We start from the raw sequence: 65,081 nt of genomic DNA, 5'->3' as shown, positions 1-65,081 counted from the left end.
CAATAATTTATCACACTAAGTCCACAGGTTTTTTTTATCGCTGTCTATCAGTGTAGAACGTACTCAGCAATATAGTTATTATCAAATTTAATTGAAATCTTAATGTTAGGCATATTTTGTAAAACTCAGCATGGCAACAGTGGTCTTTCAGGTTTTATATTTCCATGCATTGAAACAGGGAATAAACGACAACCAAGCCAACACCGCCCCCAAGTGAGAAATATGTGTTATTACGCAACTGTAAGAAACTGCAGATTATAAAGTAGAGCTCCCAGGAAAGTAGAGAAGTTAACATATAGAGAGAAAGTGTGTACGGCATTAAATTGTCAACATTTCTATGTTAAATAGTTAAACCTCATTATGTGATGAATGGCTCCCATTCTTATTTATTTGAATTGACGTTGAATGTCTGGCTCATTGCTCCAGTTCAGTTAGACTGACGTGTCGATCAATTTTACTTTGAGTGAGTGAGTGACTGATTTATAACAATTACGATACTAAAGAACCCTGATTCACAAAGATTTGAGTCACAACTTTAATCCGGGACAAGAAACAAACAGACAGACATGAAGCCAAAGAGGTGGCTGGAATGAATATTGTTTATAACAGTATTTTCAATTATATAATATGTAGCCCTGAAGCTGTTTCTAAATCGAAATATCCACAAGTCGCGTTTAAAAATGAAACATTATGAGATATCATCATTGACTGGTTGAAAGAGAGTAAAAGTGGTTGCATGTCTGGTCATGATGAACATGAACCACAGCAGCAGCAAAGAAAATCTCCTGCAGAAGATGAGGCAGCAGGGGGCAGCGGAGCTGGGTCTGCTGCTTGGCCTGAATTTGTAATTTTAATTGGTAAAAATGCTGACAGCTGAAAAATGTCTGTTCACATAACCGCATCATCAGGCCCGGCCACATAAGTTATGAGTGTCATAACTCATGATTAGATCAGAGAGGCAAGCTGGTCCCTCCATGAATAACAACACTCAGTCACTCAAATTGACTTATTAGGGCAGTGAAGGATTGGTGCTCCAGCTAATCTGACAAACACTTTCTATTTGCATGAGAGTGAAGTGAGCAGAGGGCAGCGTAGGACAGCTACAGAAACTACAAATGCAGCAGAGGTTGATTTCTTAGACATCTCAGACACCGAGGCCCTGACCATCCCTGAATGTGGTTTGAGTGATCGGATCTCAGGATGCGTCCAGGAAACATTTGGATGCATTCACACAAGCACTTAGCATCGACCAATCGTCATGGGATAACTGAGGATGGATGTTAATGCCAGGTTTTGAACGGGGTTTCAGTGGTTTCCAATGTTTTAATGTCAGAAGCTGCAGCCTGGTTAGATGAACTCAGGTACCAGCGACACAATCCTGTTCTGTACATGTTAATCTAACTTCATATATGAAAAACCTTCTTTAACTATCTTTTTTAACCGTTGTTTACTTCATTTTAGATTTTTAGGTCTGTTATTTAATTCAACTCTATATCCCATACCCTCGGTTATGTAATATAGCCGTTATATCTGTCTATATCAACCATTTAGACCTCAGGTACATCCGGATACATTCATCATTTGAGGGTAGCAGGGGGGGCTGGAGCCGGCTGACAGCGGGTGAGAGGCGAGGTGGAGGGTTACAGTGATCCTGGACAGGTGGCCAGCATATCACAACAAGCTTTCACACTCATTATCCTCACTGTCTCATGCTCAACACAGAAGGAGAGAAGATATAACATTTGACCCAATATCTCTCTTGGTTTCTCTTCACCATGACCAGGCCATAATGCATGTGGACGCCTACAGGTATACCTGGGCATCAACATCGATAAAATCCTATTATGCTGCACTTCGGGGCAGCTGTGGTTTAGAGGGAAGAGCGGTTGTCCTCTAACCAGAAGGTTGGCAGGTTGATCCCTGTCCTCCCTATCTGTATGCCCAAGTGTCCTAGAAAAAGTGCTGCCCAGATGATGCACTGTATGAACAAGGGAATGGCAATAAACTGTACTATAAAGCACTTTGAGTGGTCATCAAGACTAGAAAAGTGCTGTAAAAATGCAAACCATTTACTTCCTTTGGAAGGCTCACATCCTGTGGCGCCAGCTGTGAAGTGCAGCTTCAGATCTATCGTGCAGGAGTGAATCCTGCAGCGTCACGGTATCTTGCATGTCGCGGTAAATTAAAGGTCCAGCTCAACCAGGTTATAAACACAGTCATGCAAAAAACGGGAGTCTGTGAACATCCCAATTCCCAGGTCACTTTTCATCAACTATAATCAGACGAGCCCATGAAATCATCTATTAATGTCCTAATATGGGTTTATTGTAGTTGATCAGTAAATGTACTTATTTACATGAATGTATAGGATGAATGTATTCAATTGTGTTTTTATACTACAGACACTGAGGTATCAAAAGTACATTTTTCACTGGGACAATAACGTTTATCATGGACTTATTTTACATTTACATCTACGGTAATTTTGTCCTCAATTGCAACATGATCCGCTGCAACTACTCAAGTCTGCAGATCTCTGGACTGTGGGAGGAAGCCGAAGGACCCTGAGAAAATCCACACAGACACAGGGAGAACATGCATTTTCTGTCTTTTTCAGCATCCCCTGTTTTTGGAATCACAGTTTTTTGATTAAATCTTCTTTCAGGGCATATAATGAGATGACAGAGCAACTTTGATGTAACATTTCAATCGTGGTGTTTAAAGAAGGATGCCGAGTACTCAGAGGGAAGGGTTTCAAATGGATGAATCGCTCCGTACACAGCGCGCTGCCAAAATAGGTCAAGCAGCCATTTTGGCAGAACACTGAGTCATTTGCTCTGAAATAATTCTGCCCCGCTGCAAATTAAGTTTCTCAGTTTTCTATGAAGTCCTTGTCCTTGTTGTTTCCTTATTTAGCTTCTTCATATTCATCACCAACGACTTCATGTGCAAGGACTCTTTTTTAGCTTGTTGCTCGTAAAAATAACACACACACAACTCTTCTTTTCCCCTCCGACTCGAAATTAAACCCCATCTGTACAAACGCTTTTTATCTCTGCTCCTGGACGGGTTTTATTATATTTCAGCTTTAACTACTGTATCTGATGTAATGCAGTAGCAACACACAGGAGCAGGCAGCGTACACTATGTCACTATAATAAACCTTCATGCTTTATCTCTCTTCTGCCCTTTGGCTTATCCACCATTCATAGTGAGCAGCAAAGTAGGTCTGAACCACACTGGTCACTGTATGTCTTTTGTTCGTTACTGGGGCAGATTAGACGGTTTGCATTTTATCCTTAGGCTGGCACATATCTCATTTCAGTGCTCGGTGTTCACCACACAGCTGCATTTGTGAAGCAGGGAAAGTGCACTGCAATTAATTTAAAGAGATGTCTTCCCCTACAGCGAAAACCTACTGAGCTTACGTCAGAGGAGAGGAAAGATCATGCAAGGTCAAAAAGGTTTTTCTGGCAGGAAGCTTGGGGCTTTACATTTTGTGCCAAATGGAGGATTCAAAAGCGTAGTGGTGACTCATTTTTAAAACCAGGCTATTAGGAACTATAAGAAAACTTATTATGATTTCCTTGCGGTACTAAAGAGGATATGTAGAATAATAGAGCTCAACAGGGTTGTTCAAGAAGTAAAAACCCAATTCATTTTCTCGATAGAGATTTTTATTATCAGCCATAATATTTGAACCATCCAAAAACAAGCTTTGGCATTGTGAAAAAAATTAATTGGCTCCTCTAGAGGCCACAAGTCTGTATCATATCAAGTGAGTTTTAAGAAAAACTAGGGCTACGTTGTAGCACTAACGGGCCCGAGCACACGCACGTTTGAAGTCTGTTGCGGTCGGTGAAGAGACAGCGTTCAATGACCAAGCGCTCGTCTCCGCGTGCATGCGTTTGCGCACTGCGGCAACGATAAACGCTTCACTTCCTGTAGCCAGTAGGTGGCGCTGTGATTTTTAGTCATGGTGTCATTGTAGATGTCATCAGGACTCGACTCTAATCTTAAATGCCTAGTTTGGACTTGATTGAACCAAATATGCCTGAGATACAGAAGCTCGTGTTTCGATGGTGTGTAATCAAACTTTGACGCCAGGCCACGGTCACAAGGTATGACGAAACGTTAAAATTCCAATAACTTTAGATCTCCATCTTGTTGTGAAGACATTCGTCTAAATTTGAAGTTGATCCGAAGAAAGCTCTACGACAAGTACATCGAAGTAAAAATATGGATTATGGCCAATGTGGCCACTAAATCAAAAATGTCGGACTTCCTGTTTGGTTTACCATATGTATCCAAGAGACTTATTTCTTTGTCATGAAAAGACACATGTCCCTGTCGATTTTTGTAGAAGTAGGCCAATCGTAGTGCCGGGGCTGCCCTTTAGGGGGCGCTAGTCAGTTATTTTGCCACGCCCATTTCTTAAACCCATCTAACAGTCTTCAGGGGGGGGGCTGTTGATACACACATGTAGTTTGAGGGAGATTGAACCTTAAACACAGAAGTTACAGCGATTTCGTGTGTCATGGCGAGTTGATGAACTTTGATGCCACGCCATTAATATGGCGTTTGATGAAAAGTCACAGTAATCTTATATCTCCCTTATCAATGTCTTGAGAGCCATTTGACATAGTTTCACATGCTTGCGCAAAGGGGATGAGGAGAAATACTTCCAAGTGTGAGACGTACCAAAAACAAGACATTTCCTGCTGCCACCAGGGGGCGCTGTGATTTTAAGTCACGATTTCTGCGTAGATGTCTTCGGGTCGTGACACTTGTGTTATGTGTCGAGTTTGGACTCGATCGGACCAAATATGTCAGAGATACAGACGCCCGTGTTTTGATGGCGTTTAATCAAACTTTGACGCAAAGCCACGGTCACACGCTCTGACGAAAAGTTGATTTTTTTGATAACTTTAGTACTCCATATTGTTCTGATTAGTATCGTCTAAATTTTAAGTTGATCCGATGAAAGCTCTACGACAAGTACATCAAAGTGAAAATGTTGAATATGGCCAAAATGGCCACTAAATCCAAAATGGTGGACTTCCTGTTGCATATTTCATAACGCACTGAGAGACTTTTTTGTGCGTCTTGTCATGATACATAACCACCTTTTTTTTCGTGAGGATCGGTGAAAGTTAACTGAGGGGGCTTTCCGTAGGTGGCGCTTTTCTAACACCCATTTCATCACCCATTTCTAACTTCCTGCAAAGTTTAACAACTTTTTGAGCAAGGGAAAGCCCTCAAAAAGCCAATTCATTTGTTCCTTTCAATTTCAATAGGGCCTCCCACCGGAGGTGCTCGGGCCCTAAAAAAGTAATGTCAAGGAGAAACACTACACTACCCACAATCCCCAGGTGCAGATCCCCTGAGGGGACACGGGCTGTTTCTGGTTCTCAGCAGAAAGTAATGCATGCGCACGTGATATAAGACCCAGTGCATTTCGTTTGCCATGTTTCTGTGTGGAAGTGACTAGTGGAGTGGACTGATTGGTGGGCCTCGCTGTTACCATGGGAAAATGATGACCAAATCATGTAGTTTATGGGCTGTATAGTTCATTTACTCTTAAAAAAATTACATATGATTCATAAGGATTTTCCCAATGGAAAAAATGTACTTCCTGAACCAGATCCGTTCTAAAAGTGGGCTCAGTTATGAGTTAGTGTTATCTGCCTCTAGAACTAAGTTCAAACCACACCTTCATTAAGAAGTCAATAATAATAAAGTATTTTAAATCATTTATAAAATATTGTGGGTTAGAACAAAAGCACTGACCCTGTACATCCACACCCACATGTGTCAGGAGGCCTCTCATTTGGCCACAAGCGACTCGCTTTGCATATCTACTCTGTGACATTTAAATCGTGACTGCGAACATCCCCTGTCATTGATGCCATGGAAGGACACGCCGACCAGACCTCATTCACCATGAATACGTTCAGGCCGTTGGTTTTTGCTTTTCTCATCACCTGCTTTTCCCCCCTGATGTTGTCGACAGTCGTTATGGATTTCAATCATGTGGAGAGGTGCAAGGACTCCCTGTACATGGGGACGCCACCGCGGGGCTTCATGGACCCAAAGCTGAAGAAGATCTGCCAAAAATACGCAGACAGACCTCGCTACGTGACCCTGTACGACCCTGAGAAGAGGATTCCAGTTTACTCAGCCTATACCTTCAAGAAGACAGAGGGGGACAGACGGGTGGACTACTCTTGGATGTATGAGCCACAGGTCTGTGACTTGTATTCACATTACATTCATTCTTTACACAAGTCTCTCAGAAAAGACTTGACAGCAGCTACAATTTTATTTTATTTGTGTAGCGCCGAATCACAACATGTATTATCTCAAGGCACTTTCCATAGATGGTCGAGACCTACAAAGTTATAGAGAAGCCCACCTGTTCCCACACAGAGGAAGCACCTTGGTTTCTGGGGAGAGAAAAAAACTCCCTTTTTAACAGGGAGAAACCTCTCGAACCGTCCACTGGTTGGGGTGAGAGGAGAAAAATGGGGAAGAGAGGAGAGGTGGGTGGGTGGAAAAGAGGGGAAGGAGTAGGGGGAGGGGGAGGGGAGTCTCTGTCAGACTGGCAATATGATAATAAGATAAGATAAGATAAGATAAGATAATAAAATGGATACCTACAGATATAATGATTTTTATTAATGATAGCAGGAATGGTTAACGTTATTATAGTAATAATAATTGTTGAGTAATAAGATCTGGATCCTGCGGTTCTGGAGTCAGACATACCTGCAGAATGAGAGAGAGAGAGAGAGAGAGAGAGAGAGAGAGAGAGAGAGAGAGAGAGAGAGAGAGAGAGAGAGAGAGAGAGAGAGGGTGAGAGAAACACAAAGTTAGTTCCATCTAGTGATGTGATAACAAACTAGGAGCTTTTCCACTGGAGAGGAATCTGGCAGCTGAAATAGGCCGTAGATCCACTCCAGAGGTCAGAGGGCGAACAAAGAAAGGGGAACTCAGAGGCCTCAGAGACAACATTGGCTTTATATTCCAGCAGAGCTAACACTTCACTGTAACCTCTCCTCCCTCTCCTCAGCTGGCAGAAACGGATGGCAACGGGAACATGCTGCCCTTCCCAACAGACTACCTGCACATGAAGTTTGAGGACAGCCAGGCAGTCCTGGACGACTACTCTGACGTGGTCCTCTACGAGAGAGCCCACCTGAACCCTGACCAGCACCAGTCCAGCCCCCACGACCGTGCCGCCACCTACACCCTGACCAACGTGGTCCCAGAAATTCGCGAGTTCAACATTGGGCCTTGGCGCGAGTACGTGGAGCGAATCCGAATCCGCCTCAACAACTTCTGCCGTGGCACAGCCTACATCGTGACCGGGGTGACCACCAGGGGGAACATGATCTATCGAAACAACCAGGGCCGCGTGGCTATTCCCGAGGACGTGTGGTCGGCCTACTGCTGCACCGAGTACGACCGGAACTCACCGCACGACGTCCGCATCCGCTTCCCGTCCCACGCGGCCCTGGCTAAAAATGCCAGAGAGGGCAACGGTGTGCACGAGATGACGGTGCAGGAGCTGGAGATCTTTCTGAAAAGCAAATTGGACGTTGATCAGAACCTTCAGCTCTTTTATGACAACTGCATTTCTCCATCACCACTTCCTGTCTTCCTGCAACACACCATCTGAAAACCACTCCACTTAATCCTTCTGTGTGCATGTTGGTTTCTATTGGTCGTCATAAATAACAGTAGACATCTATGTGCTTTTATTTTGTTAAGAAATAAAATGATCCAAGAATTTTCAGAATTTTATGAACATTTTATCTTTAAATAAATATCTTAATTTACCAGCATGTTTTGTGTTTGTCTTTAATACACTAGTAAACTATATATGATACTGAACTTGGGCTGAACACTAAATAAGTTTTAGATTTTACATTTGTCAAATATAAAGAATCACAAATGTGGTATAAGGCAAAATAACAGAAAAACATGGCCTCACCTGTTGTAATTTACTTTATATGCTACATCAACACATTTAGGAAGAAGCAGTTAAGTTGAATTTCGAAATAACTCCTGTAGTCCTGCACGCATTAGTCTGAAAGTTTGGTCATTTGTAATAAATTGGATTTGACATTTGTGACATCCTGATGGGTTTAGTATCTTAAATTATTAAATCCATCAGGTAGTAATAAAACCCTTTAGAAGATATAGCAAAAAAACGAATCATTAGATCGTTTTCGTTTCTAATGCTATCAAAAGAAAACTAACAGGATTTGAAAACCCTGACAAATGTGATTTTTGGACGGTTAAATATGTTTTAGAGATTTTTCATAATTTATAAGACTATATATATTTGGGTATCCCATGCAAAATAAACTGAAGGGTTGTAACATTAGGCTTATTCTTCCTTTTACATTTCAAATGGTTGGATTTTTGGTTTCATCTGATTATGATCTTTAAAGGTTTCAAGAAATTACTTTTCTATTTTCAGTGTCAAACTTTCAGTTAAAAACAGGAAGATGCTAACTTTCTTTAAAAAAAATAGATGATTTTGACGGTACATATGGGTTGGAGCCATGTTCTCCTGCATCAGGTTGACCTTCTCTGTAAATTACAGCTGAACACTGCCACCTAGTGAGGGAACAGTGGTATTTTCGTAGGTGATGTCTTGCAGGTAAACAAAGTGAGTGTTATTATCTGCAGAGGAAATTGGGTCGAGTGCAGAAGAAAAATGCAAAGACATTACCACGTGCATCTGTCATCGAAACAACAGTGAAGCACAATGAAGTTATTATAAGAGAGATGATGATGATTAATGCAGCGCAAATCATCCAGAAGACTTATTAGACTGGGGACTAATGAACTGCTTCTTACTGATGCAATAATTCAAGTCAGATATTCTAAACTAAAGGAATTACTTTGGCATTTCAGATATGAAGAAAAATGAAAAACAATAGAAGACTACTGATGTATTAAAACACAGATGCATAATACACTTTAAGATTGTTCAGAATCCTCTTTGGTCAGCTTTGCCTTCAAAATATATATATATTAATGCAATCAACTTTTAACGGTCCTTGTCACACAATTGACAGCAGGGGTTTCTTCTGGAGATAAAGAGGTTTTGTGGTTTTAACTAGTTTAGCATACCTGTGATGTTTAAAATAACAAAGATGTTATTGAAAAAAACAATATATCAGAGGGTAGAAAAGCAATGCAGTTCTAAAAGCACTTATTGGCCAGTGAAAACACATAATTAAATATGCAGTAATATTCAAAAGTTTGGCCATCTCGTCACAAGACTCTGGGCACCATTCAAAAGCTTCAGTGTAATTTGAATGAAGGATGTTGAGCTTTGCTGTGGATCAGTTTCCAGTTGTTGAAACTAGCCTCTGTCAGTTTTTGGGCCCACTACTGTACTGTAATTTAAAATGTACACATCAGCTAAATATATTGATTTAAAAGAATAATACTGTTAAAATGCTGCTATTTTCCCATTTAATTCCCCAAAGAAATATAACTGCCCTGTCTTCTACATATTATGATATAACAAAATTCAAGTCATGTACTGCTTCTTAGTTAAGGGTAAAATAATATATCTACTACTCTGATGTTATTTTAGATTTGATGGTCTTTGACTGTAGCAGTTAAGGTTTTTGGAATCCATCTATTCATTGTTTCCTGTGCCACTGGCTGCCACACAACCCTAAACCAGTACACATCCTCCCTCATGCTGAAACAGCTCCTCTCTGAACACATTGCACCTTCTGGTGGGGTTGGTGTACCACTCCAAAGTATTTTCAGTTTTTTTTTACCTGAACCTATAACTCAACCCGAATGCTGACCAGCACTTAACTTCATCTGTCTGCAGCATTTGTTTCTGTGGCGACTCTGGCTCATCCATTTGTGAAGAGATCTCAGGTTTCCTATGAATGACTCCTCCATTTGTGCTGCACAATGAAACAATGCTCCACTCATCCTGCAGCTAAACCTTCTTGCTGCTCCTCTGCACTTATTGGGGGGGGTGATTTGACTTTTCGCAAGGCAAATGTGTCGTAAAAATAATAATAATAATAATACATTTTATTTATAGAGCGCTTTTCATGATACTCAAAGACAATTTACAAGTCGTACAATTTGAAAAACTTTCTTGTTCTTGAGACCTTTTCTTGAAGCCAACTTCCATTTCTTAATAACATTTCATATAGTGGGAACTGCAACTAAAATAAATTTCATAGTCTCCACTATACAGTCAGGGGTGTATCCAGGGGTGGGGCCAGGAGGGCACTGGAATCTGATTGGCCCCTGGAGTACGTATAACTTTTTAGATAGTCACTTTCTAACAATACTATATAATGATATAAGAATACATTTGATTAGTAACGTACACAAAGTGCATGAACAAGGAACAATTTTCTAAATATATTCAATGATTTGTGGCTTTGCTCAAATCTATAGAGTTAGCAGTAAAGAAGGAATGACATAAATGTTAACCTTACTGATCAGGCGCTGTGCATAGATGTAAGATCTATAATTGGCCCCTCTGTGTACATCGTTGCCCCTTCATGGCCCCTCACTTAAAAAATAGATCTACCACTGTGTATAGTCTTCAAGTGTTTTCATTTCCACATCTAAGGGCTAATGGATTAAGGCATATCTAAGTAGAAGGGTGCCCAAAGTTTTGCATGGGCTACAATTATTCTTTTTATTCTTTTTTGGGGCTAAATTAAATAAAAAGTAACAGTGCATTAATATTTGAAGATATAATTCATTTTAATATATTAATATATAATAATATCCCTCTGCTTCATAGGCTGTTCTTCTTTTCTCCCCAAAATGGAATTTGCCCAGTTGTTGCCCAAACGTACAAATATAGAATTGTTTCTGTGGAAAAGAAGGTACTCAGTTATTTCGACAACAGGGCTTGGATGAATGGATGGATGGATGACTGTACATTAGCATTATTCCCCAGCAGCAGCAGCAGCAGCACATCAGTGTGTTCCAGTATATTTGCCGTGCTGCTGATTTATTGTGTGCATGCTGCAGCTGAATAAACACAGATCAGAGGACAGCCTCCCTAATAAGACCGGCTGCTGCCAAGTTATTTTCGGCTTTGAAATGAAAATCCAAAGATCTGACAGAGCCAAACGTCAGTTCTGGAGTCCCTTTTGAAAAAACACATTTTGTTACAAATGCTGCAGTAGATGCTGACAACTTGAAAAACAAATACACCACCAAGAACAAAAAAAAGTTTGAGATATTCTCCTATAGCTACACAAGACAACCTGAAGAAAGAAACATGCAGTCAAACCAGCGAGCAGCCTTACTTCACCTGTCATTTCTTGTTTGTTGTTTGTTGTTCTGGACACCCACATCAATAATTTCTCTCTTTAAAAAAAAACAAAACAAAAACAACAATCATCACTTCCTTCATTATGATATTCAATAAATAAATACAAGTAAGGAAATACCTTGATGTGAAAGCAGAAAAATTACATTAATTGCAGCTAATCTTTTGCTTTTTTTAACGTACACTTCAAAATAATTATAAGACTTCAATACACAAATGTATAAAAGCAGCAGCAGTTAAACAAAAAAAAAATTCAACCATAGCAGCTGAATGTTTCCCTTAGGACCGAGTGGAGACCAAACTAGAGCTGAAAGCTACAGTAATTCAAAATTGTTTATACGGTATAATAAACAAAACTCAAAATGAACACTCAATTTGCTCCACTTGTTTCTTGACCTGACAGCTGCCTGCTAGCTAAACAGTTTACGAGATAGCCTGACGAACTTGAAAGGCGCTTGTTGGTTTCGATTTGTTCTCCGGCCCCCAAGTGGCTAAACTAAGCAAAGCAATAATATAATATCTGACCATGTGACAAAACTGAAGAACAGTAATGGCAAATCATTTTGTTTAAGAATGTCTTTTTAATGTTTTCCAGTTCAGATACACAACATACAGTGTGTAATAGCCTCTATTTGAAATAGAAATATTAACTTTTAATTCTTTCAACCCCTCCTGGTCATTTATGCTCACTCACAGTATCTTGAGCGTCAAGCAGGTTACTGAATCAGACTAAATGAAACAGACAAACAGGTGCAAGCCATCGCTTTACCATTCCAGCATTTCATGTTGTAATAAGAAGATATCTGGATTCCTGTAATGTTTTTTTTAAATATATATATCTGATTTTGTCCCTTATTTCAAGCCAACAACAAAACTGTAGTGTAAACATGTAAACTTGGTGAGTGTGCTTCCATTATCTGTTGGCTGTCCAAACTTTTGTTTCCCAAAAAAAAAAAGAAAAAAAGAAGGATTTGTAATGCTGCTTTTTTTGAGGCGAGGGCAACTCAAACTCACATCAAATAGCCGGGTCAATAATCATCATCGTAAAACATAGTTTTCAGACAAAATTCCAAAAGTTTGCAAATCAACCAGAGTCTGAAATAAGACCTAAACAATACAAGGGCTTTCACAACCTCCCAGCTACTGGTTATATTGTATGACAATGGTCAAGACTACGTGAGACACTGACAGTTATAATCCAACAGCATCACAAGTCAAATTTCTCCATTTGTGGTTAGTTTAGAACACATTTGACACATCTCACTTTTCTGTCTCATTCCTCTTTCTTCATCTGTTCTCTGCAGCTGTTCTTTGGCTTTTTAACCAATAAAAAGGACCCATTTCGTTTTAAAAGCTTCCTTCATGATTGATGGGATGGTGAACGCTATGCTTAAGACGGCCATATATGCAGTAAGAAAATTTTTTAAATCACCACAATATCAAGGCTACCCTGAGCCGTAAGCATTCCTTTTTCGTCTTTATGTCGACCTCAACCATGCTGTGGTTCTTTTTTTTTTTCTTTTTAAAAAAATCATTCATGTATGTTAACAGATGTATGCATGTGCCCACAGCCTACTGGAATATAATACCCCTCTGAGATCTAGGAAAGAAACATACAAACATACGCATGAGAGCTAAAATCATGTAAGTCATCTAAACTTGCACCTGTTGTCACAAAGAAAAGATCCGGCCAATCACTCAAACCAAACGACAAACATAATATTTACAAATTCCAGTTTGTTCTCTTACACTTAAAAAATGTACAGTTTGTTTCCACGCGTTGGTTTTTGATCTTTTTGTCCTTGCTCCAGTCCAGTGAGGGATGGCAGTCTGGCTCCAGAGTGACGTTATCCTAACAGGATACAGAACCTTTCAAGGAGCGGGAGTCAACCCGCTTGCCTTGCTTTTGTGGTATATGGTGTATGAGTAATGTCTGTCATTAAAGATTTTTTTAAATAAGGTTTTTTAGAATGTATCCTCTGTGCATTGACAGATCGTACTGTAGCTGACGAGCTATTTCCTCGTCACCGTTGAATCACGGCTGGCGTTTGTCCAGTGTTGTTCTAATGCCACCGGGGGTTGTCGTTTTTTTTTCTTTTTCTTTTCAGAACTGTTCAGCGTGTGACCCGTCCCTGTGTTCAATTGTGCGAAAGATGTGAAATGCGCATACAAGGCCTTCTCACCTTTTGACCATCATAAATACATCTCATCCTCTCTCCCCGCCTTGCAGGAGGGAGAATCGTAAAACAACAAAAAGAGCAGACGAAAAAGATAAGTGTCAAGTCTTCAAACACTTGAAGTAAGTGGTTTATGTCGGTCGCAGACAAAAACCATATTTAGACTCTTCACGTAAAGTTTATTTTTTCGTAAATTAAAAAAAAGTGCTATCTTCAGGTGAGATTGAGACAGTGACTGTGCAAACTTGACAGAGAAACAGAGCAGAACCAAAGAAGGTGGGGGACAGAGAAAGGCTTTCGTCAGTCCTCCTGGTAGATTTGCAGCACAGCCTCAGTGAAAGGAAATGACAAAAAAAAAAGAGGAAATATTTACTCTCTTTGTTATAATCATAGTTTTACACAATATTCATCTCTTAGTACTTTAATACCTTTTGAAGTGCCACAAAGTGCAGTTGATATTAAAATAGAATATGAAAATGATTTTCAAAACAATAATACAAAATAAATCAATGAAAAACAAGGCAAATCATCAGAACGACAAACAAAGTCCTCTGTCCACACTCTTTAGGAAAAAGAAAACATCATGCAAATATATCCCAGACAGCAAAGTAGTTAATAAAACTTTATATTCTTCTTTTTTTTTAAATGAGGATATATTGATTTGATCTGATTTCCCTTTAAAGAAGAGACCAGCCACAGTGCAACATTGAGTGTAATTAAAAGAAAAGAAAACCGGTGTGGATCCAAAAGAAAGATGAAGGGGGGGGTTGGCACTTTTTATGATGGTAATTCCTTTTGTAAGATACAGTCAGGACGGACCTCTCCAGGCGGTCCACTGGACGCCAGTGAAAGAGGAACTTTATCACAGTACTTGGCACCAAGAATGCTGGTAAAAACGAGATATCAGAATATCTTTTTTTTTCATTCATATCCTTACAATTTATTAATAATACATCATTTACATTTGTGTTTTTGTATAAAAGACTCCAAAAGGAAAAAAGAGTCTAGAAGTGATTGTGAGAAAGAGGGGAGAGGTGGAGATGAAAGTGGATTAATGGCGATGGTTTAATAAAAAGAGCTACTACGGGAGGATGCAGACGGAGAGATGGAGAGAGAAGCGGCTGAATGAGCTGAGATGGGGGATACAGACGGAGGGATAATGAGAGAGAAACAAATGAAGTAATGGCCATGATTAGAGCCTGCGTGGCGGAGATGCAGCGAGTTCTAATGGGCAGCCTGGATTCCAGGTTGCGTCCCGCAGACCGAGTGTGATTCAGTTACTTCCTGTACCGCCCGTCAGTTGAAGCCCCAATCTGGAAATGTTCTGAAAGCATCAGCTCTGTCTGTGCAGATTTTTGAAAAGCGGAACTTTTGGATTTGGGCCTTTAGGTCGCAACACACACGCTTGTAAATAGAGGAAATTTAATTTTCAAATTAAAACGAGAAACTATTTCTTTGCATATAGCGTTCATCCTCTCACTCCCGGGCCTGTCCATACATTTCGCACTAAGTAAATTCTCCGATAACCAGATCACAGGAACAGCTGTCGGGACATGGCGCTCGACACAGGGTGCCGAACCTCACTTCCAGATTGGGCCTTTAAAGCTGCAATTTGTAAGTTTCGAGAAATCACCGCTTTATGACAGACAGCTTGTTGGAGCATATGTCGCCTCACACAGAGCTGCTCGCTACTGTAATATCTCTGCACTAAACGGAGGAAAACGACTATTTGTATTCTATGTTAAACTTAGTTTTACACTGACGCGGCTACACATGCGCGAAAAACAACCAAGCTGCACACACGATGCCTGACTGATCGAGATGAGCTTGCGATGGCTCCAGAGAGCTACACGCTTAAAGCTGTGGTTTCGGTGGCTCACATTAAGCACCAGATACTGAACGGGTGTGTTAACAGGGCAAAACAGTATGTACCTGTGATGACAGGCTTTTGGCAAAGTGTTTTTAAAAATCCGCTCCTTCATTCACGATAACATTTTAGAGGTATTTCACTGCTTCGCATCTTACAAACTGCAGCTTTATCTGAGGGCTCGATGCGAAAAAGACGGAGATATAGTAGAGAAGGAGGGAGGGCGGGCGAGAGTGAAGTGTATGGAACAGTTTGTGTGGTGTGTCTCTGTAAGCCCAGAGTGGGGGAGCAGAGGTTGTGCCTGGTCCTATACACGGGTGGTGGAGTGTTGGTGTGGCAGGGCATTGTTGCTGTGGCTGGGGACGGGTGTAGTGGAGGGGGCCGGGACAGGGGGATAGGTGTTGAACGGGTGGAGAGGCTGCATGCTGCTGATGGTGCTCGGGATCATGGTGATGGTGTTGGCCGTCATCAGTGGCACGTCCTCCGGTGCTCGCCGCAGGGCCAGCGTGTAGTCAGGCGGGCACGCTGGGGGCCGCAGGGGCTCCAGGTCCAGGACGCCGAGGACGCCGCGGGACGGGAGGGGCGTGCCGTGCTCCAGCTCCACTCGTTGCTGCTTCATCTGCAGGGACATCATCTCCTCCTCCTGGCTTAGCGCCAGGTCATTGTGCGGCGGGGAGCCTACGACTCCCATTCCGACACCCATGCCCATGGTGGTGCCTCGCTGTGGGGAGAGTCGTCGGTGGCGTCTCTGCATGAGTTCGTGGCGCTTGTCCCGTTTGTAGTAAAGCGCAGCGAAGGCCAGCACGTTCAGGAAAAGCAGCGAGGCGCCCACAGCGACCGTCACACTCAGCTCGGTGGAGTAGTCCCTGGTTGCACCCGGGAACGGAGAAGTGCGGGGTCTCTCTGAACCATAAGGCTCAGGATCAGCAGGATCGGTGGAGATTCCAGGCGTTCGTGGGGTGGTGTCAAGAGGGTTTTGACGGGGCTTCCAGCGATTGGGGCCTCCAGGCGGCAGTCGAGTTGTGAAGGAGCTGATGATTTCCTCATGGAGGCTGTGGAGGTGTGGCACCAGCTCCAGCCAGAAGGCCACCTTGTTGGCCCGGTAGTTGTCTCTGACCCGAGGCTTCAGGCCGATATGCAGGTACTGCTTGTCTTTGGAGCTGAACTTGGTCCAGATGACCTCCTCAAAGCGGTTGGGCTTGGTGTGGATGAAGGTGGTGTCCTGAGGAACTGGTAGGTTAGGATCCCTGGAACAAGGGATGAGAGGTGAGACTCAAAATGTTGTCTTGAATTCATTACTTAGCATTAGCTGTGTTATTACAACCATCTAATAAACCACAACACAGGAGCTGGTACACTGTTTAGAGAGATATCAAATCTGCTTAGGAATTTAGGAGAAATAGGTGATTTACAAGTATCATACCAGTATTTACGAGTATTATAGCCAGAGTGAACCCAGATGAGTGGACTAGTATTTTCTTTCTTCTCAGAAACAAACTCTTAGTCACTAAGCATAAGACTCATTGAATCAACATTGAATGCGCTTGATGCTGAAGACTTTGTTTTATTTTGAAAACAGCATTCTTAAACTACAATAACCTCTGTCCACACAAGCACTTTGGCTTTGTATCAGTTTGAATCTCCTTCCATACTTCTAAGCCTGAACATGCACATGCCGGTGTAAACAGGACGCATTTACCTGTTACATGCAGAAAGAGCTAAAGGACAAAGGAGAAGCAGCCATCGTAAAAAGTAAAGAGCAGAATTTAACTGCACAACAGCTTCTGAAAGGGGGGAAGGGAGCCTGATGAATCATCGAAGGCTATGTCATGTGTGAAAAAAGACCCAATCAGCAAGCAGTTGGGAGTGTCTGCTTCACAGTTTTCAAACATCTCTGTGTCTGGGCAGTGTGTGGACGGCAGAAGTATCTATGACAGAGTTGTGGGACGGATCTAGCCTCACAGACAGTGTGCTCTTTCTCGGGCTGCCTTTGCCAAAAACTCACCCAACTACTACCTTCACTTGTGACTTTAAACTGTTCAAAAATGGTACAAGTCCACACAATGAAATCTGGCACTTTACTCACCCTGTCTTGGCGAAGTTGGTCCAGTAAGTCATGACCACGGCACTGAGCATTACATCGTTCTTGGAGAAGTTGCAGGGAAACAGGTCAGTGGCTCCCACCATGGGAATCCCAAACACATAGGGGATCTCATCTCCGTGTGCTGCGTCTGCCCACTCCGGCCTGGCCTCGGTCTGACAGTGGTGGTGGAAGGTGTAGAAGTAGACAGGCGACTGGAACTCGGCGTGCAGCTTGGCAGTGGCGACAGCTGGGGCCACCCACTGATGGTCGGTAAACAGAGCCAGGAGGGTCTTCCTCCGCATGTCACTGTTGTCCCTGTCAGCCCAGTCAGTGTACATGAATTTTATAGTTTCCCTCAGGATATCCTTACCTGGGAAGAAACCAGAAGCAACGTGAGTATGTAATCTACATATTCATGGGGTGAGTGGTTTTCTGAAACATGGTGACGGTGTGTTGTTGGATTTATTAAACACTTTCTGTCTATGTACTGCTCTTCAGCTTCATGCTGGACCCACTTATGTGGTGTGTTAACGCTTGATGATGAGCCTGTTCCAGTTTACAGCTTCACACGACATAGTTGGCTTTCAAGCGAATGTGCCAAACTAGCTGTCAATGCAATGCTAAACAAAAGTATTCAGTAAATTGAAACTACAACCACTGCCTCTGCTTCCTCTTTTGTGATTTGATTTGCTATCATCTGCATTTAAGTGTTTGTTTTAACAGGATTTGATTGGCTGATGCTTCCGTTGCTGCAGATTGGCATTGCATGCATCCCCTCTTTCAAAGTGAATCAGGAGCGTTTGGTTTAAAGTACTCAGCACATACGTGTGAGGCCTGGTACTGCACCAATGAAATCAGACCAGAGCCTTTGCTCGGGAAGCATCATAAACATTGTTACTGTGAACACTGCTTTACCTTATAAAATCAATGCTATCTTATGTCCTACAGGTGATTCCATCACAGCAAATCAATAAGCAAAGAGGATCTGTACAATCCATGACTTTAAAGCAGGGGACATGAGGACTGCTATTGTCAAATGACATTAGCAGTCTAGTGTAGCCTATTAGCTTGTCTACCTACAGCAGTAAATCATTGAAGGAGCGTGTTACATAACTGTCCTTAAAAATGTAATCTACTCTGCAGCAGTGAGAAAAAACGGCAATGCTAATATCAAACCTGCCACATCTTTATTTGTTCAACTCTACTTTTGAAAAAAAAAAACTACCTCTGTAATTCGAGTGCAATCACTGCAACACTGTTGAGAAAAAGAGATGTAGCGAGACGACCTTCTCAAACAAACAGGCTTTCATGAATATTTAGGCAAATGCAACTTTTCATTAATCCGATTTTGAAACATTTTTTTTTGTGTAAAATTAGTTTTCCTCAGATTCTTAAATGTGTGGGTCTGAGCAAAATACTTAAACCAACTGTGGTCAACCCTTAAAGCTTAGGACAACGACAACTTGTAGTTTGAGCATCATTTTTAGGACTTCTCTCTCGTCTTTAAATCAGTGAGTAATGTGAAGGTAAAAACTGGATCTGACCATCAGGGTATCCATACAGATTGTCCACAAAGTTAGAGATGGTGTAGTCAAAGGATGCTGCCGAGATTCCATCTTCTCCTTCGCTGTCATCCACAAACTTCAGGCCCTCTCCCTGGTTGACGCCCAGCAATATGTCGTAGTTGAGGAACTCGCCCTGGTGTCATGACAAACACACACAGCACGCCATCACAAAACAGAATGCTACAGTCATTAACTCTAATTAGCAGAAGTCAGGGCAAAACTGTATTCACGTGCCAACAGTGAGGAAATGATACACCGAAAATGCAAAGCGGTTCTTCAGTGGACGATACAAAGAGGAAGCAGCTCTGACCTGCTGCATGAGGATCTCAGGGTCGTCCGGCACCACGTCCCCGTCCACCACGGGTCCGAAGGCGATGTGATAGCGTGCAGGCTGGATGTCTTGGTCCACCAGCTCCCGGAAACTCTTCCTCCGCAGGCAGTCCACCAACTCGGCCATGTCCCCCAGAGTGCATCCAACCTTCTTCGCCAGGATCTTTGTGTACATCAGCGGTCGGTAGTTGACTGACCAGCTGGAGATGGCGGAGCCACTTTGAGCGATGGCCCTCTGGAACAGGCCTAGGGACGAGCAGGACCATATACAGCAGATAAGGCATTAACAGAGAAGCTACGGTCACATGTTCTTTCTCTCAGTTTAACTCAGCTTTCTTCCCCCTGACACACTTTTGCTAGAAGCTGATGGGGCCTTCAAGGCTTTGCAGCGTGAGAGCTCTCAATAATGCATATGTTGGAGGAGGAGCGATTGTAGAGTATTACAGTACATACAAAGCAAGATGAAGCAGGTATCCTGCTGCTTTTCATAGCCGGAGTAGGTCTTTATGAATATTAGTGAAGGAAAATCAAGTGCTTCCATTACATACGACAAGAGACAGCAGAGGGAGAAATGGCTTGATGGCTGTTGTCGGATAAATAAAGACAGACAGAAAAAGAGACGGAGACAGAAAGAAAACTGCTCGCACTGTTGCACCGCTGCACTGTTATGTTAAGTGTCTTGCTGTCCCTCTGTTTTATCTGCAGATTCTGTCATTAATAATTAAGCCCCCCCCATATTCTGCATGTGCCCCACCCCCGCTCCTCTCCCTGTGAAATCAATTAAGAAGCCTCTCAGCTGCAGCTCCAGCTCCACTGCTCATCTCATTTCTCCTCTGCACACACACACCCGCGCGCGCACACACACACACACACACACACACACACACAAACACTCTCACTTACACACACACACAGTACCTTTAAAAAACTCTTCACCCTCCAACTTTTTCGGCACTTTGTAGTGTTACAGCCTTCAAAATCGAGCAGAGGGGGATTTTTGCTACAAATCTACATATGCATAACAACGTATAATGTGAACGTGAATGATCATTTATTTAAGATTGCAGCAGTTGTTAACATGAGAAAGAACTCGCTATAACAATTACATTTCATTTAGCTGAGGCTTTTACCCAACGCGAGTTACAATAAGTCTGTCAGGCTAAATGCTAAATTCCACGTAGATATAATATATTTGATAATTTGATAATTTTACAGGAAAAGGGTTGGAATTTTACAAGAATATAGTCACAATGTTAATTTTAGTCAAAGTTGTACCCAAATAGTTGTTCCTAATCTTTGTCCCTGTTTTTCTCTTGACTTTCCTCTAGCTTCAACCTGAATTACTAATCAGCCATCAATGAGTTCTGCCTGGCCAGGGAACTAAGGTCCTTAAAAACAGTGTGTGTCACAGTCAGGAGGCTTCCAGAGTGGGCACAGCTGGTTTTACTGGGCCTCAGTCTGGGATTTTAAAGGGATAATTCACAGAAAAAAACAAAAATCTTGTTAAGTTATACTTTAGAATACTTTTTACAAATAAAAAATATTCAATACTCATCCGCACTTTTTTCTCATAAAATTACAAATTTATTCTTATAATATCACAACTTTTTATCGTTAAATCTATTTTTACCACACAGTCGTAGCAGTGTCCATGCAAAGCAGTTGGAGTATAGTTTGATAAGGAAGCATTACAGCCAGCAGCTGGCTACTTTCCCTTGTTCTTCTGAATATTTTCAGATTCACGAAATATAAGAAGTAGATTCTTCCCTCACATTGAGGAGAATCGGCTTCATACAGCAGAGAGAGATGCTTTTTTAATGTGTCTACAGTCAGGCCAGGACAGGGTGAAGGTTAACAGTTCAGTAAGAACATAATCTGAGTTCTTTGTACAGGATGAACTGTAGTTCCCCTTCTGAGCTCTGCCAACCAAGATCACATCACAGCATTAGTGATCAAGCATCTGCTGGGTATTTTAGAGATCCACCATTCAAAAAAAAGTAAACACAGTCCTTAATAAGTAGCATACTGTACTGTTCTGGTTCCTAAACCGCTGCCGAGGGCGGCACAATGATAGTATAAGATTTATTTAGATTTTTTACTTGATTGGAGAAAGATAATCGACGAAGGAACGTTTTCTCCATGTAGTTCACTGATTAGCATTACAAATTGTGTATTTGCTATTATTGCAGACATTTTACAGCATCACCCATCTTTTCACTCCATCCTCCGTCCAGATTGACAATCTGGTTTTCTTTCTGATAACTCAATCTATTCAGTTTTTCACGTATATTGAAAAATACATTGGTGCATATAGCAGATGGATGATTCTTTAGATATTGAATCCTTGAACTTGGGGGAATCATATTGCCACATACCTTTATCTGGTTGAGGCTGTTCATTGAAAGTGCTAACCTGCTCTGTAATGAAATACACTACCCACAGTGTTCTGATATGCAAATTGTCCCCTTTGAGCAGGCCTATATGACGACTGAAGTTACAACAACAATGAAGGAACCTTACCCTCGGAGTGGTGCGAGAGGATGAGGAGGTTCACACAGGCGGCGCCGGCTCCGGAGCCAAAGATGGTGATTCTCTCTGGGTCTCCTCCAAAGTGGCCAATGTTTTCGTTGAGCCAGCGCAGGGCTTGGATCTGGTCCAACAAGCCATAGTTCCCCTTAGCAGACTGGTCCCCTGTGCTCAGAAACCCTGCAGGGTAAATTAGAACAAACACAGAGAGGGAAAAAAGGGAGAGAAAACACAGATTTATGAGCAAACGGAGGAGCAGGGCATAAATCCAGGGGCACAGGATAACATAATCCTGAGCGTTTATTGCCTTTTTAAAAAATATCACACATAAACAGGAGATGGCATCCTGTCATTGTCAGGAACTCGTCGGCCTCCAACTCGATGCAAGTGTGAAGAGATTTCACACAGAAAACTTGCTAAATTACTCATTTTTTAATACCCACACTGGAAATACAGAGAGCAACAGAAGGCATGTTTCACCTACTTCCAGGATACACATTTGCACGGTAGGTGCACACCCACAACAAGATAAAATAAACTGAACAAAATGTCACACATGCACACAACACACATAGGAGAATTCTTTCTTCTTATAAGAGTGAATTACAGGAGATTACACACGTTTCAAGCAGCGCCAAGCTATTTCACCCTGCAACAAACGTAGAAATTCTCAAATTTTTGACAGTTTGAACTACTTTCATACAGAGAAGAGATGTAGAACGATTTCGGTTAACTACACACTCTTCAGAAAAGTAATTGAAGGGGTGGAGGGTGTGATGAAAAACAATGAAAACACATCCTCTTTGAGAAGAACAGCTATCTCCTGATTTTTAAAATATAATATTCCTTTTGCTTAGAAATTTATGTTTTAGTGATTTTCTACATCACTCTCTCACGTGTGTGTATTGACAGAATTTTCCAGTAGTTCCCATTGACTGTAAATAAAGATGGAGGTCATGTTGCAGCTTCCAATTCGGAAATGTCAAAATATCCTGGATACGAGCAATATATCCTGGATACTGAATCTTGTGTCGATTTGACTCTTTAGCCTGGCCCATGCCCTATCACAGTAGCAATGGAGTATCAAGGTCCAATCCTTACATTCACTCAACCGTTCACGAGTCAGTTTCAGATGTCAAATACGACGTTTCATTCCATTTTTAAAGCATAAAATAACAAATTAAAACCAAACTTACATCAGAGTGATAAGAACTAGCTAACCTGACAGAAACCATCTTGGATAAAAATATGTTCGACGTGTACTTTGACTTCTTAGGTCTAAGTACTATCAGCAAACATGTAGCAGGCGGTGTTTATAATCTATACTGCAGCCAGGCACCAGGAGGCGATCAAGAAGCTTTGGCTTCAATTTTGAGGAACTGTCCTGTCGTCCATCTTTACAAACAGTCTAAACTAAAGCCAGGGGGTCCCAATGACGGAATTTACATGGACGCCAATATTTAAACTCTACTCAGAATAAGACACTAATTCAATTATGGTCTATACATGAGTTGCTAATGGGATATAACATTCACCTTCCTGTTACAAAGCATAGTCTGACTATGACGCATGTCATTACGTCCAGTTTTAAAAACCCAACCTGAGATATTTGGTTTAATTTGATTATTGCTTATGAGTATGACCTCATTCAGGTTAAATCGAAAATACTGTTTACATGGTAGTGTCTTATTCAGACTATTGGCCTAATCGGGTTAATATTGGGACATTGGAGAAAAAAGCTGCCTACTTCTTCCCTAATTTTCTTTATATTTTATATCTAACATGTTTTCAGACAGAAAGACATGAGCTGGATGTTATTTTTTCTTGGCCTAGGATCGTTGCTGCTTTACACAGTGAGTCAGTAAATATGTAGTTTTTAACCGAATCGTTTTATATTCAGTAATAATTTAAAACCTGGAGTGCAGACATTAGCAAACACATACAGTGCAGCTCTTTACAGTGAAACAATGTTACCCGCATGGGAAGAGTGGCTGAATAGTAAATGTTTAGACCAGCCGGGATATGTACAGTAAAACCCAGTATAAACAAGATATACCACTATACACAAGGTCCTGATGTCATGGTCAGTGTGTCTGCATATACTCTACATGGTATAAACAGACATTTATGCTCGTGGTGAATACAGTGATTATTATTCACAATGTTTCCTTGTGTGGGAGTTGTAAAAGACACATAAGTGGCTGAATCACCAGCATCATCTAAAGGACGGACGTAAAGTACAGTAGAGGGAGTCCACACAGACAGACAGATGGCAGGAGGCCGCAGTCAGCACGTTTCCAAGTGTGCTGAGCAGCAAATGAAGTTTTATTGTTAATGATGATAATGTGATGGCGGCGATGATAATGATGGCGATGATAATGATGACATCCTGCCAAATTGACCTTCCTAAGACCAGCGGGCTGACACACGCGTCTCATTCTACACTCTTCACTGTGCTTTCTGTGCCGCTAACAGCACTTTAAAGTCTTTCTGGAGGACTACCCTGACACGACTATGATTCATATTACACTGTCCAAATCCTTAGATAAATATCATTACTAATGTTTTCCCACTTTTCGACAACTTTGAGAGTGATAAATGTGAAGAATATGCAGCGATTGCTGATCATTTTGGATGGACTTTCTTTTTGGGCTGCACAGTAAGGTGTCAGGTTTTAATGATGATGATGTATGATTGCCCCCCGGTAAATAGTTTTAGATCGTTTTTTTAATCTTTTAGTCTATAATAATTTCTTACATTTAATGAAAAATATTGAGTGCAAAACATATTAAGAGAAGAACAAAAATAACATTTTTAAGAAAGAAGACTTATTGCTATATATGCGTTGGTCCTGAGCCTATTATCAATAGAAATCTGGTTAGTTTAAATCATATCAATGTCACAGCAGAAATTACTTTAAAGGGATTATTCCAGTAATCAAGATATAGTTTGCATGTTTCTCTGTAATTGTATTATCCTTGGATCATCCCAGCAATTGACTGGCTCTTAGCCTGATGTGACTCTGACCTGGTAGCGTATCAGTGCTGACCTGTGTCTCTTATCAAAACCATAGGCATGTGGAAGTGTCTGCGCCGCGGCTGCCCAGCCGAGCGCTGAGCTGCCTGCCACAGTTGCCTGGCAACTGTCCAGAGCTTCAGGCAAAATGATATGGACAGACACTAACAAAAGCACTTGCATACACAAAATCTGGGCACTTCCACATTCAAGTGCATAAACAAGTGCATGCACGTGCACATGAACACATGAGGCAAAGTCACTGCAAGCACCCGTGCAAGAGGGTGTGTGCTAGCATGCTAGCTCGAGTTAGCACTTCCCGTCCCTCTTTTTGCAAGGTCAACATGAAGAGAGGTTGGTTTATCTTCCACCATTGAAGATAAGTCAAACGAGTTCCCTCCTCCTCTCCTTCTCCTCAGTAAGTTTTCGTCCTGATTCCACCCCCTCCCCCATCTGCTGAGTTGGGCTTCCTACTGACTTTAGCGCTGAGAGCAGCAGTTTATGAGGCTGAACTCATGCATATTCAACACTTGCTTTAGGTAACGGCCAAGGAACTGTGAGGAGAGTAATCAACCTCTTTGTAAAGATAGTGGCTGGAGACAAGGGAAATGAATGGCTCGGAGACAACAGAGGTGTGGTGAGCAACACATGGAGGGAAGTTTAAAAAAGCTCAAAAACATCTGATGATAACTGCGACCTTCAATGTCATGCTTACAGAAAATCCTTCAGAAAAGGGTAGCTCAGGAAATCATGAAAGCATAATACGTGGCCTCTTAGTCTTCCTGTGATGTATGAGTCATGTTAAAAGCCATTATCCCTTATTGATATGGTTCTGCATCTACAGCAGGAACTTCTTATCAGGAGGATTTTTATTTCATATTTCAGAAGAGATAAGCAATATACAAAGAGATGCAACAACCCCACATCAAAATGATGTTTGTGCTATCATAAACAGCTTTATTCTCTATATCCTCTGCAAACCATCTCGGCAAAAAGCCTGCGCTATTCACAGATACACAGACCGGAGCTAAAGCGTGGTTCAGAGTCATCTGACTGTTTGACTACTGAACAGAACATGCATCTGCAGAGTAATTTTTAGGACTGAATAGAACGACTGCAGTGGGTCACTGAACATATTTCTGTGAACAGAGGAGAAAGATGGAGTGAGGGGTGTGGTGGGATGAAAAAGAGAAAAAAAAGCCAGAGACATAAAAAGAGGTATTAAAACGAACACTGCCCAAAGCTACCGTTAGATCCTAAATGACCAGAGAGGTGAAAGGAATAAACTTAAAGGACAGATATAATTTCAATGGCGATGATGAGAGATGTCCAAAAATCAGACGGAGGTCATTGCCCTTTTTATACTCACGGAAAAGGAGACAGAATGGAGGAAACATTGAATTTTTCTGTGTAAATACGAGTCACTAACTTGAACAAGGACAAGTAGAGGCACTGCCAAAAAAGGAAACTAGCCTCAGCAGATGGTGAGTGTCTCCTGAAGACTAAAGGATGTGTTTTGATGATCGGAGTGAAGTCGATCTGATCATTCAGCATTTGTGAAGTAACCTTGAGGATCAAGGACTGTAAATGATTGTAACTATGGATGAATATGACATGAGCTTTCACTGCACCATATAAAAAACATCTTCTGAGAACTTAACTACAAACTACAACATGATTTTAAAGGTCCTATCAATAGAAAACACTGAATCTGAGGTACAGTATAAATACCCATAAAGAACAGGCTTGCAGTTTAAATAACAAGGTTTCTGAAATACAGGGCAATTTCTATTGATGACATGTTTCTTTCTATATTGACACTAAAAGTCTAAAGCATTGCTAACGCCCCCTAGAGGCATCTATTTCCACATTGTAAAAGTTATTGTTTGATCATTTTAATTTTCTTATTCAAAGATATACTGCTCTTCTTCTCCACCTCTTGCTCATTCACATTGGATTATTATCATTTTTCTTTTTACACCAATTTGTTAAGTCTTCTCCCCGGCACGGGAAGTTCAATGTGAAGAGCTAATAGGCCCATTTCAGTTATGTATCACTCTGTATGTCAAGTATACGCAGAAATGAAATTATACTGTAATTGGGCTCCCTCCCGCGGAACTGCCGTGCTTTCAGTACACCGCCCATGGGCTTCCAATGTCATTTTATTTATTACCTTACTAATCTCATTCAATTTTTGCTCACTACACATGTCCATTCAATAAGGAACCAAGCTGTGCAATGAAACCGGGCTGCTGTGCAAATCTGAAGTGCTTAGCTGGATGCTTTAAATGTGACACGGACACGAAGACGGCTCAAGTTTTGGAAAAGAAGTTCAAATTTCAGAAACAAACTGACAATTAAAACATTACAACAAGAGCACATACAGTGGATGATGGACTCATTACATATTTTAGTGGATACCAATACAGAGGGGCTGCAAGAAGGTTCCCGGTTCAAATCCCAGTTTGTAGGGGTTGTTTGTCTTCTGCATTCACTCCTGCGTCCGATGACTGCAGTAAACATGGGTTTTAATCGAACGCTGATGGAAACGTGACACACGGATGAGCACGCTCATTTGGCAACACAGCAAAGTGAGAGAGGGCCTCCGTTTGCGGTGCATTGGTGACGTCAAACATGACTCACTGGGAAAAAAACTGGCAAACTCCTGTTTTGACAATTACAAAGGAGTCACTCGTCTTTTTTTTTCAGGATTACTAGCAAAACCTTCATATCTGCTAATTTTTGTCTAAAAAACGTATATGTTCTCACTTCGAAACACTGGTCACCTGTCCAGGGTGTAGCCTGCCTTCTGTCTAATGTCGGCTAGGATTGGCTGCAGCTCTCTCCGCGAGGTAAAGCAGTATAGATCATAGATGGATGGATATTATATCACTGGTCCCAATTTAATGGATTATCTAAAGGTTAGTCATACTGAGGCATCTTCATACATGTATAATTGTATTTTGGTATTCATGGTATTTGATTATATTCAGGTTAACATCTTCTCCTTTACTCTATTAAGCGTACTACGTAAGAGATAGTGGGTTGAACAATCTAATCAGTGAAATGGTTTACAAATCTTTGTAAATGAGTGTCAACCACTCAGAAATCATCTAAATTAGGGGCTTTCCGTCAGAAACTGTCAGCCCCCTCTGTGCCTCAGCTCCCCATGTTGCCACAATCACTGACTCAGCTGTAGGCTACAACTCCAGCCTAGTTTTTGGAGCGTGTGTTTTTGGTTTTTCCAAATTGGACCATCAGAAATGTGGCAATTAGCCATATAGCAGTTCCTTGTTTGCAGTGTATCCATGAATGTACAGATAATTATCACTGGGCAACTTTGATACCTAGGAAAGCTTAAAAATATGGGAATTTCGAGAGTTATATGGAGCGTATTTTTCTATGATTTTCTATTGGGTTTAAAACTGGTAGAAATGATACCAGGACACAATATACACATACTACAAGAACTGTTTCCATACCAGATTTCTTGACTTTATATGATGCGTGAGATGTAGCTGCGTTAATTATCTTGCTTGTATTTGACTACTCCAGCTGTGCGGCTGGCTGGCAGCCTGGCATGCAGACTGGTGTTAGTTTCAGTCATTTCACCCATGAGTCATTAGTGTTCAATATGAACTTTGCCAATACGAAAGGATCCGTCCTTGGCGTCCGTATTTTACGTCAACGAGCAGGAGGCTCACACACACTCATCAACTGGAACAGGATAGGGGATGAACGAAGTAACATAAAGGGGCAACTTCTACAAAGTCAAGAAATCTTGTCCAGTGTTTTCATATTTCATTTGCAGGCCCAACATCTTGGTTTGCAGGTGAATCTAGTCACAATCACACCGACGCCGAGGCAAAATTGTCGTAGTTTTCTCTGGTGCCCTGGCAGTCCGCAGAGTGCTCACAGAGTGGGAGGACTGTGGCTCTGTGCAGGGAGTGGGAGGTGCGTTTCATTTGTATTTAGGGATGAATCAGTCGTGAAAAGGCAGCAGGCAGAAATTAAGTGAGAACACAATCTGCGCTGGCTAAAAATATTGTTTATGTCACGTTTAATAGGGATGTTTTTGAGAACAAGAGGTCATACGATTTGAATAGATTATCAAGGCCAGCTGACTTGACTCATGCTTAAAATGTTTTCATGTGCACGGGCCTGTAAAATTCTGCCTATTAAGTATTAAGTAACGGACAGAATGGTGTTTACTACATGAGCGCATCATTCTTTTAATGACCAATCTGTACTTGATGGGTAAATATAGACTTTAAAATAATAATGTGAAGAGTATATTATATGGTTGAACTGAATTTGGTTTAATACAAATATAATAGAGATGTACATGATCTAAAAATGTTAAGGCTTAAGATATTTCTCTTTGACTATGATTTTAAACATCATAGTTGGTCAGACTTTCCTTAGAGTAGGATGTAAAAATGATTACCTTTTTTCTTTTCCAACACCACTTAGGTTTTAACAGCTCTTTTGTGGTAAAAAACACATAATCAAGACAATGACAAAGACTATAAGCCATGCTAATCAATAATTTTTATATTAAAAATTGATCAAATGTGTTTCTGGGTAATAAATGTCCCTCAGAGTAAAACATCACAGCGAATTCTCTCCTGCAGCTCACTCCTACAGAGCCATTTTGCATCTGTCATAGTTTTGGCTCCCCATTCTGAGACTTAGGCGTTTCTGTTCAGCCTTACTGCTCTTGTCAACCTTGCTCCAGCTGTGATGGGCAGCTGTTTGCAGTCAACATAATCAGATCAATTTCCCATATATTTGCATTCAGCAGCTAAAGAGACAGTTGATTCGTTCAGGCAGCAGTTGAGACCAAAAACAGAACAAGGACAAAATCTGGGACTTTCCAGGTGACCATATAGGACATGTTGCGACTTGTAGGCCATAATAATTTTAAAAGGTGCTCAGAGGTATAAATGCTAAGGCAAAAAAAAGCTTGTATTATTGTATAAATAGGCAGCTGTTTGATGGCATGTTGACTGAATCAACTTAGTGAAGCGATGCTATGTTAATGTTGTGTTTCCCAGCTTGAAAAATCGAATAAAACCCCCACAAATGGAGATGTTTTGGTGACTAATTTTCAGAATATGGAAGAATCTGCTTGTTCTGAACTATAAATTCAACATGTTATATCAAAACTTCTAAGTAACGGCAATTTAAATACACTAAGTATCACCGAGCACAACTATACATTTTCGAAGGATGATATCCAAACAAATGTTAAATTTATAACTCCATTTATTCAGTATAAAAGCTGTGGTTATTAATGTGTCGGTATGCGGCTGCTCTTACAAGTAAAAAGCTGAGATTAGGCAGAAAGTGCAGAGAAACGTTTCCAGAAGAAGCGTTTCATCTCTCTTCCGGAGGTGAAAAATGTTCCCACTGCCGGAGCCCACGATGGTGGGCCCTTCCCCAGAGTTCATTAATTAGTTAATTAGTTAATTAGTCTGAACAGATGGCTATGCAACAGAAATCAGAAGGCTCTCATGGCCCGGAGCAGGAGGAAGGTAGGAGAAGGTGAGCCGAGCAGCAGTCGCAAATCTCAACTGTCACCCAGCAGCTGACCTGGGCTGTGCACTGCAGACATTTTCTCTTCATTCACCCATTTTATTGCACCACGGAGCACGTCATAAATTAATGAGAAAACTACAGAAAGTATATCAACTGCTGCAAAATTACATGTGTCTGTGTCGCACTGGAATTAAAAGCACAAGGCGTTGGAGCGTATGAGAGGGCACTCTGGTCACATTACAGCAGCTTATATTTGAATGAATACTTTGCATCACTGCAGATTGTAAAAAGCATTTCTGAGGGTCTATTTTTAGACTGCTCCCATCTCCCCCCCTTCTGTTTCCTTTTCCCTCACTGTCTCTCCATGCCTCTCCCTCGCTCATCCGTCTCTATTTCCTGCTCTCACTTCTTCCCTTATTCCCCAACTCCCGATCACTCTCTTAAAGGCACAGGCACCGTATGAAATGAGGTTGGCATGTGTAAGCTCCTGTGTGTGCGTAAGTACGGGATAATGCTAAAGATTAGAAGGTAAAAACTATTAAAATACGGTATGCTGTGTTTCTCACTTTGACTCAAATGCAGTGTCAGAGTGGGGTGCTATTAAAAATTCACATGGATGGTGCATTATTCATATGTATATTTTACGCACGGCCTGCAACCAAGAAGCGCGCGCACTTACATGCCGTCACATGCACGGGGAGATATCGGCGTGCACACAGGCAAAAATGCATGGTTATGCTACACGAATACACACACACACAGAAGGATAATCGCCTTAGTACAGTAACCCATTTAAAAAATATCTGTGAGTGAGAGACCGAGGGAGAGAGAGCACACATTCGCCCACTTACCAAAAAATGTTCAACAATGTTAAAGGAATCGAGGACACTGCGTCATCCTTCATAATCACTCAGCGGGATGGCTCTCCACCTCGACGTACATGTACTTTAACGACTGTGTGTGTGTGTGCTGCGCTACGCATGAGTGCACTTCTTCAAACATCTCCGTCCGACATGAATCACAGCAACGATGTCAATGCAAATCGTCCAAATTGTAACAAGGTGGAGCGGGAAAGCAGAGACAGAGAGCTCTGAGGAGCATGTCATTCAATGCCTGGAACTCCACAAACCTGATTTCAGATTGAGAGATTGAATCTCACGCTGAACTTTTAATAGTCACGGTTTGTCTGACACAACAAGCTGATATCAAGCTGGAGGAAGCTGCAGGTGCAGGGCCTCATTGCACTAACTCTTCGTTTGCCCTTGTCCCTGTGTCTCTCTCCAATGGCACAGTCAATAACGCTCTGGATCATGTTACCCTGTGCTTACACTCGCTGCAACTCTTGGACGGCTCCCTAAACTACTCTCCTTTCTCTGTTTATCATTATTCTGATATGTTGAAACAGGCGTGATGCAATAAACAAGATCTGATTACTCAACCTGGCAACTGCAATGACTGACACAGATAGTCTTTGTGCAAACACCTCCAAAAGATGATGCCCAGTGTAAATACTTGACTCCGCTGACACCCAGCAGCACACACACGTACACACACAGACGATGCAAGCACTGCAAAGCTCCAGCAGAATGGACAAATAGAATACTCTAAGATAATCCAAAAATACACTGAAAGCAACAGAAGCACACTGAAAGTGCCCTTTTCAATGGCTGTACACCAAAGGCACTAAGTGCTCGCTGGTTTCTCTGAAGTCAGTTCTCTCTGCAGAAGTGCATGGTAATAGAACAATTAATTAATTGAAAAACACAATTTTCAGGGTAAATGAACACAGTAAATACACCTGTTTGTGCTTTTATTTTTTATGAAATCCCCGCTGCACAGAAATAACAACGGTGAACAGATACTGAGAATGTCTGAGCAACTTCAGCAGGAGAAATGATAACTCAGGATTAACTGCACCTCATTGTGCATGACCTCTTGACTGATATCCCTATACAACTGTGCATAACAAACATTGTTATTCTACAAATACGTTTCCAAGTTCCGGTAATATAATGTAGTGTAGTAACTTAGGTGCTATGAGGTGTGTCCTCTGCTAAATGACATGAATCATATTTGGTCATGGCCGGACAGGTTCTACGTTTCGGTTTGGTGATTACCTCCAACATATCACCCATATCCATTTGTTTGATTTTAAGCAGGATTACACAAGAACTACCAGACCGATAACCGCCGGAACTCGGTGGAGGGATGTGGTATGGGTCAGCGAAGAACTCATCAAATTTTGATGCAATTTAATGGAGTTTTTCCACATTTCCGTGGATTTCTCAGGGAATAATTTATAGATCTTGATGAATAAAATGTTTAGGGGACTGATATGTGTGAGAAAAAAAAAGATCTGCATCTAGTGAATTCAAAAGTGGTTTCATAAGGGGACTGTTGGGCCTTGGTGGAGGTATATGCTGTGCAATGTGCTATTATGAGTGTTAAGTTAGGGTTAGGATTAGGGTTATTTTTTATAAGGGTAATATATCTCTTTATATCTTCAACTATGAAAGCCGGCTATGTACATGCATCTCTTTAAAATACAAACTCTTTGCAATAACCCCATGAGAACACAAAAATACTGAACTGATTTCGATGACATTTGAAGGAGGGGTGGGGCATGACCTAATGAAGAACCCATTAAACCTCTGGGTGTATGCAGATAAATGGACGGATCCCCAATTTTGTCCTTTCTTAATCTATAAAGCTTTTCAAGGGAACAATTAATAGATCTTGATGAAGAAAATCTGGCGCATTTTTGGAATTGATATTCATGAGCGTGTGAAATTTGGTGCAGCCTGATTGAATTTAAGGAGTCTTATTGGATCGGGTGCTTTTAATAGTGTGCTCGTTTTTAAACAGAACAGGCTTCACATGTTAGTTGCGTAATGATGACACATGTCAAACAAATTCATTTTTCCAAACTTACCGAGCACACCAAGCCGATAGTTCATGGTGACGACGATGACGTTTCCATAGGCAGCAAGGACGCTGCCGTCGAACATGTTCCCTGAGCCCTCCATGTAGGAGCCTCCGTGGATGAACAGCATGACCGGCTTCTTGCGACGATCCCGAATATCTACATGACACAGACAGAAATGTACGTTATTATCAAGTTAATTCACTTATGTTCAATTCTTTACCACACGTGAAATGTTTGAGCATCCCTGCTAAGCTCAAGTGTCTGCAAGCAACAGGCCGTCTCCTCAGTTTAATCAGACAGCTTTAGATTTATATGACTGCAGCAGTCTTGTCAGTAAAAAAAATCCATATGGAGCATTTCGCAACCTCCTACAGCAAGTGAGTCACTAGAATAAAAAATACTAAGTATGAGACATGTTCAGTAGACTGTGTTTCAGTTGGCAGTAAGTTTTTTTATCTCTGCTCCTCCGGGCTCATCCTCTATATATTATTCGGTGATGGCTGTTTCCCCTCTCTCGTGCGGTGATGGTACCTTCCCAAACTGTTGTGCCCCTCCATGTGTGGAGCAAATGGTGCAGCCAGTTCTGAGGCGCTCTCTTGTTATTGGTATCTTTATACCCATCAGTGTGTTGCTATGGTTCACTCTGCCAGCGTGTGCACAGGGTGCCACTCTCTCTCTCAGAAACCACCCCTCTTGCAGTGTCTGTGGTATGGTCCGAGTGTCTGCGCGTGGATAAGGCTGAGAGAGCTGCCAGTGCAGGCCAGTTAGGCTGAGCGTCTGCACTGTGCAGGGCCTGTGGATAATTTGTACGAAAGCCAGACCAAGTGGAAACATAAATAACAGCCACGGCATCTGTTTACCCTGATGAGCTTCAGCACTTGGAGACGGGGAGGCAGAGAGAGATAGGAGGCGAGGAACAAGAGATAAAGGGAGGGGGGGGCGGGGAGAAGGGGATGAAAATAGGGCAGCATGAGAGATCTGACAGGGGTAGAGACGTAGATGGGAGGTTCACACACACACACACAAAAAAAAAACGTGATAGCGAGGATGAAAAATATGAAAAATGTTGCAGAGCAAGTCATACATAGCGAGGTACGGTAATGAACGCGCAAATTCACACAGGATTCACACCGTATTCTCACACACACACACCCGCACACACACACAAACTCTTGCATAGGCAGCTGCGATGTTGAGTCGCTATGGAAACTGCTTCTCGCTAATAGAACTGCACCAGCCATTCCATTGCACCGACTCACTGAATGCCTGTTGCCGTGGTAACAAATTCTACTCACGTATTTGCACACCCGCCTGCATCACCACCTGAATCTCAGGTTACACATGCACTTGGGTGCGTCACTCACAGTCTAACGTCCAAAAACACACACATATGCACTCACACGCACACAATCACACACACACAAGTGAACAGAGCAAAACTGCACATATGGCTTCACACATGCAGACATCTTTTATGGATCACACGAATGTCACAAACAGACTGGCTAAAAATATACATTTTTAGTCATACACTCCGACATGCTGCTCTTTTTCTTCTCTTCTCTGGTGCGCTCTGAACCTCGGCTGATTTCCCAGAGGATATGTAAACAAGTTCAATTATCCCGGCATTACCAGGACAGTACAGAGGAGTGACATCAGCAGGCCATCATCAGCCGCACTCGCAGCAACACCACCATAGATGAAATCCTCGGAGACAGAGAACAGTGACATGCAGCTGCTATTTTTAAGCCTCAATCTCTCTTTTTCTCCGCTGTAGAATTATTGTTTTGCTTCTGCGTTAACAAAGATGAATGATGTAAATGTGCTTGATGCAACCCTATCTGTAAAACATCTCAACATTGCACTATTATGACACTGTGAGTGTCATAATAGATGCTTTGCAACCATAGATATTTGTGTGATATTTATGAACAATGAAAGCAATATTATAAAAAAAAAGGAAAAGAAAAGGTGAATTTTTTGCAGAGGTTAGATATTTTTAAGGTTGACGGGCACCTTATAGTGTCAATTTAATAACCGATCACAGAATCTGTCCCTAACTTCACAATGATCTGTTGGTATGGGAATTTAAATGTGTGAAACAGGATGAGGAATCAATAAGGAAACAACGTCAGGGCAGAGAGTAAAATCATTGGTGAGCAGCAGCCTTCTTTGTCCCTGCTACTATGATTTTGTTTAGAAAATGCATTTTTTTTTTTAAACAAAACGATTTAAAAACTGTTTAAAACCCCATCCGTATATCATAGCCGCCTGGAAGCACTTGTATTTACAACAGCTGTTCACAAAGACAACAGGGTCAACAAGGTTTGTAATTGATTATCCATGTTGCTTTCTACACTTGTAGCTGAGGCTGAAATGATGGCAAAATGACCCAATCAGCAAGCAGTTGTAAGTGTCTAGGTCATTGTTTCCAAATATCTTTTTTCCTGTTTGTCAGGACTAAAATGCTGTTTTCAAACAGGGCGAGCAGCGTTTCCAAAGTTTTAGCGGCTCTCAAACTCAGAGTAGTGTAGACGGCAGGTGGATCCAGCAGAGTAGATGCATTTTCAAATAAAAAACGTGGATATAGCATATATATATACACATTAAAAGCTGCACCCACCGTCTTTCAAGAATTTGACAAACATCCCATGTGCAAGAAGTGCTCTCAGCTGATTATATTCTGCCTGTAGATTCCTCACTTTTGCAACTCGTTTTTATTTCTTATCATTATTCTCTTTGTATGTTTTTCTTTCTTTTAACATCCTGTTTGAAAAGCATGTACAAAAACACTTTGACTGTACTTTCAATGTCTTCAACGTTTTTATTGTGTATTATAAGTGTTTGCGTTGTGATGGACAATCAAGACTTAAACTGAAGTGAACTATGATCACCTTTACCCGCCATGCAATCATCCTCCTTGTTAAAACCTGCCGCCTACACATAATACAGCTTGGCAGCCAACAGTTTGGCTGATGAGTTTTAAGAGGTGGTTTACATTTAGATCGCAGATTATGTCTTTAATAGAAGGCCCCCTTTTCGAACTAGCCTCTGCTCCATTAGCCATGATAAGATAATGTGTTTCCCCACTGAGGTTCTCACTCATTGTTTTTTTTCCCTAAGAGGCTGAAACATGATGTTAAATGGGTGTCTACTGTAGTACTGGACGGTCAAATTTAAGCAGCTTGCAATTTTTATGAAAGATCAACAATTAGGTTAGCGTTTAACCACTGTGGCTCCTTTCTGGTTTTAATGGTGCACCAGTTACTAAGATTGCATTTAAGTTGTTTTACCTCAGAGGACACACATCTCATTGTGTGTTACAGTAGATCAAGGTCTTTAGTTCATCAAGTGCATAACAATAAAAACTATATCTAAATCTCTAATATCTGACACCAGGACAAAATGAAATACAATAGCTATTTTTCATTCTTTGCTTTTTTTAAATTGTGATTTTATAAATAAAAGTTTTTTTTCCTCAATTATTTAGAGCCAAATAAATACTGGACAAAAACCCTGAATGGTTTTTGGGGGTGAATAAAATATAAAAAGCTGATTCTTCCTACAATGCATTTATGAAAGTTGAATAGGAAAAGGTCCAAGTTGTGTAATAGAAGAGAAGTCCCCACACATCACTAGGATGCAGAACATTTGTATTTATCTCAAGACTATTTTATTGATATAAAACAAAAACTGCACACTGTTCGTTTTTTTCCGTGAGAAAAAACGGCCATTTATAGGTGACCCTTTGGATTTGATAATAAACTGAAGATGTAGATTTGTTTAAGATTCACATTTGTGGGACACGTTTGAATAAAAAGAACGAAAGTAGATACAAAATCTATTAGGCAGAATTAGGTGTGTGAAATGTTCTAAAAGGAGCTCAGTGGGAACAGAGAGGTGATTTGGGGGTGCAGGGTCGCAGGGTGAAAGTGTTTCACTCAGATTCAAAGCCAACAAGGAGCTCACTGTCTCTGCTGCCTGCCTCCAAAACACTGGCACATTATTCACTCCTCTCCTTTCTACCTAACCTGATACTCTCCTCTTCAATATCCACCTCCCTCCCTCACACCCATCCTCAATGTAACATCTCACCTCCCAGTAGAAACTGCCTCCTTTCCTACTTTTCCATTCCTGTGGTCCTCCTCTCATTCGTCCTCTTATGGAAATCTCCATTGATTTGGGCGTTTACGTATTAAGCCTGACTCAGCACTTTGCACTCAAAACCCACACCCAAGCAATGCAGGTTTTTGCAAATAACTTTTTTTTTTTTTTATAAATGTAGATGCTAATTGGAGTATTTTTCACCAGCATTTGAAAAACCTGTGTCCAATCCATACCTGAGCAATTAAGTAAGGGATTCAGGCCAACCCGACTAACCCCCCCCCCCCACCCCCCGATCCTGTCAAGATCCATTAGGTGTTGGCATAAATGTCAAGCTTCCACCTGTCTCCTCCTCATCCTCTCTTTCTCTACATCTCTCTCACTTTCAAAGCTCAATAAATGTCATTTCATCATGCACTTGTCTTCATGATGACAGTTTTTTCCTCTCTGCTTCCCCCCTCGTTGCCCTCCCCCGTGCACTCGCAGCGCTCGGCTTTTCCCCCTCTTTCTTTCATCTCTATTCTATCGTTCCGCTCCTCTCCTCGACAATCCTGTGTGAATCCTTTCTGTTTTCGCTGTTAAGAAACCACACAATTGGATTAGCTACATCTGTCTCTTTTTAAACCACGGCAATTAGAGATGCAAGGGAAGAGAGAGGACTCAATAAGCACATAGCACACACAGCACCGTGCTTCGATAGACACACATGCAAAAATGGAAATGTGAGGCACCTTACGTGTGCATAATGCTGTGTACTATACACTTTGACAGTAAGTCTGGGCACGTACACAGAAACATGCGCACATGCTGCCTGCATTGATTTTGGCTGCATCATTAAAGAGAGTAGTGAGGGCATCTCCCCTCGACTGCAGTGAACTTGGAAAATGTACGGCAATAACAGAGACATGCAGAAATCCTCCAATTTTTCATACTTAAAAAGGAAAAAACGGAGAAGACCCAATAACATTATGAAGGACATTAACTTGGACTATTTCATGAGGACGTTTTTGCAATTTGTCGGTTAATAAAAGCCGTTAACAATGGACAGTGTAATGTGCACATTGAGTGGTGAGTCTAAGATGGTTATTAACACGGACACACACACCCACACACACCATTTCCCCACGGAGTTTCAAAAATGGAGCACGAGGAAAAAAACAACCATGCAATTATAAAATACCTTCATCCCTTGGTCTGTTCATTGTAGACTCATCCTGTTTTTTTGTGAGTGGACCTACGGTTCAGAAAAAAAGAGGGGGGAGGAGAGACAAAAGACAAAATTCAAAAAGGTGGCATTTGCAGGAAAAACAAGAAAAGATCACAAGATGGAAAAATAGCAAAACTGTAAGATGTGTCGCTCTGGTTGAAATCGTGTGACCGCACAGCTGAAGACAAAAATGTTTACAAGGACTACACACTGTTTCCTGAAAAGATAAACCCCAAACTCATCTGTTTTAACTGCTTAGGCTCTAGTCACGGACTGCCTCGTAAATAACCCCAGAGGCCACTTCTCCTCGACCCTTCTCCCAATCAGTCCTGACACGCTGCTGCTTTGTAAAGAAAAATCAATGAGCAGAATCAAGCCATCACTCTTTTCAGTCAGAAAAAGGCAAAGGAACGCCAAGATGCTTTGTATCCTGCTCAGGGCAGTGGTGCCGCCCTGAGGCAAGAGGCCCTGCACGGTCCAGAGAGGGCACTCTGTTCAGACCTCACACACACGTGACCACACACACACGCAACACACACACTGACACACACAGACACACACACGCGTTTGTATGATATTGACACTGACTTTGAAGGCTTGTGTCAGAATTCCCCCTCACCAAGGTCAAAGAGGAGCCCCACATTAAGCTTTTCATGGTAACGCCAGTTAAATGCTCCACAGGGCAGAGCCAATAACAAGCATTTATCACAGTGACCAACCAATGCCCCGGCGCATCAACCCCTGTAAGTCTGAACTGATAAGAATCCCGGTAATTTGTTTTTTCTGGGTTTCTGTCAGCGGAGCGTTCCATCAGACCACAATTAACGCCGCGCTTTCCCGTGGTTCTCAGTCACTGTCTGCGCGTTTGAGAGGAAGTCGTTTAACACTCTGACGTGCGCGCACACACATGCAGCCCCCCCCCACACGCCGAACAGCCACATGCCACAAGAAGCATGTCAACGGTGTCCTTTTCATCTGTTGCCATCCTCCTTGTACCCAGCCCATCTCCCCAGTAGGGCACGCGTTGCAGTCACTCATTTTAAAGAATGCTCTATGCTGGGTTATCACTCTGCCAGTGTGCTGCTGACATGCCCGCTTCTATCAATCTGCAGGACACCTCACAGAGAAGGGATGGCACCTACCCTTTCACTTCTCACAGCGCCTCCCGTCTACTGACGAGAGACAACATCACCGCACTCCCCAATAATAATAATGCTGCATTTTCACCCATCCGTCTTTATGAATATGGTTTCCTGATATAAAATGTTTATCTGCTGTCTAAATGGAGGAGGATCAATGCTGAATGGATTTGCTGCATCCTCTGAGTACCACTATGCAGGCGCACGATCCAGAGAGCACTTCCTGCCATGGAGGGAGAGGGTACGGTCGCTAGTCGTCGGGTGCACAGCAGACAGGTAGACAGGCCGGTAATGGATAGAAAGGCACATTATCCCTCCGTCTTGTCAGCACTTCCCCCACTACTTAGCACCACTCTGAAACCACATCTCGCCGCTTAATGGAGACTTTCGTGATTTCATTCATTTTCTAATGCCCAATAAAGGAGTAACCTATATGTGAGGCTAAGCTCTAAACAGACGGCTGGAGTTTGTAATGGACCATCAGACTCCACCCATCACATGGGCGCCGCACCTCAAGAGTTTGATCTTGTCGCTTTATAGTTGTATTGTGTCTCGGATTATTTTTATTATAAACAAATATCTGATGATTGTTTGATGAACTGATGATTTTTCAGTTCATTTATTGGTTTAAAATGTCAGAAAATAGTGGACATGATAGTAAAACAACTTTTTCGGCCGCTGAATCTGGCCACTATGTTTATTTGGGGGCAAAGTTAGACATATAAGAAAAAGAATATAAAAGGAAAGGTTAATATCATAAATATATTCTTTTGACTGTTTGGACAATTGCATGCAATTACAGGAGGATGTATGTGTGCTATGTAGTCACCTCAGAAACTCATTAGAGGTCATAATTATCTAATGTCAATACATCGATAAAATATGAGGTGAAGGTTATTTTTCAAGATCTATCTCTCCTTCTCTCTCTATCTCCTTCTTTAAAGGCGTGTAAACAGAATCATGTGACTCCTGACTGGTTACACCTTTCCGACTGCATGTATTATTATTATTGTTGATGACCATTATTCAAGGCAAACTTTAAGTAACTTTAAGACAGAACTGGCAGTAGCAGAAGTGGCCATTATACAAAAGAGAGGTAAGAATCGTAACTTGATGCAAGAAGTACACACTGCAGGAATAACCCTGATAAATGAAAAAACAACAATAAAAAATAAATAAAATGAAAAACTCCAATTTCATTTGGATTCATCTTCTAGGGACCATGAATATCTTGGCTAAATGGAAAACAGTAAATGTTTATTAACTTGATAACAAAGATTCCCTAGGAATACATGCACCTGGCAGTATTTATCTATTTCATAAAATACTTTTTATGAAGAAATAATACAATGGGTCAGACAAGCCAAAGGGAAACTAACCCTGCAGCAGAGAAGCCGGCCAGTAGGCTCTGTCACAAGATGCCACTGGTAAGAGAAATGTGTTGGCCTACACAGGAGCATTTAGCTTGGGATGTCCCAGTACTGTTTGACCTAACGCAGCTCCATCTCTCAGTCAACAGCATTTCTCTTCGGTTCAGTGAGCCAGTGGCCAGAGCGCAAGCTGTCTCCCGTCCCTTTCCATTTCCTCAGTGCAGTAAACGGGATGAAGCTGCAGTATGTCATGTCTGTGGTGGCCTGTCTGCTTGACAAGGTGTCAGACACAGCTTTGGGTCCCCCACCTCTCCACCACCCTCTCCCCTGCATCCAGGCAGCAGCTTCCAGCACATGCAGTCCCATCCCTCGGCTCTCCATCCCCTCCACCGTGCCCGCAGCCTCCAGCTCCATCCTTTGCCTCCACTCTCCTGCCTCCTGAAATATGTTTTTTAATAAAGGCGCGGTAAATGGCTGCTCTAGCAGCAATAAAAATGAAGGATCTCAGGCTCTTGGCTGAGGAGTGTCTTGGGAAAATAGGAATGCAGTGAGACAGTGCTACTGCCTAGCAGCCTGGCCACACAGGAGAGTTAGGGCGAACACTGGAGGAGGAGGAAGGAAGCAAGAGAGAGATAAATAGGGAGTATAAAACTCACTCTTCAGTCCACTAGAACATTGTTGTTATTTACATTTTCCCGAGAAGTTATTTGTGTTTAATCTGAGCCGAGGCAGTAGCAGGCGGTAGAGGTGGCCCAGAGAGGGGGGGGGGGTGGAAAGCGTTCATTTGCATTCAGAACAGTGACCCCTTTTGCTGCCATCTGCATAAAGATGGAGGAGAGAGAGGAGAGGAGAGGAGAAGACGCAGGGATGGTTTCAGAGAGGAGAGAGCAGGAGGGGTGAACAGATGCAGAAAGAAAAGAGAGCTGCGCAATTTGCTTTCATCCACAGAGTAATGTTTAGTAAGAGTATTTCTAGGTCTGAGACAGATATAGCAGGAGTGAGGAAGGGGGGGTGCTTAAGGTAGAAGAGAGATAATATGTGATGTTGCACTCTGGAGATTTATGCATCAAAATCAAGTCGTGCAGGCCAGATCTGGCAATAAAAACATTCAGAACCAGGCTGTGTATGCATCTGTGCTGCCAATTCATTCTGGCCCATCTATATCCGCTGTGGGTGGGAATGCAACTCCTCACTGCCAAAGCATCGACGTCCGGGCTTTAAGCATGCTCAATGTGGAATTAAGTTAGTTGCTAGCTAAGAAAGCTTAATTTAGCTAAAACACTAAAGGATGGACATGGTCTTGGGCAGCTGCAGACTTGGACTCTGGCAGCAGAAATGCTTCTATGTTTGCTAAAATGGAGGATGTGCATAATCACATTTTTGGGAAATCAATCCAATAGTTGAAAAACCACAAATGCCTTAATGTGACACTTGAGATAAAGGATTAGGCCTCGTCATCTGGGCACCATGAATGTATTTACCAAAGTACAGCTGAATCTACCTGATACTAGAGACATTATCCAAAAAGAAAATAAAAAAAACAACAATGTCAACCTGCTGGTGGCGCTAGAGGAAAGGTCAAGGGATCGGCAAATTTGGTGAGACTGGTCCTCTGGGGAGCATGAATGTCTGTAAATAAAATCAAAGCAATCCTTCTTGATATATTTTAGTCTTTACGTGACAATCGCTGGTGAAACGTTACTAGAGCAGATGAATACATGAAGGTTAATCTGAAGGCCAAAAGGTGGGACATCGAAAACTTCTTTTTACACAAACATGATTTGGGTTGCAGTTTAAAAGCAGTTCTTCCTTCAGCCGTTTTAAGCTCTGAACTCTGATGAATATCTGGAGTTCGGTGCATGTCTGCAAGCAGCTTCAGTCTGGACATCACTACTCACTGGAGATACATTGCTAGGGCCGATAAACACATTCATGCAGCACTGAAGGCTGACAGGTGCCACATTGATTACCTTTTTTCAAGGAAATGACCAGTGACATCACCAGCGAGAGCTGTGTTGTGTTTTAAAAGCACCTCTTAATTTATCATATTTGTACATTTATTTAAAAAATAGAGACAAACCCCAACTAATGAACTGCCACTCACATTTGATCAAACTGTCAGAGTTTTGATGAAGCACATTAGTTGACTGCTCGGCTTTTAATAATTCTAAAATTCCAGTTTGTTTAGACATGAACATTTGATGTCATTGAGAAATCCTTACCGTTTAAATCCAGGTTTCAAAACCTGCTGCTGTCTGATGCAACTGCAAGTTTAACACCATGTAAACAATCTGAGGCACAGTGACAACAGTCATGCACGTGAGAAATGTAGTGTTTTATTTCAGGGGCACTTTCACTCTCCCTCAGTCTCTATTTTTCTCCCTCACACACAAGGCAAAACAGATCCTCAGAGACTGCATCAGCCTTGTGTAAGCACTGACCCCTGACAATAAGTGACAGATTCTGACAAGCACACGGGGCTACATGTAAAATCTGTCTCACTCATTTGCACATCTTTTCTCCAGGGAATATCACAGGAGACTCTACCATCCTCTCAGAGTATGAGGCATATGCAGTGTACAGCATTCATACTGTACAACTGTTTTGTATTGTGTGCTGTCCAACATGTTCAGGGTCATTTCAATCACATGACAATATTTTTTGCTGTCCTCTAGTCTAGTCACTTTACACTTGATATTTGCACTAGCAATTCATCTGTTTCCAACTGTGTGTTTGGCTGTGGAGCATCAATGAAATGCAATGCCGACACACGGTTGTTGAGTAGTTTTAGCTGTTATTTTAAAAACAACAAGCAAAACAACTCTGTCTGGACTGAAGCTAATCGTCATTTGAGAAGTGGAAGCAATGATGAGCAGCCGCAGTGATGCATGAACGTGTTTTCTAGGGAACTGAGGTCTCAGGTGAGCCCATTAACAATAGACTTTTTTAAGATTGTATTTTGAGCAAGATATGCAAAGATACACATTTTTCCAGTGTTCTTTTATACCTGCCCATCTGCTTTCTCCAACACTCTCCACAGGAGCATTCATGCACAAATTACACCCAGATCACCCATGAACAGGTGGAGGTTTTTCCTTAAAGTGATTTTGGACTAATTTCCCCCCTGGAGGACTTAACAAGGTTGTCTTTGGTACCAAAAACCCGCTACACATCCAGTACCCACCGCTAAGAATCACAATGCAGATTTCAGTGCCTGAGCTATGCACTGCAAGAGCTGTTATGCTAACAGGCAACATTAACACCCCGGGCCCACGTGCTTAGTGAACATATCTCTGGTGAGCTTGTGACATTTGTCTATAGTTAGCTTGCAGCCACCTCAACTCTGCTAAAGCTGAAGGTGCGAAAGCGAGGCTGTATATCACGTGAAAAGATTCCTATGCTGGGACGTGCAGCAAATGTTTGGATACAATGGGTGTAAATGGATGAGATGGGTAAGATGGGTGCTATTTTATTCATTATGTTATATAGGTATGTCAATGTCTGTGGAGTTTTGTACCGTCAACAGTTAACATGTTCAATTTCAGCTTCCAATTTAGCTTAGCAATACAAATATAAATATCTCATTGTCGACGGTTGTTTTGTGCTTTTTTACCTCATTGTGATCTTCAGTTTTGTACTATTTCCTCCTATGAGGCCTTCACAAGGTTTTTTGTTATAGAATTGTTTCTATTACCCTTCTACTAACCTATAGCTGCTACAACAGCATTCGTTTTCAAAGCCTATAAGCACAGACACCACTGTGCAGCATCCACGCAACACGAGCGTGAAGAGTAAGTCAAAGCATGAAACTGACACGTGCGTCCCGACCCAGCGGTCACGGAGGTTTAAAGCCACATGCCACCAATACTAACAACACAGTTAATTACAGCTCTTTGTGTGCAGCTCAATACAAACTGCCACACTGGAAAATACATCCTTGACAAATGAGGTTGCCAGCTTAAATCCTGTATGTGAGCTATACAGAAGCCTGTTTTGCTTCTATTTAACAGTTATGGAACTTATGGCAATGTGAATGTTAGTCCTTCAGCTGCATGATTAAACAAACATGCAGATAAGTCCAGATAAGCTACTAGTTGACTATTAAAGATAAACAATGTTTTTTTTTCCCTATGGGAGGCTCTTGAATGGACCTGCAAGGTGCTGGTCCCAGAGGGGAAGGGGAAGCCGAGCTGAGACACCGCATGTGGGTCTGATGATGTTAATTTATGAGTTTTTTTCATGGCAGGAAATTAATTTATTCATCATAATTACTTCTCCTTAACTGTGGTTTTCAATATCTGATGAAGAAGCTGTGTTTGTGAATATTCATATATTCAAAGCTGGAGTTTGAAGGGTGCTTGTGTTGCTGTGAAGGTTTCTTTGGTTTCTTTCATCCACAAGTCATGATTGGATTTAAATTACAGTGCAACGTGAAAGAAGAAAGAACCATGGCTGATCAATAAATAAGGTAAAAAATGTCCAAGGACAGTAATGATATACACGTCTACTCTGATGTTTGCATCTTCCTGCAGTAGAAGTAGACGCTAATAAGGACTAAAACAAAACAAAAAAGGTAATAGATAATAATAAAGAGATAATAGAATATAAAAAACAGTACCCTCTTTTTTCCCCCGTTTCATAGAAAATGTTTAAATACAGGGGCTTTCAGTATCAGTATCATTTCCCTCCTGTACAGGCTGAAGGTACAAAATGTTAATGGTGTCAGGGAGTCACTGTTTGATTTACTACATCAGTGGTTCCCTTTGTTCAGTCACTCCAAACACGTGTGACTTACTCTGCGGTGCTCATGCAAAAGGTTAATGTTAGCAAGCTAATACAATTACAATGATGAAGATATAACATTCATGGATGATTTAAACAAATTAGTGTTAAGTCAAGTCAAAAATGCTGCATGTCACAATGTGGCTAATTGGTACAAAACGGCAATGGAACATGCTCAGTAGTGTTCTAAATATTTGATTTAATGTTAAAGTTAATTAAATATGAGCAATAAAAGTAAAGTGAATCTAATTGCCTCAGCGACTGAGAGGGAAGATTGTTTGTGACTGCATCTCAAACAGTATTATACTAACTAACTAACCAATAATAACTGAGACTGGCGTTAATACATACACAGAGGTTTATCAGTATATTCTTTCCAGTTGGCTTCATTCCACAGATTATAATCACAGCTAATTTATCAAAATGACACTATTCCAGGAAGTAGTGACACAAATATATATTTTAAAATGATCTAAAAGTAGAAGTGTTTTTCAGACTTTCTCTCTGTTTGATGTATATTTTTTTGGACCTGTGCCAAATCAAAAGAGCAGTTTAACGGCTAATTTATGTACAACATAGGATTCATATACAAAATTGCTAGATACCTATACAAAAGCCTAAAGAGACTTCTATCCTACCCTGGGTTAATTGCGTCCGTAGTTTTGTATGTCTTCTGAAAGCGTGGATAGAAACAAAACAGACAAAATAGAGCAGTAGCACCGGAAATCACGAGGGGAAGTGAAGCCAATAGTTCATAATAGATGAGCATACGAATCAAGAAAGGAATTTCGACGATGGCGTAACTTCTCAGGGGATATACTTTGCGAGTTGGTAAGAAACTACAGGCGTCTATACGATGTAGCTTTGCCTTGGCACATTGACAAACAGCTGTTGTTGCCTGTTTCTTAAGACTGACACTATCACAAACTCCTCCTCCATTGACATGTTTGTTGTTGTCATAACTCAGACTTCTACGCTCAAGTGGATCTTTTGCATATCAACAATCCCAATGTAAAGGACATATGGAGGTACATGGACAGTAATGGATAGATTGTTTGAAACACAAAAACCTCTTTTCATATGTAGAGGCAGCATGACTACTCCTGTAGCTAGTAAACGAGTTTAGTGTCACTCACCGTCTTCAGTGGGCACGTATATGTTGAGGTATAGGCAGTCCTCGCTCTGGTTCTGAACATAATTCGCTGCAGCATCCAGGTTGTCCGTGAACCACACAGGGAGCATGATCTCTGGTAAAACCCCGTGCACGTTCTGGGGACACACAGGGGCAAATTGGGTGGCATTGCGGATCTCTTGCCAGGAGCCTGGAGCTTCAGGAGGCTGGAAGCGCCGCTCGCCGACGGGTGCCGTGGCATACGGCACTCCTAAGTACTGTTCCACTGGGCCCAGGATCTCATTGCTCAGGTCCTTCCTGATACCACGGACCTTTCCATAGCCTGTGGACACTATGGGGTATTTCAGGTCAACCCGTTGACACGAGGAGAGGGTCAGGTGCAGCGCTAGTCCTGAGAGCCACACCAGGCAGAGATTAGCAATCTGCTGAGCAGTATAATGATGCTTCCCACCATAGCCTTGGTGGCTGGCAGCATTGAAAGGAAAAAACAACATGTCCAAAATAAAGGCTCTTTTAGTCCTATTACTAGGATGTAGACAGGGATCACAAGCTCAGTGGGTTATGGGGGATAACAAAGGCAAAAAGAGGGTGTGTGAAAAGGGACAGCTTAACGGTTCTCCTAGGGTGACATGGTGAGGCGGAGGGTCAGGTAGCATTCTCAGGTAGACTCTGTGGTCTCATCCGTCTTCCTCCTCAACGCTCCTGATGGGTCCAGAGCTGCAGTCAGCGAGCCAATTACACCTGGAAGACACAGACAGGTTGCAGGTTTGAGTCGGTGTGTTTTTGTGTGTGTGAGTGTGTGCGAACAGTGTGATCGTTAAGGCCTGTCAGTGTGTTTAAAAAGGCACAGGAGGACAAAATGGGTGAGACAATTTTAACCAAGATGAATTGTCTGTTAGCTCGTAAAAGAAAGGATAACGACACTTTACTGCGGACGACTCCTTTATAGTACATTTATAATACCCTGTGGTTAAACTCCCCTCCGACAGACACCGAGACATCTGTTGTGTCATGTGATCTTGAAGATGATCGATTCAACCTGAAAATATTGATGTCAGTGAGAATTCCAGCATCTGTGCTGAATTAGCTTTGGTGAATTTTAATTCTGTTGTGGCCCGGGTTTGCTAATTCTAGAAGAGCAGTGATACATCTACAAAGACAGAAGCAAACCATGCAGATATAATGAACTGAGAGTAGAAATGAATCAGTAATGTATTTTTTGTTTTTATGTGAATCGGCAATGCTTCAGTCACATTTATTCAAAACGTGAGATACTGAATGCAGACTGTAAACGGTGTTTGGTGAACCTGGATATCTGCGGATATCTTCACTGGAAGCCCCAAAACATCAGCTGTTGTCACCAGAGCCTGATTCTTTGTCAAACGATACAAATTGATTGAAGCCATGTTTCAAATTCATCTTTTAACCAAATGTATTTATTGTAAAACAAAATAAAAGGAACTGCCAATACCCTTGCAACAAATTTGGAGGGGACTTTAAATCACACGTGTGACACTACCCTGCTGTGGTGTAAACTTTTGGGTGCAAACGCACGGCTGCATTTAGAGTTGTAAAGTTGTGATCATATCACCACCACCCCCTGCCACAATGGGGGTGCAAACTGTGGAGAGAGCCAAACACTGACTATAAATTTTATTATGGTACATAACTATGATTAATGCTCTGGCCAAATATTATTCTTCCTTCTCGTGCTATGATGAATATTGGAAACACAGGTTCCCAATTTAGACGCATAACTTGGATACTCATGGGTTTTGTAAATGATTACCTCAGAAGACAAGCTTACAATGAGCAGGTTTAATAGCCGAAGAGTATTTGGTCTCGTTGCAAAAACTTAATTTGCAGTCCAAAGGGAAACTTTTTCAGTTACTGTTGTGTAATGTGGCCACTGCCTCATATTTTCGTCTTCCAGATAATTACAGTAGTTTGAAGTGTAAAGCAACATTTGTCTTGAAATTAACTTCAACCCGCAGAGAACGCAGAATAAATAAAAGCATGTTCACACATCATTCGGAGAGGTAAACAAGCTTAAACCCTGCTGGCCCTGCATCCTTTTCAGCCATCCACACTGTGTTCGGAGTTAGCCTCTCCTTCTCAACTCAGTTCAGTCGGGTTCTTGCTTCCACATCATTACAGATGAATGGGCAGTGCTTATCGCACTCTGGCTTTGGGAGACAGAGCCGTTTAGGTGTGATAAAGGCTTTATGTGGTGCTAACTGTTGGTTGAATGCCACCTCATCCCTCCACCCTCAACCCTGCAATATCCACACTCCACTGGCAGCCAGCAGACACAGGGGACAACAGTAAAATACAACACAAAGATTCTGTGCTACATAACAGGATGTTCAAAGTTAGTGATGTGAGCGCCAGTCTGCTTCATTGTAGAGCAAAACAGTAACAAGCTGACTGGAAAGAAGCTCAGTTCATAAAGCCCTCTGAGTGACTGCTTCTTATGACAACTCTGCACATTCTGAGGAGGAGGTAAGATGTGTCAGGACACCCTGAATCCCTATTAAAAAGAGTTACTGTGCACGCGTAGTCGAGCTGAAAATCCAACTTAGAAAAAGATTAATGTGAATTATACACAGTACATGGCTTTATACCCTGTGTTGTCAAAGAGTCAGTGTGAGAGGGGGGGTACGATTGCGTGATCCAGACAACCCACTTGACTTATTTGGAATAGGAGGCGACGCAGTGAGAGAGCGTCCTTATTTCCCACAAATTGTTTATCTGAATTTTGTTCATTATTATTTCCCCAGTCAAGGTAGGCTCTGAGGATCGATGCGATTGTCACATCTCTCCGCTTTGCTCGGTATTAAGAATGTAAACTGGGGGAAACAGTAAGCACGTATTTGTCCAGCACCTCTAAATATCACTAATTAACAGGTTCTTTCTAGAAATAGTCCTGCGTATAATCCTCACGACACCACAACTTGTCATTTTTCTCTTTGGTGTGACGTACGATTTGTTAAAAGAGCTCTTGTTAGCGTTGCACTGCCGAGCTCGCACTGGACAAGGATAATAACTGATGCAGCAGCACCGGAGACACTAGACTTAGAAACAGATTTTGATGTGCAAAATCAGCAGAGCTCCCCTTTAATTTGGGAGATTTTAAGCTACTTGGATTTTCTTACTTTCATACAGAGGATAGCTGTTAGCCCTTTATTCTATAATAAGCTAACCGGCTGTACAGCAGTCAGATATGAGTGTGGTAGTGTGTCAAGCTTCTCATCTAACTTTTGACAAAAAAGTACAGAGAGAAAAGAAACTGAAAAGGGTAATAAATGTGTATTACATGATATATTAGTGAAAAATAAGATCAAATCCACACAAGGCAATTTGTGCACAAGTAAAACAGTTTCAACAAATCAACAAAATCAATAAATAGTATAGTAATTTGTGACATTCTTTTTATTAACTACAGTAGCCCAGAATGGACAAACTAAACACAAGCGTTTACGCCACCGCGGGTTCGCCCTTCATGCTACAAAGGGGATTGGGGTATTCAGTCGGCTATAATCTGAAACCTCACCACTAGATATCACAAAATCCCTAATATTTAACCTTAAGAAAAGAAAATGGAACAACCAAAAAATGAGAAAAAGTAGACTATTGAAACATGATAAGATCAAGACGCACTGAAATACACAACCACACACAAATCAATAATTATACAATATAAACCATACAGATACTGTCTATATCCTGCATGTCCTTGTAGTTCAGACTACACAACAGCTGCTGTCACTTTATGGCTCACATCTGCTATATTCACATACTGATTTTAAAACAGGTGTCTGTGTTTGTAATGTGTTGGTTAATATGACTGAACATTCAGCACAGGCCCAGAGTTAGAGCACATTCAATATGCACAGTAGTTCCAGGGATGCATGCATGTCCATCAGGACTGGCATAATTTAGGTATGGTCAGGTGTCTACAGCCTGTCACATTGTTTTCTGTACAACCCCCCCCACCCCCCGACTGCATGAGCAGCATTCACACACACGTGCACACATGTGTAAAATCTATTGAGGCATCAGATGTTGCATACGAGTAGAGACTCGACCGTGAGAACAAATTGGTGTGTTCTCAACCTCTCACATGTGACTGGCAAACGGTGCTAGCTTAACAATCCTAACATCTGTTTCTGTTAACCATCCGTGAGCTGAACTGGCATTGATCGTGCATCTCCAGCACATAAAGTGGGACAAATTGAAAAAAAAAAACATTGCCAGGTTGATATGAGTCTGTTTTTCTGTTTTGTTTTATATAATAGGTAGTCCTGTCAGATGGAGCCGTTGGCGGAGGTAATGACTCTCTGCCAGTGGGACACTTTTGTGAGGATGTTTAAATGGGATGGTCGGAGTGGTTTGAGGAAAATGCTTGTCCTGGGATTTTATATTGCTTTGTTTCCAATGTGAGTGTTAAAACTACATGCACTACTTCAGCTGTCAAACCGCTCTCCTCCACTAGTCAACATCTGTGGATAACAAGCAGCTTAGCAAGCCAGAAACAGAGCGCTGAGTTTTTGACTAAACTTGCTTGTCTGCGATCTACTGTCACTGATGGAGAAAAAAGGGATCTCTCAGTACTGAAATTAAACTAAGCTCTGGTGGCTGTATATGTTGTATTCCCTTAAACCATGTATAGACACAATATTCCATTCCTATCCATTGATATCTAAGGGGAAAGACTACATCCCTTTTGTAATTAAGGGTTATTTTCCAAGTAAATCCACATTATTTTATTTCCCCATATTGTGGGTTTTATTATTTTCTCTGAACCGACATATGCTACGGTTGTCTTCCCTTTGTTTTAGCTGTTTGTGGAAATAAATGATGTGGCAGCACAGCGTGTCACCCCTTAATTGGAATAATCTGGTCATACCTTCTACGACCAGAGTCCGGGGGACAACCTGACAAAGTGGCCGACTTTATTGATTCCTTTGCTACTGATGGTAGAGCAATTAACAATCTGAAAAGCTCAGAGGCACTGAGTACTTCCTTAGTAATAAAGTCCCTACATTTTATTAAAGGAGCTGAAAAATAACCCTTTCTCTTGTTCCACATCAGCACATCACTTATGCTAAGCTAACTCAGTTTGTCATTGCTACCCAAGGGCTCTTGCTTCGGTCACACATCTATTCCACAGCAGCAGGAGGATTATTCTGTCAAAAGAAAATGTTCAGCTACTGCTCATGGAGAACTTTTTGTGTGCGTGGAGCTCGATTTGAAACTCTGTGTTTCCCCAAGTGCAGTGCATACCCAGCTCCGAACCCGACCGTGAGAAAACTAACCGAGCCAACCCAAACACTGATTGGTGTTCTCTATTTTGTGTCCGAACTCGACCTAAGTTTTGTATTTCCTGATTTTGCTGTACCTCAAAACACAAGTACAATCCAGAACTGTGATTTGTGTTTACTATTACATCCCTAGTAAATACGAGGGCTAGAAATAAGCTAGATAGGCATTCACATGTGATTTGGCCCTGACCACTCAGCTTGATGTAAGAGTAAGATATTTATACAGCAGGGAATGACTCCTCTTGCAGGTACAATAAAAACGGCTGATACCTTTTTGGTTAAAAACAGATATTCAGAGACATTATGAATATGTTGTCTTACTGATGAATGGTGAAGTGTTTCCTGAAACGGAAGCCAAGATTACACTTGTCAAGCTGCATACGTAGGCTCAGCCAAAAGGGCCTCATCCTCTTTTCATCCTAGACATTGAAGCTGTCCAGAATCTGCCCCGATTGGACAGACTGTGCACTGGGTGATGTAGGAATAGGGGATGAGTGGAGAAAAGGCTGACACTCTTGCAAAGTGCAGTATTATATCAGAATCCATTTACTCAAAAGCCACCACTAGAAAAGTCTGACATCTTCTCTCCATTGTGATCTGTAACAACTGTATGAAGTTGGGAGGATGCTGAGGTAACAGGAGCTAGGCGTCATCTAGTGTTAGGCAAACTAGTTCAATTTTAAAATGGAGTACTGCGAGGGCTGTAACAGCCTATTCCTGTAAATAAGAATCCCGTTTTATTCATTTGCTTATAGACTCATCATCTAGTTTTAGCTCTTATGAATATTTTAGGTAAAAATAATGTCACTTAAAATGTACTTTAATTACATCAAACAGCCCCTACAACTTTTTTTTGTCTTCTACTATTTTGACGTGTTACATAATGAAGACTTAAGTCTCTAAAGACAAGAGACAGGCTGCAGACGGTAATAGGCAGAGATCTGGTAGACTTTATGTCAATCGAGCTTTAAACCACATTAGGATTATATAAATAGGATCAATGTGGAACCTTCTGAGATGATACATATTTATGTTGTAATATCTTTCAAGATATTAGTGTCCATAGAAATTGTAAGGCACGATAAAGTGTAACTATTCATGCAGTGAGCTATCATCCACATTACTATTGATAAAAAATATATATATATTGTGTGTAATGTAATAGGTATTATTTCTAATACTATACTACTGCTCTAAGTACATTTTTCATGTGTCTCTACCTTACTGAAGAAGATTTTGTTTAGCTACATTTCTTGTTTACTCCACTCCATATCAGAAAATATCTCCACTACATTTTTACAAAGCATTGGTATTATTTTGTCTTTGATCCGTAAGTACAGTGTCACTGGGTCTGGGTGACAGACACATACTGCATATACTTCACGTGAAATCCTTTACGGACATTTATTTAAATTACATCTCGTTTCCCAGACGCTCATTCTTGATTTCTCATTAAATCCCTCTGCAAAATATCACAAATATCCAAATACATGTTAATCTGCGTGGGAAAATAAACATTTCCGCTTGGAAGTTCTTGTCACAGTGTTAATTTCATGATGACCCTATAATTGGGGAGAACCGCCGCATTGCTAGTGCTGAAGAGGGCTGCGAGCTTCATCCCACAATTTATTCTATTTACCATAAGCTCTCTAGACACCAAAAGCAGCTCAATCAGATACCACAGCCGCTCCATCTGCCACCGCTTCCCCCATCCTCATCACACTGCAGCCCAAAAGAATGTGGGAATATCCACAAGGAAGAAACACTTTACACATAATATAATTGCAGTTAACCCAAGAAGTGACTGCGAACACCTCAGCTCCGCGGAACGGATCCTGCGTGAGCGGCAGAGGCCAACCTCAATTTAAAACATGGGTCAAAAACAGCTAAATGTCATTACTGCATATTTCTTGATTGCACTGCTCCGTGACTGCAGCCCAGTAATTAACAATCTGAAAATACCTAGTGAGAAAATAAATCACGTGTTTGAGTAGAGGTCAATAAACGTGTCCATAGAGAAGCATCAATGCATGTTAGTGAAGCAGCGGCAGCAGCGGGGATCATAAAGCAGCAGGCGGGGGGAGCAGATAGGAGACGTTGAGACAAAAGGCCCTCCGTCAGTGCTGGACCAGAAAATCAATATGTTGCTGTTGGTCACCACTGTTCTCTCTGCTTAACACCTGCACATCACATGGAAAACCCCTTTATCTTACAATGCTCCACACCAGCACGCAAACGCAGGAGGATGTGTCGACAGCTACTGGCCAGACACCCCTGGTATGAGTGAACGCAACCGCCTCTAGGGGGCTGCTACTTTTTATTTATCTGCCTTGTCTGTGTGTTTGGTAACTGTGAGCGGGAGGATGTGTCATGATGAAGCAAAAGCAGTGTGCACAATCTGGTGACACACTAATTAGCGATAATCTAGGTGAAATGCTAGCTGTGTTAGCGTGTGCATAGGTGTCTCTGGGCAATGCACACAGTTTGAGGGAGCAGTCTGACAGCTGCTTTGCCCCGAGCCTAAAGCTAATTTAAGAATAGAATGGCCCACTGAATTAAACAGAAATGGCAGCTTAGCCATATAAACATGACTGCCCATCCTCGCGGATGTCCGGCTAAATGTGGAAAGCAAAATAATAACAATAATAATAATAATAATGATGCCGATGATCATCTTTGTTGAGCGAGGAAAAAAGGGAAAGGTGGTTTCAAAGATGAAGACAACACATAAAAGTGTGTCTAGAGGGGTGCAATTTAAAAAGGAGATTTACAGGATAACACAGAATTAACTAGCTTCAATCCTCAGGCGGGCACGTACGACGCTAAGCCCCCCCCCCCCCCCCCCAGCAAAACTGCAATCAGCTTTATTCTTGACTCGAGACTGAAGGAGAGTCAAAAGAGCCCGAGGAGCTCAGGCTGACAGGAAACTCACAAGTCTGAATGTAGCTACGGGCCAGATGTTGCTTTAGCCTACTTGAAATATGATCATTGAAAAGTGACGACACCGAACCAGAGTTGCACAAAACATTTTGCGTCGCGCTTCAGCCTCCTCTAGATTGAAGGAGCTACACCGGTGCATTGGTTGACAGCTCAGTGGTTCCCAGTGTATCCCATTTGTCTGAGGGCTGTCAAGTAATGCACTGTCACTGCGCGCCTCATGTTCTGGACGTGGGTGTGTTATGAACATTTTGAAAGTCTGACTAATTCATTACTGGCCCTGACAGCCACATCCATCTGACCAGCAAAAACCCCTTCCAGTACTTGAAGAAAGGACGTGAAGGAAGTTTGATGGAATAAAATGTCTTAAAATAATCGAGACAGGCTGCTATTCACAATGACATTGCAACGTTGGCACTAGGAAAAATATACCAAACGTAGTGTTGCGGAAAGGACTTTGCTGTTCAGTCAGTAACCCTAAGGTATGACGACCTGTTCACGGTGTACCCCACTTCTTGCTGGGATTGGTTCTAGCTCCCGAGACTCTCAAAAGGATAAGAGGAATAGATAATGGAAGGGCAGATCAGATGTTATGTTAGTACTTGCTATTATAATTTTTAAAATAACAGATTAAAAATGATTTTGAAGAAAACGAAGAGAACATTGTTGGAGGAAAGAAAGAAGAGGAAAAGAGAAAATAACAGTAAGAAATCTAACAAGAGTGCATATCAGAGAATATTTCACTTGTTGGCGAGAAGAGGTCAAAGGATGAAGGACAGATAGGGACCTGCCGTCGATCTTATTGGTCGATAAATCCAATTGTTTCTTGTTTACTATGTCTTGTGCTGTTTTGTTTGCTTGCATCGGGCTGTGTAAGTTAAGTTGTCGTCATTCTAGTTTGCCAAGTAAATCTATTTCGATAGAGGTTTAGCAAGTTAGCCAAACAAGGCTTTGGATGAAATCTCTATCTTGTCAAATGTGGCTTATTGGCTTCTGACATTGTTAGTTTCTTCTCTGTCAGCTTGCCAACAAATGCTTGTGTGCATAGCTGTGTGCAAATGGAGGCTTAGACCGCAACTCGTATTTACGACAGTGAGTTACACATCCCACCTGTAGGGGGAGCCAGATTATAGTAAAGAACAAATCTTGCGATGTGTAGCTTCAAGTTAAATCCACGTAAAATAAAATGAACATTATGGTTTAGTCAAAGTGATCCACCTCGTAGCATGTTGCTAACGGAATTTTGCAAATGGAATTAGTAATCGAACAATTAGATAATTGAAATTTAATGAAAGACAACAACTTTCAGCCAAAAACTAATATATTTACCGGCAGTAGCAAACACATTTTTTGTTGTAGAGTAGTGAGGTTTTAAAAAAATGTCCCTCCCAATTTTAGGGTCAAGGTTAACTCGTATCTGTTAGTTTGCATTTAATTCATCCATGTGTCTTTTTTTGGTGGCTGCACGCTCGTACTGCTCCCGGCAAAACCGAGGGAGGGGAAAATGTGCATGGTTGTGAAAGCGGAAGAAAAAAGCCAAACATGTGAGTTCAAAAGAGGCCACGAGAAGAGGATGGCTTCAAAGAGGGCACGCAGCAGCACGAAGCGATGACAGGGAACAGAGGGAACATAACCGTCATGGCTAAAATAGAGGCAGGTTAAGGCAACAGGGGCGACATGCATGGTTAAGTGGTTTGCTTAATGTCAAGTTACGGCTCATCCTCTAATCCTCTTTCTCAAAGCTCCGCCATACTGGCAGTTTGTGAAAATGGCCTGGCAGCTGAAGATGAAACCTGATGGAAATCTCGTAAAAATCTATGTGTGTATGATTAGACCATAACATGTTCATGGAATTACATCTAACACTAACGCTGCCAAGATATGCATATACATCAATGTCTTTATTGGTAGCGTGACTGCATGACAGCGAGACATTATTCTTTGATATTTAAGATGAAATTAAAACACTTTCATCGACATCTTCACATCTTGTTTGTTTCACGGGCTTTCACCTTCTGTCTGGGATTCAGTAAGTGCTCAGTTGGTTTAAGGTCTGACTGAGGCTTGGCTCCAAAAAACTCCTTGGCTGCATTTTCTTTATGCTCACGATCGATGTCCTGCTGCATCCTCTCAATTCGGTCTATATATGTAAAGCAATGAGATCAGAGCCACTTTCTTTCTCTGAAGCTCAAACACAGCACTTTTACCTCACAACCACTGCTTCATTTCACACCAAATGTGCTGGAGTGGAATCAAATCATGTCACCGTCCCAATATGTTTCCGACTGTGCTGTACATATTTTTTTAAACAACCGTTCTGCCTTCGAGTTTCCCCTCGCGACTAATTCCAAACCAATTCGATTTCTGTCGTGTCGGAAGAGAGGCAGCACGGATGTTTACTGTGATTTCATAAGCCAGACTCTAAAAAGAAAAGATATTTTCTTTTCCAGGAGGCAATCATCTTGGCTTATCTGAACAAGTACAGTATGTTCTTTTTATATTTGTAATATTTCTTTATTCACTGCTGGGATTTATTGGCTTTATTCAATAACCTGGTGTTGGATGATGGTGAACTAATTTGTAAAGTTTTATAAAGCCGAGAAAATTATGGGTTATAGAACTTATGTCAAACGACAGTAAATATATTATTTATATTTTGTACTGAAAGGGTAAAAGTGAATGTTTTGTTCCTCACATCTCCTGCCAGGGGTGCATTACTTAATGAGGCTAGTCTCAGTCAATTCATCATCAGCATTGAATTTAGGAGCCACTGACAGCCCAACACGACAGTGGGGACATTAATGTCTGCATAAACGGCCCTGTGTACTAATGAAGACATTAATCCAGTTGTTGTGTTTGTCATATTAACACTGGTCTCTCACCACCTCATCACCTGAAGCCTGTAAAAAGCCAAGATATATTGTCGAAATCCAGCTCCACTTCAACTAACATTGGCCAACTCTATAATCTGTACTAAGAAGCAGGTTATCTGCTCCGGATTTCGTTATCCAGCATGAGCTTGTCTGTGTGGCAGAGGCGGAGTCTTTGATTACAAGCAACATTGTCAAAACCGTAAATAATATAAGAGGTGAGGAAATGCTGATCTGGTAGAGTTGGTAACAGCAACATCTAAAAGTAAAAATAAACAATATGAGGCATAAATGATGATCACATAACTAGAGAGGAAATAAGTGGATATACATTTTGACCTTTAAAGTGTAAGTCTAAAGATACAATTTAAATATTCATATTCTGACTTAGTATTTCAGTTTTTTGTCTGATGATAAGAAATATTTAAAAAAGTTAAAGTGACTTTCGGGTGCAGCAGACAGAAGAGAAATAAATACAGCAGAGACTTTAGTTTATATCTCTCATCCCAGCTCTTGGTTTTCTTCACTTACATATTCCTTGAGAAATTATATTTTTGGTGTCATATTCTTCTCCTAGTAAACTGCCCCCAGTTGCTGGGTGAACTCCCTTTTTAGGTAATTAATAATTGCGCTATCAATACAATTCTCTGCTGTCAAAACAGCTAATACACAATACAATCAAAGCTAATGCACGTCATGCTAGCTGTGCTGTGATTTCACCAGTGGGATTGTTTGGGGATTCTTGTTTTTTTACTTCACCCTTTGCGTAAACAGATCATTAGCATCTGCTTACTTTTGGTTGTTGTCAAAATGTGTTGCAATCAGGCGTTTTGTTATACCTGCTGTCCCCACGCTCCCCGAAGGAAACCGCAATATGCTTTAAGGAACATCCTAAGTCAGTGTGGAGCTAAGAGACACATGTCAGCCACACCTGCTCCATTCTTACATAAGATCACGTGAGCACAAAGAAAGATACTGGGCTGGAAAGAGCACACATGGTTGACATATTACACACACATTGGCATAAAAATACCCATTGTTACACAAGTGTGCAGTCAGTTTGGGGGATAGGGGAGAGCAGCTGCAGCCTGGATACTGCACCACTGGTGGCAGATAGCGGCTGCGCTAGAGAAGCGCTGTGAGATTTTAGATGAAGTGAAGTGCAACGGAAAGGTGGGAATGTGGAGTTGTATTAATGTTGATATATATAGAGACAAAATGACGTAGTGGATGTATCTGTTAAGGTGCATGGTAGAGGTAAAGGCCTGGTTACAGCAGTAAAGAGATAAATCGAACAAACATAATCACAGTGGGAAACTCGATCAATACAAATTTCTCAGGACAGGTTCAAATTTGGTGAACTTGACGCGTTACTTGTACATCAAGCGACGGCAAGCCGCCCTGACAGAGCTGACCTTTGGAGCGGGCAGAGAACTAAAGAGTCCAAAATGGAGGACGCCATCAAAGCTGTGTCCCCTTCGTCTTGTTTTTACTTAACCTCCTGTGATGGAGCATTTACACTTCTACAACAGAGGTATGCTTTAGGGACGGCTACGAGTACAAATAGGTGAACATGAAGTTGTTGTCGATTTAGTGACAGAGCTAACAAGGTCAGAAAGCTTGTTCCCAACATCTAGTCAAACTTTTTATTGAATGAATGATGTTATCCAGAGAAGCTTGAATTTTTTTCAAATGTCTGCTTTTATTTCATAAATTCATTTTATGAGACTTTTATGTGTTTCCGTTGCGTGCTGTACATTTTGCAGCACTTTTTTGATGCACAATTATAGCTGGCACTGTAACATCACAATTTCATAACTCTGCAGGGGGCTTTTAATTTGAAACAATCAATGCCAGGAAGTGGTGACACCTGGCAGAGGTAAGAGGGAGTGAGAGAAATAAGAGTAAAAAAAAGAAAATGGCAGATTCAACTAACTTTAAGACAGATAGATATATATTACCACTTAAAATTCACTCCAACTGCCACTGTTACCCTGGCGGCCAGATCAATTGGTCCCTATTGATCACTATAGTCATTACCTCATCACTCTCAAGCAGTATAAACAAAGCCTTTTTTAAGTCTTAGTTGAATAATTACTTATCCTTTTTTATCATGATGATATTGGATGTAAATATTGATTGTGTGTCTGGTTTATAAAAGGTTTAATCAAAATGGAATGTTATATTACAAACGGACAATTTATAAAAAGATAAATTACCCATTGACTTGGATTTGGATGTTTTTCACTCATAAATAATATATGTTCTTTATAATCGAATAAAGACTTTAAAGTTATTATTTGTTGAATGCTGTAAAAATAAGATCTTCTAGGACCAAATGAAAATCTATGATACCTTTAGAATTAGAAGTATCATCACATTATTGGAAGATGTTGTCTATATAAGTCCTCTCTGTTTTCCCGTCCAATTTCAGGGAAAACAGATCAGAACAGGAAATACCTCAGTGTAAATTCCGTGACTTATAACTAAATCAAACATTTTATTTGTCCAGTATATTACACAGCATGCATGAGAGCATTACAGTGAGCTCCACTGGACTGAAAACATTGTGAGAGGAAGTGGAAAGCTGAGCATTAAGGGCTGAGGCTTTTGGTTCTGCAGATACTAGAAGTTACTTTTGAAATCATAAAACCAACACGTAATAGCCCTTCATTTTCTTACTGGACGCTCGTTCTTCTTGAAGTCACTGGCATTGTTTGGGGTTTGCATTCTTTTGTTTGTTTAGTTGGTGTCATTCCCTGCTGCTGAAACCTGGTTCCCAAACTGCCGGTGTAATGTGCTGTAGTCCAGTCGTGTTCTGAGTATCCAAACACATGAATAATTAAAATGTTTCAGAGAGGCCGGGATGACATGCATATAGTGTTTTTCATCTTTAGCAAACCACCACTATATATTTTTTCCTCTGAAAATAAACCAGAGGGCTCTTTACGTGTAAATGCAGTTTCTCCTGCAACATCGACAGGAGATCCCAGAGAGTAGCAATCTAGAAGGATATTCAGAGAGTGGATACTTCAACCAAGGCTAATGCATCTCGCCATGTTAAAGAAAGTAAAAAAGAAATCCTGGAAATGCCCATCCATCCAGATATTCTCCAAAATGTATTGGGTTTTTCCTTGGGTCACACCCAACACCGCCACAAAACGTAATGGAGATTAGTTCAGTCGTTTTTTAGAAATTCTGCTGACTGACTGACTGACTGACTTGGGAAGGCAGGCATATTGGTTAGTGAGGTTAGTGACAGACAGGTACACCACACTCATTACTGTTTAAGGTTAACATTTTCAACACTATTCAATGTGTTCCAACCAAAATTACCAATCTATCTAAATGTTATTTTCTATTGGTAGTTGCATAGTTCACCTTTCCTGCACTGGATTCGGCTGCCTACACACAGGGATTTACAGGAAATGATGCAGAATATATTCCGGTGCATTATTAATTCACTGAAAACAACCTTACTGTTCACTGTACACACTTGCTACCATATTAGAGCTGTATGAAGTCAATGAAATAGCAAATGGACTGGCTTTTATTCTGAAGACGTCACAGGAAACGCAGAGCGGCTCTCACATACACCACTCGTTCAACTAAGGGGAGTCCAAAACGTTTTATTTTTGGCATATTCCAGACAGTGGATCAGTTTTAAATATTGCAGGAGCAGCCATGCAAAGTGAGCTGTTAGATAAAGCTGTCAGAAAGCTGCAGGAGACAGACGGCACACCTCCACCTTCTCTTAGAGGTAACCGCCACGCCGCGACTAACTGAAGTCTTTAAAAGATGTAAACGTCTTTATTTATTAGGTTGCAGTGTAAACATTTTAACCATGCTGTAGTTGTTATGTACTAATATTGTAAAAATGAGAGTTAGAAAAGAAGGTGGAATGTGAGGAAAAAATCAACCTTCACTGAGGATAATCCCCTGCAGAAATAATCCAATATTGATGGTCCTGCAGAATCATAAACATTAAGAATGTTTAATGTGTATTTTCAGAATATATGTGAGTAATGATGAAATAGATCATGCTTTATTACACTTACACTGGGTATACAGGTCCAATCCCTATTAAATAGTGTGTCTACAGACTAAATAAATGCCCTTTTATATTTATATACTTGGCTCAAAACAAGGAAAGCACTGTTGTCAGTTTTTGGGTGATCTAGATGTACATCATTGCAGATGCAGACAGTTTTTTAAACAGACGATCAACTCGGCCCAACAATCCCATTAAGAAACCACATTTAAATTCACTAGATCCAGATTTGTAGTATTTGGAACAGCACCAAATTGCACACAGTCATAAATATCAGTATGTCGTTTTTTTTTTTATTGTATCAAGATCCATGAATTATTTACAGAGAAACCCCATCTCGCAAAGCTAAAGGAAGTAAAAGAAAACACAAATATTGGATCTGCCCACAGATCTGAATCTGCAACAAAATGTAATGGCTTCTTCCCTGACCCATAACGCATCCATCCACCAAATCTCATGACAATCCGTCCTGTAGTTTTTTTGCATAAACTTGCTTATAGACAAACCAACAAATAAATGGACAGGAGAGAAAAACCTCTTTGGTGGAGGCAATTAAAAAGTGAAACCTTTAAAAGTCAAATTCATATGTTTGGTGGATAATAGGTGATTTATCTTTGACCACAGACAGTCATAACAATGTGTAATGCAATTATGTCATGCAGCTGGTCCTATAGATATACAATGCTCGTTTGCGGAGATGATGGGAAAGCAGCCTGAGAGTTCAGCCACACAATCTGAAACATAAGCCTCCTTTATTGTCTCACACTGGGGAGAGTTTTGACTGGAGCTCATCATTCACCAGAGTAAATACGTACAAGTTGATTTTCCCCATGCTAATCAAGCTGTCGCAAACAAAGCGAAAAAACTAAAAAAACCTGCTGCTGAAATTTAAACGTGGCCTAAAGAAGACTGTCACGCTCGGTGGGAAGCGTACCTTGACAGATGGGCTGGCCCCACTGATGATGTGTAAGTTGCATAAGTAGAGCACGGAGACCCGCTGCATGTGATGTAACTTTTATATAAACCACACACGTGAACAGTAGTAAAGCAAATTCAGTTTTTTTTTATGAAAAAACATGGACAACAACATCTTAATTGCAGATAAACCAGGTAGGATGAAAAAGCTCTGTACATAACGTCCAGCACACAAACATTCAAAAAGTGACCATATATTGTAGAACTGTTTGAGGAGGACTCACTAATGACAAGGAATTATTCTGTAGTAGCTTCAGAGCATAAATACAGGACAAGCAAACAGCCCATTCAAACGGGCAGGTTCAGAAAGGACGTTCAGTTTCCTGTTTCCATTGCCTTTATAAGCTGATTCAGAAAAAGTACATTTAGACACAATGCAGCCTCATTAAACCTGATTACTCAAGATAACCCAAAGTACTACAGTACTAGTGCAACAATGGCTGAACAATTGTCAGTATTGGTTTAGGGAGAGACCTGGAATCCTGTGTGCCATCAGCTGATCACTATCAGTCGACTCCTACAATCGCCTATCAGATTGAAACAAGGTAATTAGGTGGTCTTGATAATCTGACAAGCTCACACTCTCTCACTCCTGTGATTATTCATGTCACTGCCTCTGCCGCCACACAGAAGCAGCCATGCTCGGATTTGTCCTTTGAGTGAACGACAATTTTCGTCCCATGGCAGCTGGAAATCAATTTACATTAAATTGTTCTGAATGCTCAGATATAAGTGTCTTTCTGCAACCTGACATTTTACAAGAACGCTGTATAGTGTGGTGACCACCGTGTAGTCTCTCGATCTTCACCAAACTCAAGTGTTTTCTCGTTGGATATACTGTAAAGTAACAACGTAGCGTTCTATATAGTTGCCTTTATGCTAGGTATTGAAATACTGCAGTTTACGTATGAATAGCAGGCAGAACATAAATCAAATTAAGTCCTTTTGTTATAGTCAAGTAACAAACAGCCATTATTCATGACAAATAACATTCAGCCTAGTAACATCAGAAATGATGCAACAAAGAAAGAATGATTAAAATGTGCTCACTGTATCAGTGACGATCTTTGAGCAAACTTCGAATCAAAGAGCCCAAAATGGAAAGAACAATATTTGCCGTAAAAATACACTTTAAGGTAACCTGCTCTTTTGAAGTATAAATTATATAGAGGTACACTGGGTTCCTGCAGGTTTCAATAATTTTAATTTGAGGATTTTAAAGATTACAACAAATAAAATGTAAGACCTACTGTGTGTCAAGTACATCAGATATGAAGGAATATGGGAGGAGTCCCAGAATTACTTAAACTCCTTTTATGTGAAGATAAGGTGAAGTAGCCAAGTAGAGAACAACTCTCTAGTTACCACATCATCTTTTGCAAAATCCACCCAGAGACAGTAGGTTGCTGTATCCTAACCCACAGCCAAGCTGAACACTGTGATAAATTCTAACCAAGGTGTTAGTAGACAATTATCAGCTCCACTTTGGTCTTGTTTGCAGTTCAATTACTGTGTAAATATCTGTATCCTTGAGTAGGGAAAAAACACACTGAGATATTACAAACTACACATGCATCTTAATTGGAAGTAGCAAAAAATGTAAAGTTACAGTAACATAAAGTTCTACCAAAACATTTTTAAGACCAAATATGGAATGTTTTCATGTATTTAATACTTTTTTAGGGCTTGAGATGAGATTTTTTATTTTTAGACTTTTTAAGACCCCTTGGAAACCCAGTTTTGATACAAAAACACCCATTAGCTTTCCATTCCATTAGCTCGGTCGCTAATGGAAGTCTTAGCTAAACATATG

General features: G+C 41.2%; 2 protein-coding genes across 2 annotated transcripts; one reads left to right on the top strand and one right to left on the bottom strand.

Moving 5' to 3' along the window:
* Positions 1-6,018: 6,018 nt before the first annotated feature.
* Positions 6,019-7,681, top strand: LOC133019002 (endonuclease domain-containing 1 protein). Its single transcript, XM_061085340.1, has 2 exons — positions 6,019-6,246; positions 7,073-7,681. Exons 1-2 carry the CDS (start codon positions 6,019-6,021, stop codon positions 7,679-7,681), a joined length of 837 nt encoding a protein of 278 aa, XP_060941323.1.
* Positions 7,682-15,698: 8,017 nt separating this feature from the next.
* On the bottom strand, positions 15,699-47,623 carry nlgn2b (neuroligin 2b). Its single transcript, XM_061085974.1, has 8 exons — positions 47,116-47,623; positions 38,662-38,715; positions 33,384-33,533; positions 21,890-22,075; positions 19,350-19,615; positions 19,019-19,172; positions 17,478-17,844; positions 15,699-16,638 (listed from the first exon to the last, which is right to left on the bottom strand). The coding sequence occupies exons 1-8, from the start codon at positions 47,603-47,605 to the stop codon at positions 15,699-15,701; spliced, it is 2,607 nt and encodes an 868-aa protein (XP_060941957.1). The 5' UTR covers positions 47,606-47,623.
* Between the last annotated feature and the right edge of the window lie 17,458 nt (positions 47,624-65,081).

This window comes from Limanda limanda, chromosome 14, assembly GCF_963576545.1.
Source record: "Limanda limanda chromosome 14, fLimLim1.1, whole genome shotgun sequence".
NCBI classification, from domain to species: Eukaryota; Metazoa; Chordata; class Actinopteri; order Pleuronectiformes; family Pleuronectidae; genus Limanda; species Limanda limanda.
This window is presented reverse-complemented; position numbering and strand designations above follow the sequence as displayed.

Coding starts and splice junctions, on each gene's coding strand:
- LOC133019002 (XM_061085340.1), top strand. CDS start 6,019: ATGGATTTCAATCATGTGGAGAGGTGCAAGGACTCCCTGTACATGGGG. Junction 6,247..7,072: donor CTTGGATGTATGAGCCACAG/GTCTGTGACTTG, acceptor CCCTCTCCTCAG/CTGGCAGAAACGGATGGCAA.
- nlgn2b (XM_061085974.1), bottom strand. CDS start 47,605: ATGTTGTTTTTTCCTTTCAATGCTGCCAGCCACCAAGGCTATGGTGGG. Junction 22,076..33,383: donor CTATCGGCTTGGTGTGCTCG/GTAAGTTTGGAA, acceptor TTTACCCTGCAG/GGTTTCTGAGCACAGGGGAC. Junction 17,845..19,018: donor TCTGTATGGATACCCTGATG/GTCAGATCCAGT, acceptor GTTTCTTCCCAG/GTAAGGATATCCTGAGGGAA.